At 32.5% G+C, this 53,884-nt stretch overlaps 4 protein-coding genes across 14 annotated transcripts in view; 2 read left to right on the top strand and 2 right to left on the bottom strand.

Moving 5' to 3' along the window:
• The window catches only part of LOC112293396 (uncharacterized), a 4,503-nt gene extending 2,788 nt beyond the window's left edge, over positions 1–1,715 (top strand). For all 3 annotated transcript variants that reach the window (XM_024542723.3, XM_024542722.3, XM_090257041.1), the window contains exons 7-10: positions 1–61; positions 493–617; positions 820–1,021; positions 1,255–1,715. The exon at positions 1–61 is cut by the window's left edge and continues 145 nt beyond it. In XM_024542723.3, coding sequence (XP_024398491.1) covers positions 1–61; positions 493–617; positions 820–1,021; positions 1,255–1,609 — 743 coding nt within the window. In that variant the 3' untranslated portion in view covers positions 1,610–1,715. The remainder of the gene's footprint in view (positions 62–492; positions 618–819; positions 1,022–1,254) is intronic.
• Positions 1,716–4,423: 2,708 nt separating this feature from the next.
• Positions 4,424–8,600, bottom strand: LOC112293397 (UDP-rhamnose/UDP-galactose transporter 1). Of its 5 annotated transcripts, XM_090257044.1 has the most exons (8): positions 8,271–8,566; positions 7,626–7,694; positions 6,870–7,344; positions 6,540–6,724; positions 5,906–6,106; positions 5,541–5,702; positions 5,169–5,258; positions 4,424–4,929 (listed from the first exon to the last, which is right to left on the bottom strand). In XM_090257044.1, exons 3-8 carry the CDS (start codon positions 7,045–7,047, stop codon positions 4,672–4,674), a joined length of 1,074 nt encoding a protein of 357 aa, XP_090113170.1. In that variant the 5' UTR covers positions 7,048–7,344; positions 7,626–7,694; positions 8,271–8,566; the 3' UTR covers positions 4,424–4,671. The 5 variants fall into 5 exon arrangements, with proteins under 5 accessions (XP_090113170.1, XP_090113171.1, XP_024398493.1 ...); XM_090257045.1 differs by lacking the exon at positions 7,626–7,694 and having other exon boundaries at positions 8,472–8,600; XM_024542725.3 differs by lacking the exon at positions 7,626–7,694 and having other exon boundaries at positions 8,271–8,570.
• Positions 8,601–13,458: 4,858 nt separating this feature from the next.
• On the top strand, positions 13,459–17,156 carry LOC112293779 (UDP-rhamnose/UDP-galactose transporter 3). Of its 4 annotated transcripts, none has more exons than XM_024543606.3 (7): positions 13,459–13,677; positions 14,654–14,904; positions 15,091–15,275; positions 15,560–15,760; positions 16,002–16,163; positions 16,293–16,382; positions 16,597–17,156. In XM_024543606.3, the coding sequence occupies exons 2-7, from the start codon at positions 14,739–14,741 to the stop codon at positions 16,852–16,854; spliced, it is 1,062 nt and encodes a 353-aa protein (XP_024399374.1). In that variant the 5' UTR covers positions 13,459–13,677; positions 14,654–14,738; the 3' UTR covers positions 16,855–17,156. The 4 variants fall into 4 exon arrangements, with proteins under 4 accessions (XP_024399374.1, XP_024399373.1, XP_024399371.1 ...); XM_024543605.3 differs by having other exon boundaries at positions 14,637–14,904; XM_024543603.3 differs by having other exon boundaries at positions 14,525–14,904.
• Positions 17,157–40,044: 22,888 nt separating this feature from the next.
• LOC112293433 (clustered mitochondria protein) lies at positions 40,045–52,497 on the bottom strand. Of its 2 annotated transcripts, XM_090257039.1 has the most exons (31): positions 52,346–52,482; positions 50,945–51,063; positions 50,535–50,612; positions 49,953–50,317; positions 49,546–49,607; positions 49,139–49,328; positions 48,803–48,925; positions 48,647–48,697; positions 48,215–48,377; positions 47,884–48,077; positions 47,617–47,718; positions 47,139–47,274; positions 46,771–46,899; positions 46,186–46,531; positions 45,885–45,989; positions 45,646–45,764; positions 45,399–45,507; positions 45,099–45,239; positions 44,770–44,940; positions 44,432–44,518; positions 44,128–44,271; positions 43,802–43,915; positions 43,443–43,511; positions 43,176–43,334; positions 42,933–42,989; positions 42,745–42,785; positions 42,337–42,456; positions 41,773–42,082; positions 41,500–41,607; positions 41,149–41,226; positions 40,045–40,985 (listed from the first exon to the last, which is right to left on the bottom strand). In XM_090257039.1, the coding sequence occupies exons 4-31, from the start codon at positions 50,305–50,307 to the stop codon at positions 40,446–40,448; spliced, it is 4,323 nt and encodes a 1,440-aa protein (XP_090113165.1). In that variant the 5' UTR covers positions 50,308–50,317; positions 50,535–50,612; positions 50,945–51,063; positions 52,346–52,482; the 3' UTR covers positions 40,045–40,445. The 2 variants fall into 2 exon arrangements, with proteins under 2 accessions (XP_090113165.1, XP_024398580.1); XM_024542812.3 differs by lacking the exon at positions 50,535–50,612 and having other exon boundaries at positions 52,346–52,497.
• Positions 52,498–53,884: the final 1,387 nt, after the last annotated feature.

Genomic DNA, 53,884 nt, shown 5'->3' with positions numbered 1-53,884 from the left:
TCCAATCAGTGGGCTTTATTCCTGACGTTTATACTTACAATGCCCTGTTGGAAGCATACAGGTTTGTTGATACAACATGTTCTTCATCATGATGTGTTTATGACAATCATTTTTCTGTTTTCAGTTAGAAATATAGCACACATGTAGTATGTGTTGCTAAGGAGATGTGCCGAATGGATTCATTTTTTCTTCATATCTAATCCAGGACTAGTTATTCAGTTGCAAGTCATTTAAAAGGTTGTTAGGTGTGCTGCAGCTGATCAAAGTTTTGGAGATAGGTTAGGGAGAAGGTAGATGCATGCAATGAAGACGTTATTTGTAATTGTATATTTTAGAACTCAGGAATTTTGATGTAACATAGCATATTGCTATTCTCTGCTGTTAAATGATAAAATTCACTTGTTGCTTACTCTTCATAAAAACAATTATTCACTGCGCATACTCTCGACCAGGGACCTAAGTTTAAAAAGTATGTGTTCTGTGTGATTACAGTAGGGGAGAGCATCCCACTGGAGCCAAGGAAGTGTTTCAGGCCATGGTAGAAGCAGGCGTGAGACCAGATCAAGTTTCATACAACATACTCATTGACGCCTTCGGTCGTGCAGGTTTAACTGCTGGTACGAACTGAGTCATTTATGTTATTTACCTGGTCATTACAGTCCGTTAACAGTTGCATACGTTGGAAAATGTTCTGTACCCGCAGCAAATAATGTAATATTAGAGTTACTCTTAATGGTTCTCAGCTGTAAACCTACCTTTTATGTTTAGAGCTTACTTGATCGGATTAAGATTATTCACAGTGGAACTGTGACGTTACAGATGCGCAAGCTGTCTACGATTCTATGAAGGAGGCAGGGTTTAAACCTACCATGAAGTCGCACATGCTTCTGCTAAGCTCTTATGCTAAAGCAGGAAAGGTCACTGAAGCTGAGCGTTTGGTACGAGAAATAGAAAATTCTGGAGTGAAGCCTGACACTTTCATGTTCAATTCTCTTCTAAGCGCATATGGAAATTCAGGAAGGTGAATAATTACAATAAGCACTTCCCTTTGGTGGTTTCTTCCTAATGCACAACAAAACCACTTAGGTGTGGGAATTCGATCCTTAAGTTATCCCAACTCATGCAGTTTTGGTAGCTTGTGCTAAAGGAAAATAGACAGTTTTTGATAACAGTTTCTGAGAAGACGATCCTCGCTAGATGTTCTCACTAGTCACGTTATTGATATCTTATTCAGTACTTAATGATATTTTCCAGGATAGATGAGATGGAGAGCTTGTTGGAATCTATGGTGAGCAGTGTGGCAAAGCCAGATATCAGCACCTTGAACACTCTCATTAATGCCTATGCACAAGGTGGATATATCGAGAAAGCAGAGGAGGTCTTTAATTCGCTGGAGTCTAAGGGGTTGACACCTGACGTAATGTCGTGGACCTCACTCATGGGTGCTTATGCCCAACGAAAGCTTTTCAGGAAATGTGTTTCAATATTTCAGAAAATGGTTAAGGCGGGTTGTATCCCAGATAGAGCTACTGCCAAAGTATTTCTTTCTTCTTGTCGTAGTCCAGAGCAGGTGAAGGAGGTCACAGATATGATTGAAAGACATAGATAAGAGACTGATCAGATGCACAAAATTGTGCACCCGATGTCTAAAGGCGAGTGTTGGATAGATCGAGTAATTTTTAGTATCACTATTTAAAGCCTTCATTATTCTTGAATCATGCAGCTCATGGCACTTGTCATATCTGAAATGTGAATGCCCTTTGGGATAGTGATTAGTGTTCTGCCTTAAATTGCTTGTATTCTTTTCCTCGTGAATTTAGTGGCTACTCGAGTATATCTATGAAAGTTAGTTAAGAGTGCATATCCCCTTGCAGCTGACATGGAGGACTTTCAGGCCTTAGAAACGACTCCTGCAATATCCAATGAACTTATATAGTGCACACTTGGATTGGGTTCTCCTTTAACTAGTGTATCTCTCGATGTTATTTCAAGACTGCCATGAAAAGTGAGTACTTTGCAAATTTTGCTGAAAATGAAGCAGTTAACTTGACTACAATGTATGGAGACTGAGGAGTAGAAGAGATTGGCAGTGTCCATCTCATGAAGCTGGAGTGACGAGAGGGTGCACTCAGGGTTCATGTCGAACCGGAGCCTATGCTTAAAAGAACTGTAAGCGGAGATTAGGCTCGACGATGGCAGAGTCCTTTCACCATCTACACCGCACCTCACGTCTCCTCGACGCCCCTTCCCGCATTCCGGAGGTGAGCTTCCTTCTTTCTAGTTTATACCAGCGTGTGCTTGCAGAGCCTCTTCTATAGATGATGAAATTGAGGCTGAAACGTAGTATATTTTAGGATTGAGGATTTGGGGTTTCATGGGAGGTGTGTTGAGCTTCTTGGTTGTGATGGGAGCTCTTCAAACCGCCTAATCGGTATCCGGGCCGCACATGGTGATATTTTGTTTTTTTCTGGACTGTCGCAAGTCCAATTTCTGAGGTTATGGAGGTTTTCGGCCTTAAAGCTTTCACTACGTCCATTTGTAGGATTGTGGTTTTTCATTTCTTAGTGGTCGGGTTTTATAAACGAGGTACGGGAGATGACGTTTTGAACATTCTCGGGTGATTCAGAAATCTAGAATTTTTGAGTTTTTGAGGATTTCTTGGTTATCGAAATTAACAACCAAGATAACCAAGGTTTCGATCGTCACCAAGTTCTTGTCCGTTATGCAAAAGCACGGTGTGCGAGCTGAATTTTAAACTTTTGTTTGAATGTAAAGAATCGTGTAAGTCTGAAGGAACTGACTTCCTATATATCAACACATAGACTAGGCTGCATGCATGATATTGACTTTTGTGGGAGTGCCTACAGTATTGAGCCGCACATATTATTTCTATTTCAGTTGTTTAAACAGACTTAGTCAGGCAGTGAGGTGCATTTCCTATGTCATAAGATTTGACGGCGATGTTCTACGTCTTAGCCTCAGTTAATTCAAACGCATCCCATCTCCGCTTCTGTGATGTGATTAATAAATGCTGACGAATTCGTCACTTCGCTAACCTTCTTGTTAGGGTTCAGGCTACATCGGTGAGCTAGTAGATGAACACAGAGCCGGCAGAATTGTTGTTGAGTTGAACGGCAGGCTCAACAAGTGCGATGTGATCAGTCCTCGCTACAATGAGTAGAAATCAAGGATTCATGAGTTCAAGCGATTGTTCTGGAATTTCAATTTGACAACATAATTCGAAATTTCTACCTAAATATATTTTGTAATTCTAATTTGATTACACATAAATATGTACATTTATATATTTATTTATTCACTAAATAAGTAGCAAACTTGGCATACTAATCGACAGGAAATGCACATCTTTCTAAATGAGAATCTACAATAGGATATAAAGGGAAAGGTGGATGGACACAAAAGATTCAACTTCTCTAGAAATGAAGATGTAAACCTTCAGCTACTTCTTGCGTGGATAAAGCCACAACCTTGGGAAGATGTAATCCTCTATGTGAATGACACAAAACAAAAGCAAAAACAACACTGATTGTTCAAGACATACCAATGATTATTTGTGATCAGTTGCCAAATTAACCGCGATGTTGTTGACGTTGGTGACGAATCTTCCTCAAAATGAGGAAAGATACTATGAACATGAAGATCCCAGTAGCTGCAAGGATTTGCGGGTCCTTCGGTATTTCCATCCTCAGAAGCTTTTGATCTGCTGTTGGCAGTTTCCTCCGGTTTCTGATTATACCTCCTGGTCTCCACCTTCAGAACTCAACAAAACTCACTGCGAGAGATTCTACGGTTGCAAGGATCCATGCTTATGATCTATAACAACACTTATACAACACAACATGATTATCCATTCATTCACATATATATACGCTCTCAATCACATATTAGACAAATCCAAAACAATAGGAATGAAGTGATGTGCAAACTTTTGAGGAAGTGCGATTCTCAAACTTCAGATGATCGATCAGATTCTTAAATCTTCCACGTGCTACAGTATTCCAACCAAATACTCTACATTAACATTATCTCCAGATTTTATAAATGAAATAGGATTTTGAAGAGTGCATCCCCTTATCCTTCCCGTTATAATAGTTAAATGTTTGTTAATCAGAGTATTACTCACATGTACACCCTTCATTAAAGAACGAATTTCATGTGCCCTTCTCAACAATCAGCACAAGCACTCGATCTCTTATACAGTATTTGAGAATAGCAGTAACACTGGCTCTTGCGTGGAGTGTACACAAATAAACGCTCATAAATTAGCATAATTTTGAGTAGACTAGTGTGGTAATTGGTAGACAGTGCAATGCGAACTGCTCAACATACCAGTATCAGCACTTTTATTGTACTCAAATCTTTCCGAAGTGGAGGTATATTTAACACGTACATGATCAAGGAATCAGAGTTTAAAATTTTGAAATATGTATTGAAATATCGAAAATTCAGTTCAAATCGGCTTGTGCTAATGAACCAATTGGGGCCACTAGACTTCATAGTCATAAAAGAATATTTAAATAGAAAAATAAATGTTAAGAAGCTGAGTTCGACCATGAGATCATAGGGGCTGAGGGTTTAGAGATTAATGCTAGGTTGAAAGTGCCATAGGTCCAAGACCCTATAAAAATGTCCGGAAGTTGGAGCTCTCTTTCACTCCTTGTCCGATTTCCCATACTCAAGATCTGCGTCACCTCTCAAAAGCAATGATTCCTCTTCTCTAAACGCCTCCTTCACCTTCACGGTTGCCGACTTAGCTGCTTGGGCCTTGGCGACTTCCACAGCCCAACTATACGTGATCATCCCCACGACGGCCATGAACATGCCCATTAAATTCTTTCCGGTCAACACAGAGTCAAATAAAATCCATCCCAAAGTCAGGACGCAGACTGTCTTCATATGTCCCAAGACCTGTGATAAAATCAACCAAATGTTCAATACATTGATTAGCAGATGTAAATAATGGGTTCAGTATAATGAGAATCCTCCTCGTAAGAGTTCAAGGTAAAGACCTAAACGCAAAGCCTCAATTTTATTAAGAGCTGTCTCATCAATGAGATGTAGCTCTGGTACTTTCACGAACAGAAGCAAGATTTTCACATAATGCATTTACTAAACCTTGTACTCGTTAAGTATTAGCAGCAACCCACCTGAAATGTCACAGCGGAGAACCGGCCGATGCACAAGTACTGGCTCACGTTGCAGAACACCGCTAGTGTACACGAAAGAAGTATAAAGAACTGCACATGATACGATAAACAAGCTCCGCTTGCAGTCAAACAATAGCAGAGCAGAAACCCACTTCACATGCTAGATTTTCTCCCCAGGAAAGGAATGAACGATCCCCACACTTAAAATCAAGTTGCATCCTGTCATAGTCACTAATTATAGTCAATGTAAACATTTCAAACTGTGGATAGGAACACTAGCACATTTACTTAGCACGCCTAAAAATAACCAAAACAAAATACGATGCATCATCCACTTGCGCCACCGAGACTTTAGATGAGACTTTAGCTTACAATGGCTCCTGCGGTGTACGTATAGTTTAGTAAAACTTCTCCAATCAGAATGTGGTCAACAAAGGGACCTATCAGAAGAAGCGATGCTGCTTGAATAGGTGCTGTCTTGCTTAGCAGTTCAAACGAACCACAACTGTGTTTCTTTTGAAGCGCACCAATATACTGCAAGGAGCAAGCACATAATCATTACTTAAGCACTCTTCAGACTTGCTTAAGTGTCAACTCGTCGAAAACGACCGACATAATAATCACAAACCAAAGAAAAGTCGAGAGAAAAGCAGGAGCAAAAATACACCTCCAAAACCCAAAAGCAAATAGAAGACTCAGGCTGGAGCAACGTCACCAAGAAAACAAGTATGACTCACAATCTGTTGAAGGGAGGTAGAAATCACTGCCACCACTGCCGACATAAATCCTTTGAAGTTGACATTTACGTCAGTCACGGTGCACACACCTACCCCGATCATGACAACAAAAACGGATAGCTTCACTTCCCTAGTGTAAGTCTTGTTGTGGAGTATCCATTCCAATATACATACAGTGGGTATCATACTTAACTTCGCAATCTAAAAAAAATAAAAATAAAAATAAAAAAAATACCAACAATAAAATCATTAGTCGAACATAACGCCACACTGCGAACCATCAATTTCAAAGACTACAATGCCAATGCATCCGAGCATGCCGTGTAGTGAATTATTGAACGTTGAAAAAGAAAAACTTGACGAAAAGAAAGTCTAATTTACACTAACAATGTTTACAAAGAGTGCCCTACATCACTGAATGGACGTCAAATAATGTTTACAACGTCACATTACGAAAATAACTTATACAACTTGTTACATACAACTGTTCCTTGATCACTGAAGACCGGTAACCTTCTAGATTGGCTGAAAGGCTTCACAAATCTCACAATGATTTGCCTGGGCAATCCTCGAACTCACTGTAATTCGGGGTGCCTTCGCTCTATCATAATATCATTCAGGATCGTTCACGTACCTGATAGAAACCCACTGAGTTGAGCATAAGACTCAAATTCATGGAAACAATTGATGTGTTTGACACCAAGGAGAACAGGAACAAATCTCTGAAGGGCACATGCTTGGAGACAGAGTAGCCTAGAGAAGAAGATATGTAACCCACTGCTGCTGTCACTGTGAAGTGAAATGCAGTTAACGTCGTTGCTGCGGCAAATACACGAGACTTTTACTCAGCAAACACAGCTATGTGATGATTCGACCAAAATAAATCAATAGTTGTGTCACAGAGTAATCCATAAAACTACACGGCACCACCTCTGATGAACTCAATCTTGAGCGACTTCCTTACCAAATCTGTAGTTGTAGCCCCCTGCGGACATAACTTGCTTATTCGCCATGATGATCCCCACGGAGCTGATAATGTTCATTGCCCAAGCCCCGACATCTGAGACTCCACCTTTCTTGTCATCTTTCCTGTCAACTTTTTTGTCGGATTTGTCCGACATACTTTTTACTGAATTCATCATAGTTTCTTTGGAGTAGCGGTTTATTCGTCCAATTTCAAAAGCTTGTCACAGGTAAGAAAGCGTTGGTTGTGGCCTTCCTTTGGTCTTCAGTCAGTTGAGGAACACTGCCATGAGTAAGTCAATATCCTACACTGGAAGCCATGCACGAGTTTGGTCCAGTTTCAAAATTGCCAAACCAGCTGAATAAAGAACTCTCCAATCCGGATGCTATAACAAGATCAATGTGTCCTGAACGGAAGTTCAAACCACCTTCGGTATTACTCGTCTCACAGCTAAGTGTGCGTGTAATGTTTCTCACTGCATGAAAGAGAGGAAGTTTAGGTTCATCCTACATTCAGTTGACAAATGCAAGGAACTCCTGTATATCAGAAAACGCCATGATTGGATCAACTACGCAGAAACAAAACCACCTTAAACTTATGAAAATACTTCCTGGGCTTAAGTATCATTCGCATATCAGAAATTAGAACAATCAACAAATGTTAAGCGTTAGTCGTCAACGGAAGGATCAGGTGCTAAAGAAACTAAATGTGACAGAGCATTATGCTCCAATGCAACATGCTTGGGCAAGCTTCTACCTTAAATAGTTCGAGTTCTCAGCTAGGAAGATCTAACAACTGGAAAGCGGAAATAGACGCAATGTGCAGCTTCACACAATGCACAACGAATGTGCGACATCAGCACAGGGTGTGAAATTCCCTGCACACATTACTTAGAACACTACGCAGAAATTGATATTCCCGTTGAACCCAAATGTGTGATGGAATATTAGAAACTAACACATCAAAGCAACGGAAATACACTCTGAATATACTTCAACAACCCTACGACCAGATCACCCAAGGGCGCGCACAGCGCGTAGAGGAAACAAAGATAGCCTCGAGACTGATCTTTAAGAATGACATGAACGCCGATGACCGACCGCACAACAGGATAGAGAAAATGCTAGATTGAAGGAATCTCGATGCGTTTCACTACGGACACCAATACGTCCATAACGACAAAAAAACTTCACGTCACCTGGAAATGCTTTCGGGAGAAAAATCTCAAAACCGTCAAAAATAAAGAAAAAGAAGACAAAACAGGATCTGACCTAAACAAGCAAACAGCAAATCGTCTTCATACGAGGCAAAAACCAACGTACCATTGCAAACCTACGTTGCGCAGCATTCTGCAGCAGAAGGCAATCCATCAACAGAACAGTGCCTAAGAATCCGACTCACCTTATCCAATCCTCTCTGAGCAACCTCGACAACTTCAATCACCTCTGCACCGCTCAATAGTCATATTACAACAACAACACTCGGAAAAATATCTGTATATATATATATATAGATATAGATATATACATAATAATAAAACACACACATGCACACACTCGCCACAACCGAGAAGCTCCCACACTCTTTTATCGTCACCTACACCTGATCCTCCTACGTCCAAGCCCGTGGATCTGCGATGAGCTGCGCAGGGATGAGGGTTGCAGCAAACATCAATTCCTCGCCGAAGAAGCAGCAGAAGAAGAAGCACTGCCAACACACCTGTACGCTCCAAGCTGTGGTCAGAAAGCAGGACAGAGTGTGCAAGAGTGTGCTTTCCCATGACGGTAGTGTGAACGGGGCTGGTGGAAACCCCCTCCCCCTGTTTTGCGACTCACACTTCGGGAGGTTGGAGAAAGTCGGTAGGAGGGCACTGAGGTGGGGGTAAAAAGCTCGATTGCTTTTTTGCTTTGGTTACTTTTTTAGGTAAAAGACCCTGTTCTGAATGCACGTATATTTACCCCTTGGGATGTGAACTTGGCTGACACGACACTGTTTACTACAAGATGCCTCTGACGAATTCTAATATCTTTTTCCTTTTCTTTTATTTTCTTTTAAGGAAATAAAATAAATAAAAAGAAAAAGAATAAAGTTTGTACTTGAAAAAGCGAAAGTGTGATTGTAATGAGGTGCTTTGTGATCATCGCATGTGAATCAAATCATTTTATCTAACTCATGCCCTTAATTGTATGGAATTTTGGGTGACCCAAGAGAAGCATTTCATTTGATTGATTTAGTAATGAGTGGTACATTTTTTTCATGTGTTATTCTTGCTTTTTCATCAATAGCCTTGTGAGTAGCACAATTTGAGTCTTGTCTAATCTAAGCAATAATCATATGTTTGGATTACATTAACAAACATCAATCACATGTATGAAAACTAATAAATGATATGTATTTTGAAAATAATTTTAATGTGTTTACACGTTGAGTTTTGTGGGACAATTGGAGTTTACCAAATGGTTCCTTCTTTTTGGTATATATTATAACAAATATTTACAATCTTTTTCCTATCAAATATTTAAAATTTTAAAATACTAAAAATAAAAAGATTGCCAAAATAAGAACACATATATATTACTTCCATCTTCAACAATATACAATGAATGACAACAGTGTAGGTGAAAGTAAAATGATGCAATTGATAAAGAATTATTTTAAGTATAATAAAATAAAATAGAGAAGAAAAAAGATAATCATACATTTTTTTCAAATGGACAAAAAAGTAAAACCTTGAAAGCCTCCAAGACGAGGGAATTACAAGCTAAATTTACACACAATTACTCAACTTTCTACGTGGCAAGGTTATTCTTTCCTACCCATCTACATACCTCTCGACCCAACTATCTACCCATCTACCTATCTACCTAGGACTGATCACATGGTAGGGTGGTGTTGATTTGGGCCTCGCTGCCCGCTCCGGGAACAAGTAGGAGCTAGCGGGGAGACCAGAGGGGGAAAAGTCAAGTCAAAGTCATCCCAAGAGTACTGGGCTTCCCGCGTGACTCATACTTTGGTCTTCCCCGTGCATCTGGGTCAGCCGGGGTCACACCCATTGAGGACACGCCGCCTGGGCAGAGTCTCTGCCACGCTGGAGCCATGGCCCAAAAATAATAGGGAGGAACTCACATGGCTTGCTATTGACTGACTAATTGTCATAGTAAACCTTAGCTTTTTCTCAGATTCTTCTCCTTTCACTTTTTTGAGGATATACAACATCAATATTCTTTTTACTTTTGTAATTTAATTAAATTTTTTTTTTCTAATCCTTCTAAACCATTGAAAAGATTCTAGCATGCATAGGTTTTAATCATTCCCAAATATATCCCAAAGAAATTATTGTTTGTTTTTAATAAAACCAAAAATTCTGTTGATACATGTTATTATTAGACTCTTAATATGAAGGTGTTCTTTATTTTTTTATCTCCTTGTTTTTAGGAGTTCGTTATAAAAATACACAAATATTCCTAAAAACTACCAAGATTTGTATTTCCTAATTCTAACTTTAAAATAATAAAATATTTCAATGTATTTTGATGAACAATATATTTTTACATAGTTTCAATTAGTGTATAAATTGTGTGTGATTCTATAATTTGTGAAATTACTAGTAGTAGAACATTGTACGATAGTCATAAAAATTTAATATTAGCTCTCATCTATTTTCTACTTCCTTGTTAGAGATATTTTTGGTCTTATAAGAATCATCCAAAAACCCTAACATTTTTTCTGCTTAAAAACAACTCTACTATAGCTCTCTTTCTATATATGCAACCTTCATTTGATGTGCATAAAATCTCAATTACAACTATACTGTAGCTCTCTTTTTATATACACAACCTTCACATGATGTGCATAAAAATCTCAAATTTAACTCTATAAATATTCTATTCAAATATATAAATAAATAAACAAAAACATATTGATCAATAGAAATGCATGCTAGTCTTTGTAAAAGTTTATCCAAATATTAGCTTATCACATGTGTGTTACAAATTTCTCTCTTTTACAACTACATAGCTTTAACATTGGTAATTGTTTTAGTTAGTTAATTTTAATGTTATTTATAAATATTTTTATTGATAAAAAAACTCATTAGAATTTCAAAGAGTGTATATATATATATATATATATATATATATATTTTATTAAGACGTTAGAAAAAATATGAAATTGATACTTGAAATGAATTTAATTTAATTAATATAACAACCAATATTAAGTGTAACTAACTAAAGATGGGAAAAGAATTATATTACAACATCAAAGTCATATGACTATTCTTCTTGTAAATTATTATAAAAATACAATCATATTTATTAATATCGTCCATTCAAACCAAATACCAAAATGTGTTAACAATATAGTATAAAAACATACAAAGGTATTCTTTTATAATCAACTCGTTTTTTGTACTTGATCTTGAAGTTCCACTATGTTATCTTTATTCTGATAAAAGACAATACATAAATAGTTTTTCATTCTCAGAAATATATAAATTTATATATTACCTCGTTAAAAAATATATCAAATTGATTTAAAATATATCAAAATGGATGGCAAATTGTGCTGGTAGTGGCAAAATCTGTGGTTACATGTATAAAATAAAACACATGACTTACATTTTGTTTTTAATTCTTTTAATTCTTTTACATTTAATTATATGATTTATGATTCTTCGGTAGCTCTTTTATTTTTATTTTTATTCTCAAAAGAGTTTGGCATTGTTAAATAACTATTTGATGTCTTGTAATTTTTGATAACCATGTGTATTAAACTACAAACATCATGTATATAAATTAAAATTAGTCTTTAAGAATATCAATGTTTTGAACTATTTAATTTAATTTTAGAAATAAATTTACAATATATATATATATATATATATATATATGTATATATATAATCTGATGAATATTATTCTCCCAACTCAAAGTTTTTTATAATTTTTTTCTATAAATCTTTAAATTATATATATATATATATATATATATATATATATATCTTTCTGATCATAAACATTTTATGAATATATCCATTATAAATTTATTATTTACAACAATGATTTTACTTATATTAATCAATACATATGTCCAAATTGCTTTAATCTAATGACAAAATTAATATTTTGAAAATAATTGATACTTGCAGTAATTTAAAATGATTAACTAAAATCGAATATTTAAATTTATTTTTATTTATGAAAAAAATTATAAGAATAAACTATTTTATATATTTTTATATTAATTAAAACATATCATGATTATATCATGTAATGGTTCGGATTAAAATATATTAATAAATGATTATTGGTAAGATAATTAACCATGAGAATTAGACACTTTGAATGACTCTCTATCAACATATCCTTGACTCAAAGCTACCAAATCAGAACAATAACATTTCTTTCAACATTTTCCAGAACAGTTTTTGGTCATCAAAAGCATCTTAAACCCAAAACCCCTACCTGAAACACACAATAGCAAATGTACGTGTTAATCTAATTTACTTAAAAAAATATACACTTCTATTTGTATGGATGGATTTGGTCCTAGCAAACTCAAATACATCAAGTGGAGGTGTATCAAAATAGACTTATTTGATTCTACGTTTGATCACTAAAGTAAAGATCTAGCTTTCGGTTGGTAGTACATAGAAGCATAGAATTAATTACTTTTGGTTCTCCTTCCTCAAAATTTATTAAAAAAATTCTCCCAAGTTATTACAACGCCAAAATCTCGCGGAATAGGATTCTGCCACGTGGAGGAGACGCAGGGACTCCAATTGCACAAGTCAACCCAATCATCTGAACTAGACCAATAATTGTCAATGCACAAAGTGGACCCACACCCGTGGTCCTTGCTCTCCCCCACCTTTCCTCCTATCACCGTGGCCCACGCCCTGCCCAGTCAGCAACTTTATGGATGAATGTATATAGATGGGTGGACAGAATAAGAGAAGGACCACCATCTCGCCGTCTGTTGCTCAGAAGAAATAATCCACGACTTGATGAAAAAACGAACGAACGACTGAGCATTTACTGATGGATGAGCCGCAGGACACCCTTTGCGGCGACACAGAACCATAAATTATTTCCTTTCTCATCTACCACTTCCAATTTTTTATTTCTATTAATCGACATAGAAAAAGGAGACAAAAAGCAAAAGAACTAATGGGAGGGAATGCTTTTATGTTCCACATTCAGGATGCTAGAGAAGCTATGAACAGAATTCCTATCTTCCGTTCACAGCGTTCATCCAAGCTTGTCATTTTTGGTTTAATCGGACGCCGTAATTAGAATGAAAGACGTGGTTATTCTAAGGAAAGGTGCCACGTAGAGGGGGCAATTCCGCGTTGGAACGGGCGCGGAAACCAATATGCAAGCTGGTGCGGTTGAGCAAAGAGGGGGGTCGGTAACTAGGGCGGAGGGGAGGGAGAGGGAAAGAGAGAAAGAAGAGGAGAGAGGAAGGGGAGTGAAAGGAACAAGGAGGAGCCACAGCACTGCAATGAACGAAAGCACGCGTTTGTACCAAGGGAACCATTCAAGACATATGCTCTGCTCCGCCACAGTTTACCATTCATAATTCCCCCTCCTTCTCTGTCTCTCTCCCTCTCGCGCTTGCTCGCTTGCTGGCCTGCGTCTGGCCATCAAGCGATTGCACGCCACGGCTGGCTGCTCCGACCGCCTGAGTCGGTTTTTTCGTGGAGATTTGACGCAGTGGAGGACGTTTGTTCGGTTTCGGTGCAAGTAGATCTTACTATTTAGGAGTGATCCGACTTGAAGCGAGGGCGAGTGGTTCTTTCGCCGAGGGTAAGTAAGTGTGTGGAGGATTTCTGCACTGGTGGAGTGTGGGAGAATGCGGGTGACGTGTTTAAGCTCTCTTAGACGCCTGGACTTCGCAAGTTTTTGTAAATTTGGTGTGTAGATCTGGGGTTGGAGGTTTTGGATTTCCAGTGCGGATGTAGCAGATAGCTGCAGATAGCTGCAGATAGCGAGCCGCTGCGGATTTTATGCGGCCAGGGGTGAGTGAGGTGGAGGGAAATTTACTGTCGGTTCCATATGCTTTGTTTCGAGTGTGTTGGCCGACCTCGTAGTACGTATTGCCTCGTCCACCGTTGTAGCGCATGGTCATTTAGGTGTGTGCGCAAATATTGCGAACTGGCGTTCGTTCTCGCAAGATTCATGCGTTCAACTTTGGCTCTTGAAATATATTACGAGCTCTGGTGCCATCATTCTCGCGCCCTTGATAGAATGTGAATAAAAGCTCGTCATTTAGATTTTCTTGGTCTTTTATGGCTGAGATTCTTCTTTGGATTTCACCTCCAAAGTGTGTTTCGTACTGCCTGATGATTGATAGTTTATTCACCAGTGACCATTATGTAGATTTCCCTTCTTGTATTATCATGGATACCCGTGATCTGAGTACGGTACTTTCCACTATTGGTTTCAGTAACGCCAAAATTGCATTTAAGTGTCGTTCCTCTGCCGTTTTTTTTTATTTAATCTTTTTAGACCTAAAGGGTCGCTCATCACTGCCCTTGGGCCCATTCACATGCAAGAGTGATCGTCTCATAGCTGGGCCATATTTTTTGTGTCGTAGGTTGACGTGTTTCCTGTACATTCCAGGCGTGTAACGACAAGCTTTGTGGTTAATTAGGTATTGATTTTGTGGGCGGGATTTGTACGCAACACTGCACTGTATCAACATCCATCAATACTCTCGGAGACGAAGTTCACTCCAGCTCATCTGATCTGGTTATTCATGGCAGCGTGTTGTGTGTAACAGAAGACCGACGCTTTTTTCCGTATAAATTGCTGTGTACCTACAGCCCCTGCCAGATTGGAGAGCCAGTTCTTAGAAAATAGCAGCCATGATGAGCTCAGTGAAAGCGAACATGGAGCCTCCAGTTGAAAAGAAAGAGGAGAAGAAAGCAGTTTCAGATGTGGGAGCTTGGGCCATGAATATTATCAGCTCTGTTGGTATTATCATGGCTAATAAACAAGTTATGTCGAAAGGAGGTTACGACTTCAGATTTGGTGAGGTTTCACGAGCCACATATGGCGATCTCGAACCATGCTCGTGTTTCTTTCGCCGTTTGTTACCTACGATTCAGTTGCAAACCCTCAGGTTGACGCAGTAGGGTAATGGACCTGGGATTTATAGCCATTGGATGTTCATTGCATGAATTCCATCTTCTCTTACTGGCTAATTCCTGGATGCAGCAACAACTTTGACGGCGTTCCACTTCGCCGTGACGGCAGGAGTGGGTTACGTGTCTTCTGCAATGGGCTACTCTGTCTCAAAGCATGTGCCATTCAAGGATTTGTTTCTGTTCTCCTTGGTGTCCAACACATCTATTGTTTCTATGAACCTGAGTCTTATGCTAAATTCTGTCGGCTTCTACCAGGTATTTGGATGCATCCAAGGCAACTCATTCGAAATTTATAAGATGTATGTCAGGAAGTAAATTGTGCCATCAGTAGGTTGGAGTGACAGTCGTATTGTTGAAACGCATCTGATCCACAACTCTTTGATTAAAGTAATCTCTTCATCCTCGTAATACAATGAAATGTTTCAAGCTCTTACCCCCCATCCGAGGTGAATTTTCTCCCTCGAATGTACAAAGGAAGAGCTCTGTGAGTCCCTACCTCTGACAGCTTGTTCACCAAATTTCTTGCTTCTTTGATACAGATCGCTAAATTGAGTATGATACCCACTGTGAGCATTCTAGAGTGGATAATTCACAACAAGAACTACACAAGGGAGGTCAAGATCTCCATATTTATAGTTATGATTGGGGTTGGCGTCTGCACTGTGACAGACGTTAGTGTTAATCTTAAGGGATTTTTAGCAGCTGTTACTGCAGTAATTTCTACTTCACTCCAACAGATTGTAAGTTACCACTCACTAGATTTTTTTCTGCTGAGTTAGAGAGTGTCATAGTACATCTTATTACGTCTAGTACAGAAATTCTGAAATCCTTTGTCGGATCCCCTTCCTGGTTGACTTCGTGCGTACCATTGCGATGGCATTGTCAGCTCTGAGCCGGTTGATTGGTTTTCCTCCGTGCTGAGCAGATTTTGACATTATGTTCTTGTTTCACTTTCCTGATAATTTTTTTGACATTCTGCAGTACATTGGTGCACTGCAAAAGAAGCACAGTTGTGGCTCTTTCGAACTTTTAAGCAAGACCGCACCTATTCAAGCTGCGTCGTTGATAATCCTTGGTCCCTATGTTGACTACTTCCTCAATGGCCGCAACATTTTGGACTATTCCTACAGCATTGGAGCTGTGGTAAGTCCTGATACTGCACTGAAGTTCTTGATTTGCGTGCTTCATACATTGTTCTGTTCTTTCTAATAGCTAACTCTGCTACTCTGCGAAAACAAGATTATGTGCTAAACTGTATCGTTGACCCTGCAGATGTTTATATTGCTCTCATGCGTTCTTGCTGTATTCTGCAACATCAGCCAGTATTTGTGTATCGGGAGATTCTCTGCAGTCACATTCCAGGTTATCTAATGCGCTTACTCGTGTTGTCGACTGGATTGGTTATCTATTTAAGCTGCCATGTGCAATTTACATATTTCTTTACATCATTATTACCCTAACCATTTCCACTGCCGTCTTTTGAGATGCTTTCTTACAATGCAACTTAAAATTCAAGTGGCTTTTGGACTTTGTGCATATGGCCGACACAATTATACTAAGTTTTCTTTCTTTGTAGGTTCTGGGACACATGAAGACTGTTTGCGTCCTACTTTTGGGATGGATTCTTTTTGATTCAGTGTTAACCGGGAAGAACTTAATGGGCATGTTCATGGCAATAGTAGGAATGATCACCTACAGCTGGGCCGTGGAATTTGCCAAGGCACAAGCAGCTAAAGCCGCTTCTGTTAAAACTGTAGAGCCCAACGCATCGGAAGAGGAAGTTAGCTCGTTATTGAAAGGTGACTTGGAATTAGGGAAGTCGGACAAGTACTGAGCAGATTCTGACTAGGACAGTTACCATCGGAGGGGCTTGCGTTTTTGAAACGCCCTCACCAAGACCATTTCCTGCTTGGAGACCGTATATTAAAGTCGGAAGACTGAAGACCTTATTCAGCTTACGCTTGGAAACACTGGAAAATAGCCATTTCAGTAATCATCATTGTAGTTAGAGTGTGGGGACAGTTCCATTCCTCATTCTATCGTCTCGCTGGGAGCACGAGGCTGGAGTTAGTTAGCTCCTTTTTTGATCATGCCGATTTCCTCGCAATCAATTATTTATTCATTTCTTCCACGGAAGCCACTGTCTATCTTTGAGTACGATGAAAGTGATTTTGCATGTTAACTGCAATGTGCACAACAAGCTTATTTCGTTAGCAAATTCTCTTCGACGCACCGCCTCAGACAATTTCGATGTTCATTTCTGCAATGCACGGGAGGACTTGGCATCACAGCTCATCCAGTCGATATTAAATGGCACATTTATTCGATGATTTGACAGCAATCACATGCATGATTGCACTTGAAAAAAGCACATTTGTACATGTCGATTCTGTTGTGGGTATCAAATGTGTTGAAATCAGTCCCTATTTGTAGGACTTATGAATCTTACCATCCGCCGAGAAATCGGCTCACAAACTTCTGGACATTAGATGTAAGCACTTGAATACCCAACCCCTAATAATAATAATGCGATCACTGGGACGAATCTGTGTACAGCTCGTGGCGTTGAGTGCAAATAAACCTCTAAATTAGACCACCTCCGCGGCATGATAGGGAGCACTGTTCCAACCACGCGAAGTCGAGCTTTTGATACGTGGCTGGAATGAAGCACTGTTCGGCCAACTCTCTCCTGTCCTCATACCAGAAATACAGACACTTTTGAGGAGAATTTGAAAACTATGGAACCCAACAATTACGTGTACACCCAACAGAATTTGACAAATACCCAAATGGCGCCATAGCGATAATTGTGTTGGGCACCACGAATTTGGAGCCGCACGTGGTCGGAACGAGGAGAAATTTTGTGGGTGCTTCGTTCAGATTTAGGAGTTTTCGAGGAATTTCAGTGTGGCGCACCTTCCCCGGTGCCCGATCTCGACCAGGTCAAGTCAAACCCTAAAAAACAATTCAACTGGGCTTGGCTTGGCTTCTGCGAAGGGAAGGGTAATAAATGAGTGAAAAACAAAAACTCAACGACACCCTACAATCAATCACCTTTTTCACCTCCTTTATTGAACTGAAGGTTAATGCCTTTTTCTGTATCATAGCATTTTTTTTTTTGCCTTTTTCATATATTTTTTAATCTTGGATTATTGTTTTGTCTTGTACGATAACTTGGTAATGATTGTTCCTAATTAAGTTTGATAAGATTTCCTACCCTAATTAACATTTAGAATCTCTCAAAGTTTAAATGCATTAAGCCACTATTATATCTTAGTACCTACCAAATATTGTGCAACATCACTGATGCTCAAAGTTATGTTTTTGATGGGAAACAAACAATACATTGTAATTTAAGAACCAATACTTTTAAAACTATTGTTTAAAGTTCTGTAAAATTTTTACACAAAATTCTTAATTACATAATAAATATTTGTTACCAATGCATTTTCTATTGTATTCATTTTTGCAAGAATTTTCTTTTATTAAATAGCCAATGCTTGATTTATCAATTCAATATAATATCAAATTTAATTTTATTCAGTTTTATTTGTATGTTAAAATTTACAAAAATATGAAAGATATTTTTTTGCAAGCTTCTTTTTTATTTTTATTTTTTTAATTTATTTTTATTTTTAAATAGTATTTTTTTCTCTATATAAATATATTTTTCTTCTAATTTTTATGACTAAAACCCTTTATATTAAATTTGTCTCTATTTTAATATAACTTAAAGCATGTAATAGATTTGATCTACTTTAAATATAATGAAAATAAAAAAAATGTTCGAAAGACAATTTGTAATTATGTCTTTTAGTTAAAAATATATGTCTTTAAATTTATAATTTTTTATTAATAAAAATTTAAAAATAAAATTAAGATTAGTTTTATTTTTTAAAGTTGTAATAAATAATGTACATGATTTCTAATTTCATATTTAATCAAATTTAAAGTTTAATTATTAATAAATATAAAAATAATATTTTTTATACTTTTTATAATTATTTTATAATTTAATAATACATTAATTCACAAACAACTTAAAAGTAAATTAGATTGGTAAATCAAGACACTATTCAATGGCAAAATGGACCAATTATAATTTTTATTAATTTTATTATAATAATATGTAATAGTTAATTGAAGCCCTATTTATTAATTAATTAAAAAATATTTGTTTTTAAAGTAATTTATTGGTTATTTCTTTGATATGTATTTTTACACATGATGAAACATTACAAATCTTTATAATGTGGTTTGAATGATATAATACTTATTAGTTCTTATCAATCAGGTCAATAAAATAAAAAGAAAAAAAACTTCACAACTATCTTTATTCTAGCTAAAATTTTATCTAATAAAATAATAATAATTATTGAATTTACCATAGTAATTAAATAATTTCAATAGAATTGACTAATACATCTATGGCCAATTTAACAATTAATCCATAAAAAATAAATTTTCTATATCAATGATAAAATAATCAGATTTTTTGTGATGAACAATTTGATTTTGGAATTTTTATTTTATTTAAGTTAACAGTGTGTAGTGATATTGTCTAATCTATTTTAATATATAGATGTTAATCGAGCTTTTGGAATTATTAGCAAACATGGAACAAGATCTTATTAAATTAGACTTGATATATATAATGATTGAAAAGGAAACAAGCCCAATTTATTACTCAACCTTTGACCCAATACTAGCTAACTTATAGTGCTACTGCTTGAGACCCTCTAAGTAGTGTGCTACTTCTTGACAACTCCGTTTTGCTTTCCCTGACCCTTAAATATCCCTCTACCTTACTACATTCTTGTTAATTTTGATGGCATTGTAATTGCATCTTATCTCCTTGCTTACTACTCCTCTAATGTCATGCTATTGGGATATTTTAGTGAATATCATCTAGAAGCAAATACAAGTTCCTTAGACATGTAACATTGTTGCAAGTAGATGTGATTACCTTATGCGGATAACAGTAAACAATTATTTAAAAACTCTTTTTGTATAACATAAATCAGATGCAAATTTATGTAGTACAATCTATGTAGCAACTAGTAATAATAAAAAATGCCATATGTTTCATCTAATAAGTTATAATTATAGAAAATTAATCTTTTTATTATAATTAATCAAATAATTAAATAACTATTACCAAAAATAAAATAATTAGATTAATACTAATGTTGTAGATAAATAATCTCTTAATAATAAATATATACTTAAGATAGCTAAATATTTATTATTGATTTTTTATTTAATTATGTAAAAATATTTTTTAATATAAAGATAATAAATAGAATCAATAAAATACAATAATCTAATAACAAATACAATCTTTTTATGATTGGATTGGTATAAAATATTTCTATAGTTTAATTTTAAATTACATTCATAATATAATTAAATTAGAATTTACTTGTTTGAGATTAATTCATACTCCTTGAATTTTTTTGAGATCTTTGTATTAATTCTTTAAAAAAGAAGCAATATTATGTATTTGATCATTTACATATTCAATCTATTATTTACAATCTTATCTAAGATGAGTGCTTCAGTTTCAAAATCCAAAAAAATCTTCTCAAGTTTCATTAATTTTGTGTCTACATTCACATTTTGAATTAATACTTGGGTGTATTTTATTTTCACAAATTTGACTAAAACAAAAGCATTGACATAGATTTGTCTTTGAATAAAGTATAAATCATGATTTTAGTTGCATAGGAGCTATTATCTTTAAATACTAAAATTTTGTAATTAAATTTTTTTCTCTTATTAAGTTTATTACTTTTAATTTTACACTTGGTAGTTTACATTTAAATAAAATAGTTAAAAAAGAGTCGGCACTTCCAACATTTGAACAAAAAATCAATAGTATAGGACACTTTACTTGCTATATGTGTTGTTTCTTAGTCAACTATAGTTTTACTATTTATTTATTTATAAAAATATTTTTTCTCCTATTTTCTATGATATTAATGCTATTGTAGTAGTAAGATATTTTATCCAAAAAATTAAGATAAATAAATATACAATAATATATATATATATATATATATATATATTATAAAAATATAATTCTTGTATAAATTTTTTATAACATTTTTATTTGAATGTGTACTTGTGTATTAAAAGATTTTGTCTTAGTGATTGAAACATACAATTATGATTGTTGTAAAATGAACTATTTGTATGTGTAAATGTATAAGTGTTTTCCTCTTAATTTAATGAATAATATTTATATTAATTCTTAAGATTATATATATATATATATATATATATATATATATATATATATAGTAAATTTTAATTTATTTTTTATTCTTTATATACTATTTTAAATTTTTTATGATTATTTTGGTGTATTAAAATTTTAGAATAGGATATAAAATCTAACAAGCTTATTTTGCATGCACAAGTAAAATTTGTTATTAGTAAATATATATTCTTTAATATTTGATACCTTTTATTAAATATTTTAATCTATTTTTGTTCATATATATATTTTTTATTTATAAATTCTTAAAATCATAGTAAAACTTTCATGATAGTCTTAAAATCTAATATACCATACAAATATTATATTCCTTGCATAGTTATTATCATTTTAATTTTTTAAATAAGTCTAAAAATAAAATGATATATATTCTTATTATTTTTATATTCATAATAATTTTTAAACTTATAACAAAAAATTTAATTAGTAATGCATTTTTTTGATTAAAATATTTAAACATCTATAGCTCAAAGATTTAAGTAGCTGTGGCATATAAGCACCGCATATATTCTTTTCTTTACTCTATACTATTATAAAATTCTAAACTGAAATTAAATTTATATTTTTAATCAGTATATAAGTCAATTGTTTTGTTGCATGTTCAAAAAATCACTTTATTTTTTTGATGTAACATAGTACAAAACGACTACTTATTATAAAAAATTACAAAGCCAAATATATTTTTTAGCAATGTAAAATTTTATGTCTTTTGATTTAATTTGTTCTGAAACACATTACTTTTAAATAATCTTCAATATCTGATTTTTACAAAAATAGCATCTTCTTCTATAATATAATTTTAAAATTTACCAAATCTCATTTGTTTTTGTCTTTGATAAAAGAATGTGTTGTAAGACTCTTTGACTTGGTTTTTTTTTCTTGAATCTATATATATATATATATATATATATATATTATTAAATAATATCTTATTTAATTTATTTAATGCATATATATATTTAAGTACCATTGTAAAATATTTTTAAGATCATAATTAAAAATAACAAAAACAATATTAGTTTTTATGCAATAAATAATATTTCTTTAATTGTTTATAGTATAGTTTATATTAAATAGATTGTGGTATTGATAGTAAATACTATTAATTCAACATGCATTTTTTTCATAGATTTTTAAAAATTTATATTTTTTATAATTTTTTTTTATAAATATTTTTATTGATTATATAAAAATATAATTTTTCTAATTTAAGCTCTCTTTTATAAATTATAGATTTAAATTATTAAAAATAAAATTATATTAAAAATATTTTATTTTTATTTTATTTTTATATTAATACTTTGCATAATAACTTAATTTAGAACTTTATGCTTCTTTACATATATCATAGACATAAATATTTATTCTATTAAGTATTTAAATAAAAAGAGTAGATAGATGTAAGTGAAAGCATGTAATTAATATAATATCCTATAGAGAAGCTTGTTATAAGCTTCATAGACTTGGATTTGACTTTATATGTATCTATAGGTAATTAATAGGTTGAAAACTTGGCCAATAATTTGGCCATCTATTGCACACGTTGACCACTTGGGATATAAGTTGGCTACTTGGCACATATATAGGAAACTTACTTTGCAAACTAGATACATATTTTGCATGTTGAACATATATTGGAGGTCTTATAGAATGTTCCTATATAACTCTATATATATATTATCTAACTACATACATAAACAAGTAACATAAGAATGCTCCTATATAGATGCCTTCTTTATTCTAGTCAATTCTTTTCTTGTTTCTACTCTAGTTTCAAAAGCCTTTAGTTTTTGTAGTCTTTGGCAATAGCCATTGTAGTTTTTTCTTGAATATACATACTTATATATTTTCTTTTTTTCATCTCTCTTTGATATATATCTTAGTTGTTTATATACATTCTTTTAGTTCTTGTTCTTGATAATATATTCTATTGCAACCACATAGATAAACAATCTTTTTAATTAAGAGATTTTTTTTACATTAATTATATATATATCCATAAATATTTCTTAAATTTAATATTTTTTTTTCAATTCTTGGATTTATTTATTTAATTATTATATCAATTTTTTTATATACCCTATCTAAGTTTTTTTTTTTTTTTTTTTTTTTTTTCTATACGAATATATTTTTTTTCTATACGAATAATTTTTTTTTCTAAAAATATTTTTCTTTTTCTCTTTGCTACAATTTCATAAAAAAAATCTATATACTTGTAGAATGATTCTTTAAAACTTTTATTTTAAATCCTCCATAATGCCTATATAGAAGCCACTTGTATTTCTATTAGGCATTTATGACAACATATTGTTTTGTAATTGGTTACAAACCTATGAATCAAGTTCTAAATGACTTATCCTAATATCAAAGATTATGCTTGATTATCTTGTAATTTCTACTCAATTCTATTATTACTCACTTATTTTAATTTAAAAATAAAATTCGATTATTATCTTTTATTAATAATAAAATATTTTTATAATATGTTAGATGTATTTTAATTTTTAATTTTTTTTATATAATAAATACTTAATATTTCAACTTTCTAAAATTTAAAATTCAATCAATAATTATTTTTTTAATAAAAGCACATGTAGTTTTTTAACACATATATTTATCTATTCTTTGATATTTTTATATCATCTTTATATGTCTACAAATAATATATCATACCTTGTCACTAATGTCTTCTCATACAATTCTTAGATAAAATTCCTAACTCATCAACAATACTTTGAAAGAACATTTATTTTAAAAAATTTTGACAAAAAATAATTTCAATAGCAAATACACTCTTGTGTATTTAGAAATCTGATAAGTTTTGTAGAACAACTATTGTTATATTCTAAGACAATTATTAGATGAATGAATATGTAAAAAATAATAATCTTAAAGAAATTTATTTAAAATATAGTAAAAAATTTCTTTTAAAATTATAAGTGAAAGATAAGAAAAAGTAAAAATAATAGTATGTAGTTGTTGTTGTTGTTGTTGATTTTTTTTTTTTTTTTTTTTTTTTTTTTGTGAAAGGAATTCTAATTACTTTGTAAAACTATAAATAAGGTAAAAACAAGGTAGATTAGCAAAAAAAGTATATAAGAATCTTTATGTGAAACTATAAAAATGATTCTAAAAAAATTGCCTAAAAGACCTTGGCTTTATACTTGAAGAAGATTAGTTATGAAGTAAAGTCAATATCAGACCTTATGACATAAGTATGCATGTCTATCTTAAATGCAAATTTTATTATTTAATTTGAAAAATAAGGCTAAATCCTAAACTTGAAGAGAATTCTATAAAGGTTGATTTTGAGGAATTTTGACTTCTTATGATTTTGTATTTGAGAAATATAATGGTATTTATATTTAAGGATATTTTGTGACTATTTTAGTAGATCTATAAATGGTATTTTGTTTGCTTGTGAATATAGTTATATCAGATATGTATTGTAACTTTATATTCAATTAGACAATTATATTATAATTTGTTAGTATTCAATTAGGTTAATACATTAAAAATTAGAGATTTAAGGGTGAGAAAAGATTTCCAACATTTGCAATTATTTTATAATTGGATTAAAGTAAAAATTTATAAATTAATAATTAATAAAAATATCAATATCCATGCAAATTTTAGAGAAAAATTAACAATGCATGAGAAACATTGTAATTAAAAAATTAGAAAAAAAAAACTACTTGATTTTTAAGTAAGTATTTGATTTTTTGCTCAATTGATAAGTAAAATTTATTTCAAATTTCTTATGCATATTTTAACTAAGATCTTAAATATTATAAAAATATTGTAGTGAAATTGATAGCTAGTGAAAAGATTATAAATACTTTAATTTGCTATTGGATTTACTTACAATTGATTAGAATTCAAAGACATATATCACAAATAATAAAAATTCTAATATACTCTTGTATCACTCAAAAAGAATAAAAATTTATTTAATATCAGAATTAAAATACTATATAAATTTGTGGTAAAACTTATAGTATAATATTAGAATTAAAATAAACATTATTAAAGATAAGAAGACTAGAGCCTCTTAAAGTTAAATTAAGAAAAAAAAAGACATTGACAAGAATATAGAAGGCTTTATTTTTGCTTCTATATATGTTACCTAACTAGAAGCTCTACAATAATATTTTATAGGAATTCTTACATGTGTCTAACTTGCAAGATAAATTTCCTATATGTGCACCATATGGCCAACTTATATCGCAAGTTGCCAACGTGTGTAACATGTGGCCAATTTTTTGGCCAAGTTTTCAACCTACTAATCAACTACAAACACATGTAAGTCAAATCTATATCTATAAAGCTTTTAAGAAGCTTTTCTATAAAATATTATCAAATCTACCTTCATTTATTTTCTACTACATATTCCATATTTAAATAATGATATGTGTTTGTGCATTATTTTTTCTTTTAGAAACAAGTTTCATAAGGAGCAGTGATCACATGTTTGAAAAAGTCTAAAATATGCCAAATTATATTTATCACATATCCTAATCATTATTCTTCTTGAAGGTAATTGATAGGTCATCTCAGTCTTTGATAGTATTCTACGCAAAATATAAAGTCTAATTTAATATTTGATCAATATTAAGGCCTTTATAACTTGTTTCAAATAAAACATTTGAGATACCATTAGAAGTGGTTCCTACCTCTAATAATATCACCAAACATTGAGGGTTTCTTTTAAGGTTGTAATATCAAACGCATTGTATCTCACTATCTCTTCAAGACAGAACATGTTATTTTTGATGGTCTTTACCTTTAATATGTCATCTTAAATGCTATGACAATTGTAATGTCTTATCTTATAATTTAGCAAACAATAAATTTTTTAATTAAATTTACAAATTATTGATTCTTTATTGTTTTAGCACTACAAATGCATAGAAATTACAAACAAAGATAGAAAATAGAATGCAATCTTTACCAAATATTATTTCTTCTCCAGCAAAATACAGTTTGATTCTTTAACTTAATTTTGATAGATGTTGTCAATATAAAACATTAATCTTCTTTACTGCATTTATAATATTCTTAGCTAGCTTTCATGTGCATTTATTAATATCATATTTGTGCCAATGAATAAGATATTCCAATGTATTTTGGGACCACCTTAAATCTAAGACTTCTTCATCCTTAAATTTTTAATTATTATCTATTTTTATAAAAAGAATTAATATTTGATTTTTTTGATATATCTATTATCTTATATAGTTTTAAAAGAAATACATAGAATACAAGATGGATCTTTATAGACTCCAATACATATATTCCATATATAATTGGATTGATTTATTTGTAAATAGAAATTGATCAAAGTCTACAATAATTCAACTTGTTATAAGAATAGTTAATCTTGATATTATAACAAACTAACTATATCTTGCCACCAGCATAAAAGTAAGATTTTTCCTTGAAATTGATATTTATATTGATTTTTTGTTGTTCTTGAGCCTTAATTATTGCATATAACTCTTTTTCCATAGGATTATCAATGTTTGAAAAATCAAAAGTATTAAGTCATGGATGATAATCATAATTGATAAAAAAAGATGTTTATTAAATAAAAGAATATATGGTGTCATTATTTGCAAACTCTACTAATGACAAAAGAGTTATTCAATCATCTTGATTGTAGTTGATGGTACATCTCAAATACTATTGTAAAACTTCATTCTCTTATTTTGTTTATCAATCAATCTAAGGCTAGAAATCTTAAGATAGTTTTAAATTCATCTTTAATATTTTGAAAAGTAATCTCCAAAACCTTGATACAAATTGACTCTATCTATATAATATAATATTCTTTGACAATTGATGATAGAATTAAATATTATTAAAAAAAAGTTTAATTGTTTTTTTTACTATTGTTAGTTTTTATCAAAAGATGTTATATTTGTGAAACAATCTACTACTATAAATATAAAGTCATACAAAATTCAATTAAAGATTTGTACTAAATTTGTAGAAATTGAAGACCTTGATTGTTTTGATTTTAGTAATGATTGAAGAAGTCTATAAAATTGATGACAAGGAGTTTTTAATCTTGAACAAACATCACTTTGTTATACAAAAATTTTAATTGCTTTTTACATCTAAAGCCACCAAAAATCTCTTCATATTGATACAAAGGTCTTATTGATTCTAAAATATCTTGCACTTGAAAAATTGTAATGAACTTAAAGAGTATATAGATGTACTTTGTCTTTTAGAATATATAAGCATCTTTTAAAATATAGTAGATTGATTTTGAACTCAAATTTAGAAATATTGTGAATTATAAAAAGATTATTATTAATTTCATGAATAAAAGGATCTTAAGACATACTTCATTGAATTTATTTTAAAAAAATTTGAATCAACAATCAATTTTGTTTTCACTACTTGAAGATAAAATTTCTTTGGCTTAAAATCCACCATTTGTTGCAAATTATTAGTTACATTTTTTTCTTTTTATATAAGATAAGAAAGTTTAAAAAAAACATATGATAAAATTTATTATTTTTTTAATCAACAAGTGATATTGAATTCAAATCTTAACAAAAACATCATCCAATAAACTTGGCAATGATTTAAAACACATGCTGATATAAAATACTTAGGATTCTTGTAGTTAATATACATGATGATTAAACTTAAAATACCTCCTAGATAATTGTGCTATCCTTGAAATAAATCTATAAATAAAAAAGTATATTATTATTGATTTTGTAATTGATCTTAATCAATAGATTTTTTTAAAATGAAAAGCTAGAAGATGAAGTTTGTCATCTATTTTGATTTGAAACAATATCAAATTCAAAGCTTAGTCTAATGTTTTTTTTTTTTTTTCATAAAATATCCTTTTAAAAAATCAATGTAATATTAGTTTGATGCAAAAATTAGAGTTGACTTCAAATCTTTAAATGATGCTTTGGTTTCTTTATTCCATTAAAATTTGTGTTCATAAGTCAAATATTATTGTATTGTAATATGATTATATAGTAAAAATATAATCAAAAATGAATTTTTGATTTATATATAATCATCTTGGTTTAATGATAATTGAAGATATTTAAACATGGCTTTTTATAAAAGCCTCTTAATTTATTTTTTTTATCTTAATAGCTAATAGATTAAAGATTGATTAGTGATTTTACCTTCTAGATTTTAGAAATTCTTTTTCTACCTTAAAAAGGCCATAAATTAATAAAAATAAAGAAGAAGAGATAAATAATTAATATGGTTGATACTAAGATTAAATTAAAGATAGGATTGGACTAAAAAATTTTAAAGATAGGTTTCTATGATATCTGAAGATCTAGTAGTTGGAATAAGGAAAAATTTGGCATAGTATTAGAAGATTTTAAAATCAAGCTTTATACCGATTTTAAGCTAAAGTTAATAGTTGAAAAATAAAAAATTGTTACTGGAATATCTACATCATTTTTTAAGTTAGCAATTGAGTGACATTAGTACAATTTTTTGGATGTTTTTTCACAATTTGTAAGTTGGATTGAGTGAGTTTTTGTAAGTATGTAAGAGACTCATAGTAGCATTAATATGCAAATTTTTGTACCAAATAGACAATCAAATTAGGAGTTATAACTTGTTGAAGCTTACTAGCTAAAATTAGAATTTATAAAGAAAAATAAAAATTTCCTAATTATGAAAGTAACAAGGAAATTAGACTTTGTGTATAGTTGAGGTTACTAAGAAGAATATTTTTGAGGACTTTGTATTAGCTTTAAAAACTTTTGAATTCAAATTCAAATTACATTCTTCTTCTATGGATGAATCCTATTAGAGTTTCTTGAATACTTATAAAATACAACTTCACCTTCTACAATTATGTACCCAATGCATTTCCAAACAAGACAATATATAATATGACATAGTATATGAAATTCTTAGCCAAATTCTTATTGATGTATTCTTTGAGTGCAATCAACTTATTTTGTGATAAGCTATAGATTGATTTAAATGGCGATTGAATCCTTTTTTGAAGATCAAATGAGCAATTATAATATCTATTGTAAAATAAAGTAAAAAATCTCAAGAAAGAATATGACCTTTGGTAGGTATTGCAAAAAATTCTAACTGCACGATTGTTGTTGTAATTAGATAAACTTGTTTTTCGGCATATTATCTTCTTTGGCAATCATGTTCCTTATTTTGTGATTGTATTGCTTCTTTGGATAATATTATGCATTGTGCTTAGGTTCTTTATAATATAAGTACAATCCTTCTTGTCAATATTGAATCTTTGATCACTTACTAAGAAATTTGAAACATATTGTATAAATTTATATTGATGTTTTTCTTCATGAATAAAATTTTGATGATTTAGAAATTATTGCCATGACTTGACTTGTACCTCTCCAATAAAATCTTTGAAATTTAGTAACATATATGGTAGCTAAATGTGATTCATGTCATAAAAATAGAAGTTTGATTTCTCCTATTTTTTTTCAATCACTTTTTTAAAATAAGGTTGTAAACACTTTCAAAAATGAATTTAGATTGTAGAAGAATTATAAATATATTTTTTTTTATCAAAGGTAAAAATAAAAAGAAAGTACTTCTAAATAGTAGTACACCTACGAATCAAACTTAGATAAATTTATTAGAATATTAAAAAAGATACAATTTTAGATAGAATCTATTTTTTTTTAAATCTTTAAATTTTTTATCTTGTTCCATCAAACTTTTCTATCTTACTTATCCTTACATCTTTCATACTTTAGTAGTAAGTCTTTTTAAATTCAATTAAGAGTTTGATCTATTTGCTTCTTTAAATTACACAATTTTATGGCATATTTTTTGAATTTTATTGTTAATTTCTTTTATATGTATATAAAAAAAAACTTCTATAGTTGATATATGTAATATATGAGATTTCTATCCAAATAACTTTGACAAGTATGTGAAGATCTACATAGCTTTTAATCTATTCTTACTTCTACTAAGTGTAAAATCTATAATTTTTGCTTTTATATCTTTAATTAATGACTTAAATAAAATTACAAGTAAAATTAAAAGTGAATATTTTACAACCACTAATATCAAATAACCATTTCTATAAAAAAATAGAATCTTCTTTTTTAAAGAAAAGAATCGATGTTGTAGAATAAAAAATATTAGTTTAGAAGTAAATAATCTGAAATTTTAAAGTACAACAAAAGAAGTAAAATAATCTACTCACTTGTAAATAATAATAATAATAATAAATTAGCATTCTTATCAAACTATCAAGGATATGATTTAAAAATAATAAAAACCATAATACACTCTTAAGTTGGACACATGTTAAAAGTCCTTTAAAACATCACCACATAACTCTTAATTAGATAGTATATATGGAGGCAAGAGTGAAGCCTTCTTCACTCTTGTCAATGCCTTTTTAGTCCTTAGTCTTATTTCAAGACTTTCTAATCTTCTTATGTTTGGCAATAGTTATTTTAGTTTAATTTTGTACCATTTTTGAATGATTTTTTAATCTATTTGAGTTAAAATCAAGTGTATTTATCTTTTAGTACCTTAAGATTAATAACTTTAATAGTTTGACAAGAGTGCTAGCTCATTGTTCTTATTTTGTTTTTAGAAGTGAGTGGATTATCTCACTTTTATTATTGTGTTTTGAAGGTTTCGGACCAGACATCTTTAAACTAATATTTTAGTCTTTTAATTCTGATTTTTTTCTTAACAAGAGTACACTACCTTTCTTTGTAGAAATTTTTATTTGATATTAGAGGTTGTAAATTATCCTCTTTTAATTTGATGTGTAAGTTTTTTGAGTTTTGTATAGAAGAAAAAATTATAGATGTTACTCTTAATGGAAGTGAGAATAGATTTGCAACTATTGCAGATCTTTATAACCTTACTAACACTCTTGGGATAGAAATCTCATGTATTTCTAATGTGAACTGTGGAGATACTATTCCTATGCCTGTGGAAGAAGTCAACAATGAGATTCAGACTCTAAGCCAAAAAGTTGTCTAATTGAGCAAAATAAATAGATCAAATTCACAATTAAATATAAGAAGTATTGTTTCTATAAGTATAAGAAAGACAAGGATAAGTTTTTTGGAGAAGTTTGACAAAATAAGATCAAAGTTTTGATGATTTCTACAATAAGTGAAGTTCTATTTAATGTTGTATCTTTTGCAATACTGTAATAGATTTACTCAATTTAAATTTATAGGTGTAGTTTTATCCAAGAATGATCTCTCTTAGTTTGTAGCATTGATATAAAAAAAGATTTATGATTCTTTTATGATTTAAATTCACTCTTGGAAGTCATTACAATCATATTAGGAGAAAATAATTCAAAAAAGATAGCAAAGATCAAATTTCTATCTTTACAAAAAGATCATGTTTAACTACGACATATGGTAAAAAATTCCAAAATATTTCTTGCAATGTGGATTGAAATGATAAAGCTCTTATCAATCAATTTTAATATGAATTGAAAGACAATATCAAAGATTTATTGTTCACAATATCAAGAGCAGATTCATTAAAATAATTTATTGCTTAAGCTATCATATATAATATTTGACTCTTTGAAAGGTACCAAAAACAAAGGTTTGGTTAGAGAGGTGTAAGTCAAGTCATAGCAATAATTTCTAAGTTTTCAAAAGCTTATTCATCAAGGTCAAAACATGTGCAAATTGACATAATACATTTTAAATTTTTCATTGAGTAAGAAAAGATTTGACATCATCAAAAAGGATTGTTTTTATATTGTGGACAATCTAAGCATACTACTTAGCATTATTTCAAGAAGCAATGTAATTATAGAATGATGAGCCTAATTATCAAAGAAAATAATGTATCAAAAAATAAATTTGTCCAACTACATTAAAAAATATGCAGTTAGAATCTTATATAATTTATAATAAAAATCCTATTTTTTTCAAATCCCTCATTTCATTTTAGAATAGAAGTTTTTTTGTGATCAATAAATCACAAAATCTTTGTTTTATTAGATTCAAGAATCTGAGCTTGTTTATAAAAAATAAATCTATTAAAAAATAAGAAATATCTTTAGTTAAGAAAAAAAACATATGCATATAGAAATAATAGATGGTCATTTGTTGTCTTTTGAAAATATTATCCATGAAATGGTTTCTTTAGATATAGGAACTAAAGATCATAATATCTTAGTAATATTTAATATCATTAGATCTACTTCTAATCTAATTATTTTAAGATTATTATAGCTAAAAAAATATAATCCTCAAATAGACTAGATTTCTTATAACCTTAATTTTTCTTGTAATTTATATTGAGATTTTTTTAGTCAAATAGAAATCCATAAGTTCAATAGAACCAAATCTTTATTTGTAGATAAAAAAGTTTTTAAGCATATTGTAAAAGCAACAACAAATTTTGATATATATGCTGTACTTATTTTTGATAGAAAAAAATACTTTAAGTGGTATTCTAAGCCAATATTAAGATTATTAAGAAAATTTGGAAAAAAAGAATGCATATATTCTTCCAAATCATTGTTTCTACGATTATTCCATTGATCTATAAGAAGGAGTTCAAACATCATTTGGACCATCCTATGGCTTATTATAGAACAAGTTAGGTGCATTTAAGAAATATATTGATAAAAACTTGGCTAAGAACTTCCTATGCTATTTTAAATCTTCAGCAAGAGCCTCTAATTTATTTGTGAAGAAAAAAGACAAATCTTTCTAGATAAGTGTGATTTATGGATGATTCAAGAAGATCACCATTAAGAAAAGGTATCTTCTACTTTTTATTTCAAGACTTTTTGATGAATTCAATCAAGCAAAGATCTATACAAAAATATATCTATAAAGAGCATATAACTTAATACACATTAAAAAAAGAGATGAATAGAAAATTACATATTGAACTAAATATACACATTAAAAAAGAGATGAATAGAAAACTCCATATTGAACTAAATATACACATTTTAAATATAATGTTATGAATTTTAGACCTAAAAATACACCAATTGCTTTCTAATATCTAATGAATGATGTCTTTTTTAAGTTTTTTGATGATTTTATTGTCTATTATTTAGATGATATTTTAATCTACTCTAAAAATATAAAAATATATGAATTTTATATTTATTGTGTATTATAAAAATTAAAAGATGCATAATTATATGCTAAGATGAAAAAGTGTGGATTTTATATAATCCAAGTTGATTTAGGATATATTATTTTAAATAATAGTTTTAAAATAGATCCTAAGAAGGTCATAAATATTATAGATAAGAAGATTCTAAAAGCATTCAAAGATCAATAATATTTTTTGAGATTTTTTAATTATTATTGAATTTTCATCAAGAAATTTTTTTAAGTTGCAATTCTTTTTATATATTTGAATTATAAAGACAAACTTAAGTGGAGCAAAGAAGTTGAAGTAATTTTTAAAGCCTTAAAAATATATATATATATATATATATATATATATATATTTTTCTACCAATCTTGTTTAATATTGACTTTTTTAAGGATTTTGTTTTTATAGAAATATAAGCATCAAACTTTGCTATGAGTGTGATGTTGACTCAAATGAAAATAAATAACAAATTCTATCTATTTTTTTCTATTAAAAGAAATTTTTAGCAACCAAGATCAATTATAAGATTTATGACAAAGAACTTTCTAGAAATATGCATTCATTTAAAAAAAGTTTTCTAACCTAGTTATTATATATTTGAATCAAAATAATCTCAAGTATTTTATGTCGACACATATTTTGAATTTCTAAGCCCATTAGAGCATGACTTTATTAAGATTTGATTTCAAGTTGATTTTTTAATCTAGAAAACAAGGTTTATTAGATATTTTTTCTAAATGTTCTTATCTTCAATCCAAAGAAGATATAATTTTTAATTAATAAAAATAATTCTTGTAAGGTTGAAGCATTTTTATCTTCAAGTAATGAAATCAACACTAATTAGTGATTCAAATTTTTTGAAGCAAGTTTTGTTAAATATGTCCTTTGATCTTCTTCTTTGTGATATAAAGAAAAATTCTTTTTCAGTCTCATGATACTTCTAAGCTTCAGTCTAAAAATAATATGTTCTATTTTGAAAGATAATTATATGTTTAAAAAAACAAAGCATAATTATATATTCTTCAAGTTCATCACAACTTTTTAATAGTCAAACATTTTAGATACAATAAGACTTTGGACTTAATATCTAAAGATTTTTGGTGGCTTCAAATGTAGAAGGCATTCAAAGAATTTGTGTAATCAGATGATATTTTTTTAAGATAGAAAACTCCTCATCATTGATATTATAAACTTTTTCAGTTCTTATTAATTTCAAAACAACTATGATTTTTTTATTTCTATGGATTTTATCACAAATCTTTCAATCTTAGGTACTTACGATTCTATATTTGTGATAGTAAATCTTTTTACTAATATGGCACATTTCATATCATATATAAAATCTATTACATGTAAAAAAAAAAAAAAAAAAAAAAAAAAATTGCTTAATAATATCTATTGCTATCATGGATTGTCCAAAGATATTATATTAAATAGAAGAAGACAATTTTTATCAAGATTTTAAAAAACTTTTTTAAGATTTAAAAAATAGATATAAAACTATTTTTGACTTTTCATCTTCTAACTAATGAATAAACAGAGCATATAAATTAAATTTTGGAATAGTATTTAAGATGTACCATCAATTATTCATAAGATAATTGAACAAGTCTTTTGCCATTGGCAAAGTTTGCTTATAATAACATGATACATTCATCTATTCAAAAAACATATTTCTTTAATAATTATGGTTATCATCCATAATTTGATATTTTTTACTTTTCAAAAGTTGATAATCCTATAGCAAAAGATTTGGCAAATCATTTATTTTAGCTACATACAAGAATGAAATCACAATTAAAAGAAGTTTAAAAATAACAAAAAAATAATATGGATGTCTATTGTAAAGAGTAACTTCAATTCCGTGTTGGTGATAAGATAAGATTATTTTATTGTAATATCAAAACTAAATGTCTTTGTGATAAGTTGGATTACTATAGGCTTAAACCATTTCTTATTTATAAAAAAATCAATTTAATTACCTATCAATTTTATCTATTAGGATCTTTGAAGATCCATTCTGTATTTCATGTATTTTTTTCTAAGCCATATAAGATAGTAAATATCTTGATAAGAAGACAAATGCCACCTCTTCCTAAAAAAATGCATAATAATCATGAATTCAAAGTAAAAGAAGTCTTAGATTCAAGGCAACACCAAAATACGCTAGAATATCTTTTCTATTGTTGCAGATATGGTATCAATGAATACACATAAGAGCTTGCCAAAAATCTTAGAAATGTAGCAAAAAAGATTGATATTTTTTACTAACAAAATTTGTTAGTAAAAAACATTTATTAGTAATTAATAACAATCTTTTTTAAATTAATAAAGATTTTAATCAAGATGAAGAATTAAAAATATTTATTATAATGAAAAAAATTTAAAAAAAGATTTCATACTATCTTTTATCTTTGTTTATAGTTTTTATTTATTTTTTATACTAAGGAGATGAAAAATCAATAACTAGGAGATTTAATTCAAGAGATATTATTTGTTGACTTATTGGATAAGATATTATGATTGTCACTACCTTCAAGCCAAAGTAATAGAAATGAAGATCCTCAAGAGTGATATGTTCTTCCTCAAATAAATGGTGAGATATAATACATTTGATATTACGACCTTAGAAGAGACTCTCAATGTTTGGTGATTTTACAAGAATTAGTAACAACTCTTAATGATGTTACAAATATTTTGTTTGAAGGAGGTTATGAAGACTTCAATAATAATTAAATAACAAGGTAGTTTTCATGCCCTGAAATAGAATATTATTAATGGCTAAAAAGACCTATCAACTACCTTTAAAATGAACAAAGATCAAAGTATGTAGCAAATATAATTTATGATACTTTAGATTTCATTAATAAGCGAATTAATATTCTTTGTGGAACTTGTCTTTAGAAAAAAAAAATATCACAAACATATATATTTATTCTAATAATCATTTAGATAATAAATAGATAGAAGTAGATTAAAATAGATAAATTTAATAATATCTTATAAAAAAGATTCTTAGGAGCTTTATAGACATGGCTTTGATTTTACATGTATTTGTAGTTTATTAATATGTTAGAAATTTGGCCAACAAGTTAGCTACATATTACCCATGTTGGTAGCTCGTTAAATAAGTTAACTATGTGGCATATATAATGAAAACTTATATTACAAGTTAAGACATGTATCTTGCAAATTTGACATATATCAAATGTCCTATAAAACATTGATATATAGCTTTTAATTAGATAGTATATATGGAGGAAAGAGTAAAGTCTTCTTCACACTTATCAATGCTTTTTTAGTCCTTAGACTTATTTAAAGACTTTCTAATCTTCTTGTCTTTAGCAACGACCATTTTAGTTTAATTTTATACAAATTTTAAGTGATTTTTTAGTCTTTTTGAGTGATACAAGAGTAAATTGATTTTTTAGTCCTTTAAGATTCATCTCTTTGACATCTAGATATTTTAGAAATTAGACTAAGAAGAAGAAAATGTTTATAAGAATGAAAGAGGCTTTACTCCTACTTCTATATATACTATTTAATTAGAAGCTACATAGCAATATTCTATTGGATCTTCTACACATGTCTAACTTATATGACACATATTTAACTTGCAAGGCAAGTTTACAACATATACAACAAGTGGCCAACTTGTTGGTCAAATTTTCAACTTACCAATTAACTACAAATTTAAAGTTAAATTTGCAGCTATAAATCTTCTAAGAAGCTTCTCAACAAGATATTATCAAACCTACCTTCATTTACATTCTACCTAATACTTTTTATCTAGATAATTATGTATGTCTATGACATAGGACTTATAAGGATTTGGTTAGGATTTGGATAAGATTTCTTTAAGATTTGGTCAAAACTTAGTTAGGTTTTTTATGATTTGATTAGAGTTTTTTTAGGATTTAGTCAATATGAAGTTAGAAGCTTGATAGGATATTTTAGGATTTAATTTAGATTTTTTTTAGGAATTCAAATATTTATTTGAGGATTTTATAAGTTTATTTAGGATTTTTCAAAGGTTGTTTGATGTTTGATTAAGATTTTTTTGACTTTAAGAGTATTACTAAAACCTATATCAATAAGCTTAAAACACATTCAATTATCTTAGAGATGAGTTTAAAGCATGTAAATAGTTTTCAAAATTATCTATACAAGATTGTCTTGGAATAAGATTTATAGTAGCAAGGATACATTTTAAATTAATAGAAATAAAAATTTATTGGCTTTAGGATTTTGAAAAGGTCAAAATTTTTAAGACATGCAATTATAAACACTTCATGTGTTTATTTTTATTTATGTATTTATTTTTTATTATTACAAGAAGAAATTGAAAGTAAGTTGAAATTCTTCTAGAACTAAAATCCAAGTATCTTTTAAGGCTAAATTTTACATAACATAACACTGATGTAGGCATAACAACTCTATTATTCGATTTGTGATGTTTCACTTATAAGCTATTTATCTTAAGAAGAAAAAAAATCACAATATAATTTTTTATATTAATTTATATTAACCCAATTATAATAGATTAAATTATACATGTATAAAATTATCATTATTAATATATTTATGAATAGAGACATAAACTACAAAGATATATATACTAAAATTTATCAAAAGAAGTTGTTGGTCTCATGCAATGTTAATAACTTTTCAACATCTTTTTTATGTTATTTTGATATAGAATTTATTTTTGATTTATATTAATTAATACTCAAAGTAAAACTTATTATGGAAAAATTAGAAATCATGACATTTGATATATAAAATTATTTGATATATATAATATATATATATATATATATATATATATATATATATATAATATTTCTTAATTAATATCATATAAGAACAAACTTTAGTTGTATATTTCTTGCGGTTATTAAAATTTCTCATTATTAATATATATATATATATATATATATATAGATTACATTTCTACTAACTATTGAAATCAATCTTCTATTCTAAGAAGTTATAATATCTTTTAAAATAAAAATATGTTAAAATCAAATTCTTAAATTAATAATTTTTTTAAATATTTTTTAAAAATAACTCAAATAATTTTTAAAAAAAATCTTGAATTTATTTATATTTTATATAATTTTTATGAAAAGCTAAAATAATATGTATATTAAAAATGATTCTCTTATATAATTTAAAATTTTGTGGTTATAAGTACTAAGCCATAATTTTTGTTATTAACAATACATAGCAAGAATTAAATACTATGATGCAATTTCTACAAAGGTAGTTTTTGAAATATTTAAATAATTTTTATAATGATTTTCTACAGAACCATTGGTTATCCGTTCAAATAAGGTGTATATTAGTGTATGCATGTTACATTGTTCTTTAAAGGAATTCTCTTTTATTATTATTTTTCATTATGCAAATTTATTGTAGGATTTTCTTCATAAGTAACCATTCTTTTAGTTTAGCACAATGATTGCAATTGATGTATTTGGTCTTTGAATATTGCCAAGGCTATTTTTAAAAATTAATTTTTAAAATTATGTTATTAGAGCATGTAGAAGCTTAGTAAAATCTTATGGTTTCGAAATAATCTTTAGGTAATATGCTAATTTAGGTATACAAAAATTCACTTTTTAGAATCCTTTACATTTGTTATACTAATAAACTTATCATGGAATACTTTTTAATAAAAGATGATGATTTTGATGATTTTGATGATTTATGAAGATATTTGTGAATTTATTTATCTGTTTATTATAAGTTTTGTGTTTTTAAAGTGGTATGTAGAGCATTCTAGACTTTGGCCTTGTTTGTGTACCTAAATATCAATTTGTTGTTTATATTTGTGTTTAGAGATCTAAGTTATCTAATGTGACTAGTATTTGAAACCAATTGAAGCACATCTGAATTACAATTATTAATTTTTTATTTTTTTATTTTTTTTATTTAGTATGGAGCAAAACTAAATGAAAATAAAAAATCATCAACATCTAAAAGTAATAGTTTGTATTAATTATTTAACTATTTTTAAAAATATATAATTTATTCATCATACAACTACTACATAATATTCTTGGTAATAACTAAAATATAAGCACACAAGTATTTGTGCTTAAATTACAAAGTTTTTTAGTCATTTTTTGTGAATTACATACCAAAATTTGCATAATAAACTAGAATAGGTTTATTATCTTACATTTAAATTGCCTACACAGAGAAAAAGAATTCAAATAAGTAAGTAATTTTAAATGTCAAGACAAATCAAATCAAAGAAGCGTATTTCTAAAGTTCTCTAGAAATATTTATGGCGAGTAAATGGGGCAATAGTTAGGAACAATGTCGAGAAATAAGGTTCTCTAGAAATATTTATGACGAGTAAATGGGGCAATAGTTAGGAACAATGTCGAGAAATAAGGGAATAATTGAGAATGAGGCATATGAGTCAATTTAGTAAAAAATTGGGTGGCTTTATCATTTCCCTTTAAATATAACCACTTTTGTCACAAACAGAATTAATAATTTTACAGTAAGACTTATCATTTGTTTTCCACAATTAATAATTTTACAATAAGACTTATCATTTCTTTTCCACAAATGTAGTCTCTCCTCAAACGTTCAAAAGAGACGCACATCAAGTGGAAATAAGAGCAAACATTGCTAACAAGAATTGGATTACATAAAGGACACCATAGTGTAGAAACGTGAGCTGAGAATTCTGAGGATTCAATCAACTAGACTGAGCATGGGTTTTACGGCCTGGGAAAAATGTGGTGTCCCAGCTCGTAGGCTCTTGTGCTATTTTGAAAGAACCCAGTGGATGATGTGCAAAAACCACACGCCTGCTTCAAGCCTCGCCAGAATATGGGCAGGCGCAACATCTGCAGCACTTCAGATCGGCCAAAGTCTGGCGTCTAGCGGAAATGAATCAACATGTTGTGACCTAGCAACACATTGTATGCAAATCAACTGATCCAAGAATGAACTCCATGTATAACTGCAGAACTGAGATTGTGAAAAGAATTTCACTAACAAGATTCCTAAGCTGCGTTCTTTGACTTGGATTTCTTCTTCTTTGCATCAAGACTCAATCCACTTCCTAATCCTACTGGTGAAGGGGCTTGCAAGTCGGCAGCGGATAATGCTGCCTGCACAGGGCCATTTCCGACAGCTGAAACAGGACCAGGACGCGCGGGTGCGGCCGTGGCTGGAGTTGAAGTTGATTTCCTGCCGCTACTCTCGGGTCGTGCAGCTTGAGCAGCCTTGGTTGTTCCTTTCGAAGTACTTGAGCTAGGAGTGCTGCTTGTTGCAAGGGGAGCTTTTCCTGCTACCCCACTGTTGATGAGACTCAACAAGTCCCCAAGAGGAGGGATGCTCTGGTTGGGCGCTGTTGCCTGTGGACGGACATTCAGGCCCCTTGCAGCAGCCTTCTTCCTCACTTCATTGACGGCTCGTGCAGCTCTTTCATCCGGGGCACCTCTTGCCCTCGCTAGATTCGGAGGTGAACTTCCCATGGAGCCTCGGTTGGCAGTGCTGCTGGCTGCCGCTTGTTGGAATGCTTGCACCAAATCTGGTCTTGCCTGTCACATTGACAACTGCAGAAGATAAGCGCCATATGTCCACATGCAGAGCCGGTCCTAAAAGGAAGAACACTCAGGGATCCTCTTCTAATAAACCAAATGCACAAATAGATCATCCAAGCTCCAAAATCCAGGTACTAAGCAGATTGTCCAGGGTAAGGACCTTAAGAGCATCAGCGGCAGCCTTCTGTGCGGCAGCGGCACTGATAGCTTCTTTCCCCTTTTGTTTTTGAGCGTGTGCCTGCAATTTAAGGAACAGAAGTCATAATTAGTAATCTTAAACCATTCCGCTATCATAATGAGCCTTTCAATGCATCAGAGACGAATAAGATACTTCCAATTCACCCAACCAAAATTGTTCACCAAATCAGGTCTAACTAATGTCTTCACCATGTTGTATTCAATAGTTTCTGAATATCAATCAAGTGAAGCATCCATAGTGAAGACCATTCATGAAAAATAAGAGAAACAAAAAAAATGGGCGACACTGACAAGTATTTGTATAATACGGCACCTGGATGTCACGAATCTGGAAAGTCTTCATCCAATTGGCAGAATCTTTGGTTCTTGAATCCTCCTCTCCGAGTTGCTTCACAAGAATATTGTATGTGCTACGCTCATGCTGCGGAACAAAAAACAACTAGTTGAGTCTGCTCTGACATTTACGAAATCTGAAGCAAAACCTACATAAGAGTCAAAAAGTGTATCAAGTGCTACGCAGCTTAACCTTCTTCTGCATCAAGAAAAATCACCAAAGTTAGGCAAGACCAAGTCCCAAAAGACTCACCTGCAGGGAAAGCTTGTACGCTCCCATGCAATTGAATGCGATGGCCAGTGCATGGTAGCAAACGGCAGTTTGGATGTGCTCTTCACCAAGGAGACTTTTATTTCTTTTAAGAGCCTCTTGCAAGTAACGGAGTGCGACTTCCATTTTACCTATATCCTGGTACATCATAGCAATGTTGATGAAGGTGGCTGCAACATCTGGGTGGTCCGACCCACATGAAACATTCAACAGCAACAATGTACGTGCCATGTGCCGTAGTGCAAGCTCGGTCTGGTTCAATCCGTGATAAAATAAAGCCATGTTCCCGTAACTGTTCCGCACCATAGCACACGATAATACTTAGAAATCTTGCTTTGAAGGTAAGTAGTACACACAAGCAGAAGACGACTTACAAAATAATAACGAATTAAAAACAAAAGCATCTCTAATTCATTGACTTTAAAAGAAGCCGCCAACTTAGTCATGCTTTATCAAACATGAAGATATCTTAGCTTGACAAAATCTCACCCTTGCACAACAGAGGGCAAGCTCACATGATATTATGTGTTCAGGTATGAAGCGTACCTGTGCGCAGTATCTGGATGATCGCCACCCAAACATCGCTCGTTAATAATTAGTTCCTTATGCTGCTGCATTATTGCCCCGGCCATATCCCCGGCATGGTAGAGGACCATTGCTAAATATCTAGAGTAGAAACAGATGAAGGATAGCATTAGAAAAGGAAATCCTTTACCTCTAGAAACTCAGATTGGCACAATGATTTTAAAAAAGAAATACTCCATGTCTTAATCCAGCATCCATTGAAAATAGTTCCAAATAGGAAAAACAGTACCAACCCGGAAAATAGAAAAGAACGAAGAGAATCGGAAAGAAAAAATAATTGAAGTATTAATATATATATATATACTTTGATTATTAGTATTAATATATTTTTTTTATATTTTTTTAGTATGATGAGATGAATGTTCATACCGGCAACAGTTCGCAACTTCCCTATGCATCGGTCCACAAACCTAATACCATATTTCAAATTTCAATGAGTCAGTTACAGATTAGTATGGGCATTTTTTCGATGGTATACGATGTATATTATTTGATGCGTTAAACACAATATGACTGATCTAATCGGCCTTCTACTTCACAAGTACGAAGGGTCTGACCTGTTGCAAGATCGTGAACGCTTCGGAAAATGCTTCATACGCTTCATTCAGCTTGCCCTACATTTCGATCGGAATCAGATCAATAGGAAAGATATGTACAGCTGAGGGCGTTAATTGCGAAACAAAGCTACGAAAACAGGAATTTCTGCTACCACGATTTAGGAGCAGGAAAGTGCATCACATTTACAGATAGATATCCCACGAAAATACAAGTTAGACTCATCAATAGCAATTAAAACTCACTTGTGCCAAACGCTGCTTCCCATTTTCCAGGAGGTCACGGGCGTCCACACATACAGGAGATAAGTGCTTCACTACTGATTGCAGATCGAGTATGTCAGATGTTTTGAAAGGTGCAGGTACTTCGAAATCGTACTTCCTTGCTGCCAGCATAACGCCCACCTGGTTGCATGCACATATCAGAATTGATATCTCACAGCAACTCAAATCCATAAATCAATTGTGAAAATTACTTATTTTTGTAATTCCCTAATCGTGAAAACCACTTACCTTCTGACAAAGATTTCGGACGGTGGATATCTTGCGAATTCTTGATTTTGCGTCGCTTGGCAAATCAAACTGCATAAATCAAAAGTTTAAAATCATATTAAATAAAAGAATTTCAAATCTTGCTCCATTGTACTCTCTTATCAGGATGACACACAATTCTGATTCAGATTATAAGAAACGTCATGCTAACCCTTCTTCACATTACAAGATAAGCCCAATCAAAAAAAAGAAAAGAAAAGAAAAGAAAAAAACCTACACATGAAACACAATGATGCAATCACCACTAATTAAGGATCTATTTATAAGCCGTTGAAACTAATAAATCAATGTAGAACGTGAAAGTACGAAGGAGTGAAGACCTGGTATTTGAACTTCACACACTCCTCAATGTCAGACCAGACAAGAGTCGGAGTTATACACAGGTACGATGGTTTGGTCTCAGGTTGCGCCGACTCTTTCGATGAGGACTTTCCCTGCAAGGTAATTATGCAGTGTCATTCGTAAAACACTTGAAAACCGGAACCCTGGCAACCAAAAATCTACGCTGAAGGCAACCACCGCCGCACTTATGTATACTAACATCTTTGATCCTTGGAAAGCATCTTACCGCCAGTTACAGACCAAAAATACGATACGATGCGCATGTGTAAATGCACCAGCTATTAAGAGAATGGTTAACACTTACAGAAACGGACTTGGCTAAAGATTTCCCGCTTAATACAGATTTTCCTTCCGAAACTGGATTAGCCGATTCCGATCCAACAAGACAGTTGAAGAAGTGGGCAATGGCTCCCCCAACATCTTGATCAAGGGTTTCTCGTAATACGCCCTGGCATGGATGAAAGTTCATTAAGCGCGTCGCAAGTTTAGACAGAAAGAAGTCGAGCAATCTCTTGCAAAGTGTCGTGATCTCTCTCACACAAAACTAAGACAACATGAAAAATGTTTTTCACGTTACTCAATATGGTAAATAAATACAGTAGACGAACCTTGAGGACATGTTTGGCAGCCCGGACAACCATCTCTACAACAGCTAGATCCCAAATATGTGGCAAATGCTCTGCCTTCTTTGCTACCTGCTCACAAACCAGTGACTTCATCAGTCTCTTAGACATCAAAGTTTCCACCGCTAAAATCATTGAAGCAACTGCATGGACTTCGCCGCAATAGTCGTTTAAATTATCAAAAAAATAAACTTAGAGTGCAGCATGCAGGTGTCTAATTCAACACGATAATGTGCAGATTACAGAAAAAGCAGTGGCTAAGAGTGACTACAGCCCTTTGCCAAAGAGAATGTGGGTTACATTTACTGAAAGACTACTCTTACTTGGCCAAGATATCGGATATTAATGCCGTGGGCATGAAGTGCATCAGTCAGAGTAGGACCATCCATAGGAGACACTTCCAGGCTACTCAAGTCCGCAACCAACCTAGGTAGTACTGTATCCTTCAGATAATTGCCTGCTTTTCGGACAAGCTCTTCATCTGCTTCGATTTCCTATTCAGATAGACAAAAACATCATTACTCGACCAACTCCATTAAACACACTAACACACACACTCACGCACACACACCTCGGAGGAGCATGTACTGTTGAAAAATTACAAACGAGGATACCAAGCATCATAAATATACAAATGTGCTTGAATTCCAACCTCTTGGCTTCCAGCTACTTTGAAATCAGTGAAGACATTAGGATTGAGCATAATCTTTGAAAGCTCTTCCTGAACCAAAGCCTTTTCATCAGCCTGGTCATCATCAGCTTTCCTTTGAGTTGCCCTCTCTTGAGCCTCAACCTGCGATGATGAGACGCAAGACAATAACAAGCTGTGAGTCAAGAGGCCTACTCAATCATAGTGGGAATGCAATGCAACCTTTCATTAATACACGAACCAGATATAAAATGCACAGAAACTGGCATGGCCACTAAAGATACTATATGTGGATGCGCTTACTTGGCAAAACATAGCCACTAGCTCTGGTCTGAGGACACAAAGTCGACATCCAGGTCCCGTGTAGTTTATGTCTCTTGGGGTTGTTCTCATCAAATCGAGAAGGTAGTGTCTGCAACATTCGTTCTTTGGTCGTTTAGGAGAACGTACATTTCCTAGCTAAATCAATGCGTATTGACTCTAGTAGAAATAAACTAGTCTTGCATCCCTCATAACAATATTGCTTTCTTAAGGGAGAACCACCACGTACCGGTCATCACTACCAACAATACCCTTACATTCCACAGGAGCACATAAAGTCACCTCCTTCCCAGCTCCGTCCAGAACTGTGTGTTCTTTAATGTGCAGCAATTTTCCTGCTTCAAGTGCCTGACAAACAGAAGCATTTGTACACTCGTCAAGGTAACTCTCAAACTTGGCATTGCATCAACTAAAACAAGTAACAGGTTTCAGAATACTGCTGCGTCTTCAGATTGTTTAGATGCTGACCTTGGCGTGGAATTTTTCGTTCCAGGCAATCTTCTTTCCATTGTCGACGGATCCGTATAGCAATGATTCCGTCTTGTCACCTTGCAGAATACCAGGAATGATACTCTGCATCCCACAAAGATCATGTTCTCAAATGTCAGGAACTAGACGGATGAAACCAGATGTACATATCATTCCAATGCAATGACTTCCATTTTTAACCCACTAAGAGAACTATGACCATTGTTAAGAATTTTATACGCCCTTGATTTTTAAATAATCTTTTCTGGGTAAGAAACATGTGACGATATAAAAATCTCACCTGCGCAACCACTCTATGACCTCTATAATCAATGATGGCCATTGCAAGGGTATAAAGGCCAGAAACATCTGCGTTATTGTAGGCTTTAGTTCCCTTAAGATCGTTGTTTGCAGATGCATATGTTGCTTGCTCACTTTCAACAACCGCAGAGCCAGAATTTGCATCCAGACTTAAAGATGCATCGCTCTCATTAGATTCAGCATTATCCGACTTTGCATCCCCATTTGAGATAGTAGATTCCTCTGTGGAAGACTCTCCTGTCTGTGAATTTTGATCCCTCACTTGCTGCATAAGAGTGAAGTCTCCATCAACAGCAAAGCTGAAAAAAATGTTGTTGTGCACATACCTGCAAGTAAAAATATTTCCTCACAACTTAGATGTTATCACAAAGAGCCTCACAAATAAGGTGATCATCCACATGAATGACTAAGAGAACTACATTAATCATCCACTTATGTCCAAGACCTGTAAAACGAGGTCTATCATAGACTTGATTGCTTGAGCTCAACAACCTACAAATATATCCACGAAACCATGACGATAAAATATAGATTGAAATATACAGTAAAATATTTGCATACTCACATATGAAAGCGATCAGGATCCGTGGGATTGATAGGTGGAATACACCGATTAATTACAGCTTTGGCTCCCTTGGTCGCAGCTTCCACAAAATCGCAATTCACCTTGTAAAGTGCTCTGTCTCTCATTATTCTGCGAAACTAAACACAGTCAACTTCTAAATCTTTTCAAAAAGAAGTCACGAAAGAAAACAAATTATCTATCGATTCCCAATGATAAAAAAATTACGATCTGACATACAATTCTTAAAATAAACGAGCTGGAAGACCACAAAATCACGTCATAACAACTGAACTACGAAGAAACTGACGTCAACAGGGCCACAAATAACAACAGATATCAAAAGAGCTGCTGCAACTTCAGACATCTACCTGTCTTGCAAATTATCACGCGAAAATTCTCTACAGGACTGAAGCTCTTCATTCCAGTCCCTCTGCATGCCTACCACCTCAGTACCATATGGCACCATCAAAGCATCCTCTGCCCGTGCAATATCTCTTTTGTGAGCTGCAGCATCTCATGAAAATATAATAAAATCAGTCTACATCCACTTGAGCATGAAATATGTAAGCACACAAATCCACAAAGTATAGAACTTGTTAAGACGTAACTATAAGACGTAAAGAACTTTAAGGAATCAACGGGTTGTGCTCAGAATTGAGTCACATTGCATCACGTAAAATCTTAGTAGGACTAACTGCTGAACATTTTGAAATAATCAAAAAAAATCTCAGGAGCAAATGTTACAGTAAATCAAACCAAAAAAAACTCTCAATTCTAAACCACGTCTGACTCGTAGAAAGAACCTAGATAAAAATGTTGCTGTCCAAAACGTTACCAACAACTTACGAGGAATGGGGTGTGGGCCAAGCCAAGCATTAGGTGGCAAAAGCACCGGGACATTCTCGAAGGGATGGCCGGATGACTTCTTGTCCAATATCGCCGCAAAGCCTATACATTACTACATGTGTCAGAAACTTCACATGACATGCAAGCATTCAGTTAAGCGAGTACAAAAAATTAAAAATTGAAGTAAATTTAAGTAATCAAAGAAGTCTTGTTACACTGGCATACGTAAATATCGTGAATAAAGCGATAGAAGCACTTGGGCTATACCTGCAACGAACTTCTTGCTCAATTGTCGAAGCAGACCTACAAGTGTGGTGGATTCAAAAGCTGAAGCAGCTTTCTCCGGGTTAAGAATGTTCCCCTTGCTTGAGTTTACATAAAAGCCTCGGGTATGCGCAGTGATGCAATAACTTTTGCCTTCAGCTGTTACCACATCTAGGTAAATAAGGTCGCCGAGCAGCCTGTCCACACAATGTCACAAATTGGTAACATGATATACAAGAAAGAAAAATTGCAGGTAAAATTGCTGCACACACATCGATTAAATCCACATATATTGCATCCTATATGCAGAAGAAGCAAATCTCTTAATAATTACCTTCGATATCCTGGGACAGGATTGAATGACGAGAAGGCAATTGTCTGCACGCAAGGATTCTCTTGAGGGTCAGGGAGACTAATTAGTAAGTTTAACTGACCGCAAGAGTCCTCCATAAACCCAAGACCTCCTTCCAACTCAGCTAGCTCCATCTTCACGGGTTCTGTTTTCAAGTTGCTGAACCATTAGAGAACATACAGCAATTACATCCCAGAAAGATGAGAGACTGGTAAACCGGCATAAAACTCGCAGAAGCATAGAAGACGCTATAAACGTAAAGAAACCTAACGAATGAGGTTCAAGTATTAGGTCCTTTACGTACGAGGAATCGGAAAAGGTACAAAAATACAAAAAACAAACAAATATAGAAGTTGTGTTCTCCCCAAAGAGTAGAGTCCGCATGAATTCTAAACTCTAGGTTTTGTGACGTACCGGCAGCCTTGTCCTTGGAAGCGGATTTATCCTTAGCATCCTTATCCTCACCTGCGACAAGAACGAAACCCATAAATTCTCTGTAAAGAAGACTCGTAAACGGTGAGGCATAGGAACATGACAATCAGATGCAAAGGGTCAAGAAACAGAACCGACCAGCCTGCTTTGCCTCGTACTCCATTGCGAGTGCCGTCGATAGGGAAGAATGTATGCTAGATGTGGAGATCAAATCTCTTGTGCGTCGAACATGAGACCGTACCATTCGATCATCGTACAAGGCTGCACATACACAATACAATTACAACATTGAATTCAGCAAGTGAGCTTCCTTATTGATTAATTAAAATGTGAGGTGCATGAACGGAATGGCTCCTAACAGAAATGAATCAAAGACGCAATCAGACAACCGTGTAGCATGGAGAAATAAATAGCCTTCTCAAACTGATCAATGAAAGCATGTTTTAGTTCTTCGGAAGAGAGCAAAGGGATTACCATTAACCATCTCCAGCGAACAACCTCCGGAACTAATATCAGCAACCTCGCCGATTTCAAGGTACTCAGCCAGGTGATATCGGGCACCATCGGCAACATTTAAGATAAGATCATAACATGTATAAAAGCACGTCTCCGGCGCATCTAGAAGGAACTGGCGTAAATCCATAACTGAGTCGCCTGGGTTGACCTGTCACATACCCCGACAGACTTCATTAAGACACAGCCTTACTAGATAAGTAAAGACCCTAATAGAACTAGTCACAAGGACTCAAACATATTCCTGGAAAGAAAGCAATCCACATTATTTAGTTGGCCCCATCAAATCCACTTTCCAGCGTGAGACATACGTTCTCCGCTCAAAATAAATAAATAAATAAATAAAACATGCAGTAATTTGTAGGTACCTGCAATTCAAGTTTCTCCCCACTTGGTCCTTTGACGATGATGGGATAGAGCAACAGCTCTGCTGAAAAACCAAAACAATAAGCCTCTCAGAATGACAAACCAACTACCCTGAATCATATGACCATGTATACGAATGCACAGCAAGCTGGTGAAGTAGGTCATGCAGAAAACTAAAATAAGCTAAAAAGAAAGAATAAAATAAAGAGGGAGAAGATGATTCTAACTATTTGAATAATTATATCCCAGTTAGTAACAATTTAGAGTGAGTAGAAAAAAAGAATGTGGTGGTCGAAAATATACGCTGCAAACACAAATTCTCTCTCCACTCCTGACCATATATTCCATTTTAACTGCAGCAGCGATGTATCATTCTAGACATCAAAATCACTAGATTAAGCAGCTTTACCATCCCCGTCGACGTCTCCAGCACCATTGCCATCACGTGTTTCTCCTGATTCAGCTTTCTCCTTCTTCTCAGCTTCTACACTTTCATCACTTCTCTCTGTTTTCTCAGAAGCAGCTGCAGAAGTTTCTACTCCTGATGACTCCGCCAAGGCTTCAGCAACATCTTGTTTCGGTGCTTCTGCTGGTAGTTGTTTTATTGAAGCAGGTACAGAAGGGGCCTTCTTCAGGACCAACTCAGGCAGTCCTGTCGCACTAGCTAGGGGCTGGACTTCTTTGGAAGCCATTGATGAATCAGCGGAGCTTGATTCGGATTTACCTTTTCCTTTGCTTTTGCCTTTAGTGGACTTTCCCGCCATTTTTGGAGGCCTGAAGCATACCACACATCCTTCAAGAGCTTCAGAAAATTGTTAATAAGTGCACTTTGACACGTCTCGTAGAATCAGGTATTGTGTACTATACAGAATAAGCTTATCTCTTGGTCAACTACGGAATCTCCCTATTCGTAAGAGTGCAAATTCTACACTGTTTTAAACTTGCAACAAGCTTGACTTCAAGGAATACTCAGGAGAGGTTTGGTCCATACGTTACTGATAGGCGCAATGCTTAGTATGAAATTGACTGGCAATAAGCTGACATCAAGTAATCTTTCAGCCTAGCAGCACTACAGCAAGTCACTTTCAATTAACCCCGAGCAATAAAGATATAATCAAATGTAATTGTCTCGGAAACAGTACTTTTCAAGCCCAACGGACCACGTCCGTAAAATCAAAGACAGAGAAAATAGCTGGAAGATTATAGGTTGACAGTTCCAGGTTAAACAAACTCTGAGGGCCTTTGATTCAGGAATGTAGCTTAGAAAGTCACTCCCTCAATGCTTCCAAAAAAAAAACCCCCCAAAAAACGCCCAAAATACCAAAGCATTCATACTAAATTATCGACGTCTTCAGTAAAGGTATCTCGATTTTCCCTGCTGACGATAAAGGCCTCACATACCTCCAGCGACGATTTTCTTTGAAGGCTCAAATGCCAGTAACCACAGACAAGATTAAGCTACATGAGCAGCACGCCAGCAATCAAACTCCACACTTGCAACGAAGTACTATTCGTAAGCCCTGCAGATGGAAATACAAATAGGTTATTTCAAAGAGATAGGCGGTTCTTCGTTACAGAAAGTGCTAAAACCCAAATACTCGTAATCTCCACTGGACACTAACCTATATCAACCACGCACACAAGCCTGCTGCTAAGAAAACTGCACAGGCATATCCGATACAACTGCAATTTTTCAGACTTGCTTACCAAGAAGGGGGCACCTGCATGTTTCAAATTCATTCGGCATTGATGTAAAAGCAGTCAATTCTGGTTACGTTAATTGGTTAAAGGAATGTCGTAGCGCCCTCAATACGCAGTGAAGAAGTACAAGGTTTCTACAAGAAACCGGGAAAACGATGCATACTTCTGGGTATATAGGCCTAAAGATTTTTTATGTTTTCTCAACATTCCCATTCAAGGTGTATTTCTTGGTCCGGAGTTATAAAGTGGCGTGAAAAAAGAATGTTGAGTTTATCCCACTTCCTCTAGCCTTCCTAAATAATTGATGATGGTAAAAATCAATAATTGCAAGTTTTGTATGCAAGGCCCTGGAGGCAGCGAACTGCAGAAATTGGAATCACTAGATTAGTCACTCAGAAAACTACGTCCCAAACTCTGTTGACTGAGGCGACCAACTTCGCGTGCCCTAAAAATTTGGAATCCATTGCTCGGCCAAGAGTTAAGCCCTTGGTTCATATTCACGGTGAGACGTAAAAATGCTCAATTCTACCTAAAAAAAACTCGGAAGCGGCAGCGCTTGAAGCTCATTATCCATACCAAAATTCTAATGGGAAGCCACATTCGTCAAATGCACGATTGAAAGGAGAGATGAATTTTCAAATGCCTCGGTTCAGAGGAACATTTCTCGAAAGCATAACCTGAACGCCCCGATCCTTTTAAACGCAAAACTATTATTCCAATAGCCGCTAATGATTCGACTTCAAGACCAAACCGTTACAAGAGGCGCCACGCTCCAATGATCGTAGCAACAGCTCAAAAAACCCAGAACGCCTACCCCACTTCAGCACACTTCACGAACACTCGAACCAAACTCTAAAATACACAACCGTCTCAAAACCCCACTACAAGTTCACGTAGAGCTGGGGAGGCGCCACATAACCAACACCAGCGTCACGATCAACGCAACCTAAAATTCAGAGACACGAACAACAAACGCGACAACCATGATTCCCAACTCTTTCGCCGATTCTCGAAAATCAACCAAATAACAGCCGAATACCACTCTCAAGCTCAAAATTCGCGGAGAAAAACAGGAAAACAAGCTGGAGGAAGGAGACGCACCCTAGAGAAACAAGTCGCGTGCGAAGAATTCACAGCATTCCCAGGGACGATGGCTGCAGCAAACCCTGGAACGGTGTGTAATAGGGAAGAGGGTTCAGGGACCGATCGACTCGCGAGAGGGACCTCTTCCCTCAGCCTTTGTGTGGTGCGGAGAGTCTCCTGCCCCTCAAAACCCTAGACCCTGGCCGCCTGGTCGGTTCCACTTCCCACCTGGCGGACCAACGCGCGATCCGATTGGGCCATGAGAACCTGACAGGGTAGGTACCTGCTTGACTTGAGGGTCGTCTGCGGGTATCAATGTCTGGGTCGGACGATCGGCTCCAACCGTTCGTGGGGACCTTATCCAGAAAGATCGTACGGTGAAGCGGGTGAGTAGTTGGTTTGACCGTGTTGGGGTTGGGGGCGGGGGACGGTGCCCGTGGTGGTGGTGGTGGTGGTGGTCACGGTATTACGTGCCCCTGAGTGGTCTTACTTTTGCTTTTTCGCCTCCTGCCTCCGGATAACTTTTCCCTCCTCTTGCTTTCGACATTATTTCGACCAAAACAGTATATATATATATATATATATATATATACACATACATATATACATAAGTTACTATGATTATCATTATTAATGTGTAAAAATCCTGAAATGTCTTGAAATGTGTGTACACTTTGGAGTGATAATATTTTCGAAGTTTTGGGTGTTAGAAATTACGTGAGAATTGCAATGTCTCATGATATTCTTTTTATTTAGTTCCTAAAAATACTATGTATAAGACTATATAATTATATATAATTATATATATTGAATTTGTGTGTTTATCTTGTTCTTTTAATGCATGATGGTCATGAAGAAATATAAAATTGTAGGATTGATTCAAATATACATGTGACTATGTTCTAATTCAATTCATGGGTTTGTGTTGTTTATTGACAAAGTAGTGTAAAACAATAAGCACACACATACATATATATATATATATATACATGAATTGAAATAAATAAATATTTATTCTTTGTCGTCCAAAAGTGTACTTATAAATCATTAACCTTGATGGAAAATGCAAAGTGTAAAATCCTTAAAATAAAAAAAAATAAAAAAAAATAAAAGATTGTTGCTTGAAGTAAAGTAAAATAAATAAATGACTAAAATATATATATATATATATATATATAGCCATATGGCATTTTTTTACATTATGACATGTTTTATTATATTATATAGATACAATAGAATATACTTAAAGTTCTAATATCCAATGCATAATTAATATAAATTTGAGTTGTGAAATTTTATATATATATATATATATATATAATGAAGGTTTAGTGTTCCATTTATGTACTAATATTATACAATTGATTAAAAACAAACATATTCTAATTTGAAACTCTGGTTTTCAATATATTTTTTATCCAACAAAGGTATGAAGTTTTATGTGAACATCCATTATAAGCTTGGAACAACTACACTACATATTATTATCAAGTGTTAGATAAAATCACTAATGCATTACTAAATAGATCTTAACTTATGTTGTTCATCATCTGATGT

Source organism: Physcomitrium patens, chromosome 16 (assembly GCF_059467195.1).
Source record: "Physcomitrium patens ecotype Gransden chromosome 16, ASM5946719v1, whole genome shotgun sequence".
NCBI classification, from domain to species: domain Eukaryota; kingdom Viridiplantae; phylum Streptophyta; class Bryopsida; order Funariales; family Funariaceae; genus Physcomitrium; species Physcomitrium patens.
This window is presented reverse-complemented; position numbering and strand designations above follow the sequence as displayed.

Excerpts from the sequence above, each read along its gene's own strand:
- LOC112293779 (XM_024543606.3), top strand. The coding sequence starts at position 14,739 with ATGATGAGCTCAGTGAAAGCGAACATGGAGCCTCCAGTTGAAAAGAAA. Across the intron at positions 15,761-16,001 it reads CTACTTCACTCCAACAGATT|TACATTGGTGCACTGCAAAA; the intron begins GTAAGTTACCAC and ends GACATTCTGCAG. Across the intron at positions 16,164-16,292 it reads CCTACAGCATTGGAGCTGTG|ATGTTTATATTGCTCTCATG; the intron begins GTAAGTCCTGAT and ends TTGACCCTGCAG.
- LOC112293397 (XM_090257045.1), bottom strand. The coding sequence starts at position 7,047 with ATGATGAATTCAGTAAAAAGTATGTCGGACAAATCCGACAAAAAAGTT. Across the intron at positions 6,725-6,869 it reads GGGCTACAACTACAGATTTG|CAACGACGTTAACTGCATTT; the intron begins GTAAGGAAGTCG and ends TATTTGCCGCAG. Across the intron at positions 5,259-5,540 it reads CGTACACCGCAGGAGCCATT|TTCTTTATACTTCTTTCGTG; the intron begins GTAAGCTAAAGT and ends TATCATGTGCAG.
- LOC112293433 (XM_024542812.3), bottom strand. The coding sequence starts at position 50,307 with ATGGCGGGAAAGTCCACTAAAGGCAAAAGCAAAGGAAAAGGTAAATCC. Across the intron at positions 47,719-47,883 it reads GAGCAAGAAGTTCGTTGCAG|GCTTTGCGGCGATATTGGAC; the intron begins GTATAGCCCAAG and ends AGTAATGTATAG. Across the intron at positions 45,990-46,185 it reads GTCATAGAGTGGTTGCGCAG|AGTATCATTCCTGGTATTCT; the intron begins GTGAGATTTTTA and ends TGTGGGATGCAG.